The sequence below is a fragment of the Magnolia sinica genome, chromosome 5 (genome assembly GCF_029962835.1).
Source record: "Magnolia sinica isolate HGM2019 chromosome 5, MsV1, whole genome shotgun sequence".
NCBI classification, from domain to species: domain Eukaryota; kingdom Viridiplantae; phylum Streptophyta; class Magnoliopsida; order Magnoliales; family Magnoliaceae; genus Magnolia; species Magnolia sinica.
The window spans coordinates 112,504,069-112,576,157 of record NC_080577.1 but is presented as its reverse complement, the minus strand read 5'-3'; the positions used below and the strand labels follow the sequence as shown (position 1 = coordinate 112,576,157).

General features: G+C 40.1%; 4 protein-coding genes and 1 long non-coding RNA gene across 8 annotated transcripts; 3 read left to right on the top strand and 2 right to left on the bottom strand.

The window, feature by feature from the left end:
- The first annotated feature begins 12,767 nt into the window (after nt 1-12,767).
- Nucleotides 12,768-13,902, top strand: LOC131246756 (uncharacterized). 2 transcript variants are annotated; one of them, XM_058247145.1, is made up of 2 exons: nt 12,768-13,144; nt 13,456-13,902. In XM_058247145.1, exon 1 carries the CDS (start codon nt 12,769-12,771, stop codon nt 13,069-13,071), a length of 303 nt encoding a protein of 100 aa, XP_058103128.1. In that variant the 5' UTR covers nt 12,768; the 3' UTR covers nt 13,072-13,144; nt 13,456-13,902. The 2 variants fall into 2 exon arrangements, with proteins under 2 accessions (XP_058103128.1, XP_058103127.1); XM_058247144.1 differs by having other exon boundaries at nt 13,414-13,902.
- Nucleotides 13,903-24,132: 10,230 nt separating this feature from the next.
- LOC131246755 (kinesin-like protein KIN-12A) lies at nt 24,133-38,229 on the top strand. 2 transcript variants are annotated; one of them, XM_058247143.1, is made up of 17 exons: nt 24,133-24,529; nt 25,557-25,694; nt 25,833-25,916; nt 26,038-26,166; nt 26,270-26,329; nt 26,413-26,466; nt 26,560-26,652; nt 28,594-28,689; nt 31,789-31,934; nt 32,973-33,122; nt 33,210-33,339; nt 33,433-34,731; nt 34,852-34,950; nt 35,037-35,189; nt 35,312-36,136; nt 37,386-37,666; nt 37,758-38,229. In XM_058247143.1, the coding sequence occupies exons 1-17, from the start codon at nt 24,212-24,214 to the stop codon at nt 37,774-37,776; spliced, it is 4,074 nt and encodes a 1,357-aa protein (XP_058103126.1). In that variant the 5' UTR covers nt 24,133-24,211; the 3' UTR covers nt 37,777-38,229. The 2 variants fall into 2 exon arrangements, with proteins under 2 accessions (XP_058103126.1, XP_058103125.1); XM_058247142.1 differs by having other exon boundaries at nt 24,135-24,529; nt 37,386-38,229.
- Nucleotides 38,230-40,743: 2,514 nt separating this feature from the next.
- Nucleotides 40,744-46,335, top strand: LOC131246759 (uncharacterized). 2 transcript variants are annotated; one of them, XR_009171491.1, is made up of 2 exons: nt 40,744-41,047; nt 44,874-46,335. It is a non-coding gene; the product is annotated as an uncharacterized LOC131246759 (long non-coding RNA). The 2 variants fall into 2 exon arrangements; XR_009171493.1 differs by having other exon boundaries at nt 44,616-46,335.
- Nucleotides 42,126-52,465, bottom strand: LOC131246754 (kinesin-like protein KIN-12B). The gene is made up of 16 exons (XM_058247141.1): nt 52,016-52,465; nt 51,349-51,486; nt 51,117-51,200; nt 50,864-50,992; nt 50,709-50,768; nt 50,572-50,625; nt 50,388-50,480; nt 49,178-49,273; nt 47,117-47,262; nt 46,573-46,722; nt 46,366-46,495; nt 44,824-46,254; nt 44,587-44,685; nt 44,355-44,507; nt 43,425-44,228; nt 42,126-42,688 (listed from the first exon to the last, which is right to left on the bottom strand). Exons 1-16 carry the CDS (start codon nt 52,331-52,333, stop codon nt 42,386-42,388), a joined length of 4,188 nt encoding a protein of 1,395 aa, XP_058103124.1. The 5' UTR covers nt 52,334-52,465; the 3' UTR covers nt 42,126-42,385.
- Nucleotides 52,466-62,626: 10,161 nt separating this feature from the next.
- LOC131246757 (uncharacterized) lies at nt 62,627-63,141 on the bottom strand. Its single transcript, XM_058247146.1, has one exon. The coding sequence runs from the start codon at nt 63,056-63,058 to the stop codon at nt 62,846-62,848; it is 213 nt and encodes a 70-aa protein (XP_058103129.1). The 5' UTR covers nt 63,059-63,141; the 3' UTR covers nt 62,627-62,845.
- Between the last annotated feature and the right edge of the window lie 8,948 nt (nt 63,142-72,089).

Genomic DNA, 72,089 nt, shown 5'->3' with positions numbered 1-72,089 from the left:
ATATGTGTGTGACGATCATAATCAATGGTTGAATTTACAGCAATGAAAAGAAAATTTTTCAATGGCCCGAATTCAACTTAAAAAATCAAGGGTTAGGATGATTACTGAAGAGTGAAGCTTTCATTTAGTATTATCTAGAATATGGACGGCTCAGGTCACTGGACCATCTTACCATGTGGACCCAGTGAAGGCGACACATGCAAATGGAAACCTGTGCAAGCTATATAGCTGGTGCAGATACGTGTCGTGCGAAGACACGAGCGCCGACGGTCCTCGAGCTCCGAGTTGTACGAACGGTTCGAAGGAGATCAAAGTTACATGGCCCCACAATGATGTATTTATTATATCCACACCGTTCATCCATTTTTCGAGATCATTTTACAGCATTAGACAAAAAATGAATCATATCCAAAGCTCAAATGGACCACACCAAAAATAGCAGCGAGGATAACGATTTTCACCGTTAAAAATTTCTTATGGCCCACCATAATGTTAATTTTCCATCCAACCTGTTAATAAGGTCACAAATACATGGATGAATAGGAAAAAAAATAAAATAAAATCATATTCATCGGAAACTTCTGTGACCCCGGAAGGGTTTCGATGGTAGTGGTTCAATCCCCCACTGCTTTTTGCAGCGTGGTCCACTTGATCTTTAGATCTGTCTTATTTTTCCGCTCAAGCCTACCTCATCAAATGGATGGTGGTTTGGATATAACACATATTGCTGACGTCAATACAGCAGCTCTATAAGCTGGTGTGTGGTACACCAGCTTCCATCACAAAGCAAGGTTTTTGCATCCCTTCTCTGCGCATTTAAATTTTTTACTCTGACGATTCTTTTTACTTTTACCCATTACGAAAATACCCATGTAACTGTACATGGCAATAGTTTGTCTCTGAATATGAAATAGTTTTTCTAAATAGTGATTGTGCATATCTTACTAAAGCATGAACAGGATCACGTCTTGGTTGACATGATCTATTCATTTTAATTAGATATACACAAACCACGTAAGAGTGTTTTTCAATTTTCGATGGCATTAATATTCTTCATTAATTCTAAATTATTTCTTTTAGTGTGATCTATTTGTAATGAGTTCTACCTTCAAACTTAAAATAAGAAATAAAATTAAAACACTTCATGTACACAGGTTGGATTTATTTCATGATAAGCCAGTGGGCCTCACATAAGATTTCAAATGAGTTCTTATGATGAGGCTCTACTTTAGAAAGGTCATTTGACAGTTCTTTTCTTTTCTTCTTCGTTTTCTTCACAAGAGGAGGCTACACTAGATCTGAACCTCCACGACGGTTAGTAGTTATATGGAGATCCATCAGACTCTTCAAGGGATCACAACAATTTCTAGCGAATGTCTGACATATCTCTGTAAACTCTTTGGGAGAAATAAGATGTTTTTTAAAGATTTCTAGCCAAACACTCTGATGTAGAAGGTTTTTTTTTTTTTTTTTTTTCCTTCTTGGATATGAATAGTGGGAGTATGTGAAAATGATGATTTATGAATGCTTATATCACTAATGTACATCATGTGCACCGTGGATCACCTATATTTACTGTGGATCATTGATATGTACCATGTATTGTCAATAACACCGAATCGTCGATACTCACTGTGGATAATCGATACTCACCATGGATCGTCGATAACACTGTGGATTGTCAATATTCACATGCATTAAATGCATTGCAAATTGAAACCCTTAGACTTTCGAACCCATTTGTTAGTGGACGAAAACATCAATCTCAAGAAGCAAACCGTTGTCATGCAACCGTCATACTACCTATATATGCTTTCTAACTTTTACGCCTCCTTATTCTCATTCTCATTCTTTCAGCTTTCTAATATTCTTTATAAACATTAATCTTTTTTACTATGACTTTTCATGCTACTCACAAGACCATTACTGTCATGATTTCTCTATTTCAATTAGATTTATTGTCTTTGTGTTTTGCAGGAAGGGGTGGAGAGATTGTTACACATTTTCAAGAATTCCAACCATTTGAAGCTATAAATTAACACTTTTGCATGGCAAATAACCATCGTTTTACAATTGGTTTGAGTCATTCTTGAATAATTTCACGAAGTCCGATGCTTTTACATTCTGATGACCCAACGCTTTCATACTCATCAAGCTTGTCAGGAACAACTTAGATAAATACAAGAAAACAATAACACCCACCAAGCCACTATAGATGCCCTTCGCGAAGATTACCGCAATGTCTCGCACTTTGTTCGATACCTCTCTAGGCTCAAAAATAGATTGAGGTGTTAAATCAGAAGAGAAAGTCACATTACATAACTGAAAGATCGTATTCACAAAGTCAAAATTGTGCTTCAATTAGCCCAACAAGGAGCATTATTAACGGCCAAAACTTTGAAAGATGCCGAAATATTCTTAACCATGAGACGAGCTCTGTGCGACAGTGTTTCCCTCTATAAACAGGAAGAGATCAAAACAAATTTCTGGAGGGAAATTTTATCTAGGACTACTACAACCATGGCCAACTACATATCGATGTGAGTGGGTGAGAAATTGACCAAATTAAGATATTAAGATGTCTTTTCTTTTATATATAGTCTTCAGAATTTCTTCTATATATATTTTATCTTTTTAATGAAGAAAACTAACTTTCAACCTTTCTGCTTTATCCAGAACTATACTTTGTCTTTTGTGTCGTTGATAGATTCGATCTAATTAGCTTTAGCCAAACTTACTAATTTCACTTACTCAACTATGACTATTTCCCACATTGTAGGAATGTATCGTGTGACACATCGGTCATTAATGGGCATTGTACTTATATTTCTTTGAAGATATTATAATATGCATGCTCTATATTGTAATACTTTATTAATATAATAAATGAATGAATTTTTGTAATGGATGAATATTGAGATGGAAGAATAATGTAATGGAAAAATGATGTATGATGGATCGCCAATATTCACTTTGAATCGTTGATACTCACTGTATATCACCGACGATCCACGGTGAGTTTCGGCGATGGAAGAATGGGATAATGGATGAATGTTGAGATGAAATAATAGTGTAATGGATGAATGTTGTATGGTGGATTGCTAATATTCACCGTGGATCGTTAATTCTCACTATGGATATTGGCGATCCACCATACAACATTCTCCATTACACAATTCTTTCATCTCAACATTCATCAATTATACTATTCTTCCATCACAGCATTCTTCCATTACAACATTCATTTATTATAATATTCATTCATTTCAACATCTTCTATTACAAAATTCATCCATTATTGCATTCTTTCATTATAAAAATTCATCCATTACAACATCTTATATTATAAAATTCACCAATTACGGTATTCTTCCGTTACAAAAATTTATCCATTATATTATTCTTTCACACTCTCATTTCTTTCACAAATCCTCCATTTCACAAATTTAGACTATTGATACCCACCAACAAAAATAGACACAACACAAAAAAGAACCTACCTTTGACCATCATAACTTCTACGCCGAAAAGTGTGGTCGAAGAACTTAAAAAAAATCACGTTTTTGACCTTGAGAGTGTATTAAGCTTCACTGGAACTTTTAATGAAGCTTCATTGAATATTGACAGAGTTTCGTTGGAACTTCGTTTTGATGGAGCTTCGGTTCTTAGTATGGTCCCCTCCTGTGAAAAAATAAAAATAAAAATGAAGAAGAAAAAAAGAAAAATCAAAATGGCCTTTCTACAGTAAGGCTTTGTCTTAAGAACCCATCTAATGTCTTATGTGAGGTCCATTGGTTTATCATGAAACAAATCCAACTTATCCTCATAAAAGTAGTTTTAATTGTATATTACAAATGGACCACACTGGAGGAAGCAATTAATTAATGAAGAAAGCTAATGCAATTATGGGCCAAAGAGAGTTTCTCTTCGAAAACCGTAAAACACCCTTTCGTGATTCACGGTTGTTTGATTAAACAAAACGAATCAAATCGAATAAGGGGTAAGCCCATTTATGATTAGTGAGACCCACAGTCTTCTCTTTTAAAAAGCCCTTTCATCTTTCAAGGCAAGGTACCATCCGACGAGAGAGCAGCCAACAAAGAGACAATTTTATCCTGTGAAAAAATAAAAAATGTTATTAAGTCCATAAAACTAAGTTTTAAATAAGAGATATTAAGCCCTTACTTATGTCATACCTTGAGATTATTGTGGTAAAAAACCAATAAAGAATGGATAGCTTCAATAGATCCATATTTGTAGGGCCAACCTTTATTATTATTTTTTATATATTTAATTATCCGTTATGTAAATTCGTTTTTCCATGTTATTTTTGGGCATGATCCATAAAATGAAGAATATCCAAACCTTTGCTGCACCACATCACAAGAAACAGTGGTGATTGAACGCCCACAATTAAAAACTTATTATGGTTTACCCTAATGTTTATTTGACGTGGGTGAAAGGGACAACATAAATATTAGGTTGATCCACATTACATTTGCGGCCGCCGAGAAGTTTTTAACAGTGGAAAAATGGATGAATAGTGGAAAAATGGATGAATGGTGTGGATATAAAACACATACATCAAGGTAGGCCCCACAGTCACGGATCCACCAAAGCCGCGTCCCTATGCGTGGACAATGATCTCGATGGCCACGTATCATCACTTTCCATCCAAATGTGAGCTGGAACAATGGTTAGCTAGGATATCAACACTTATGCATGTGATCTGATATTTTTATAACCAAAATTTTAGTTTTGGGAATGATCCATCGTAGGATCTGACAGATGAACGGTCTGGATCATGTCCTGGTAGGGCGTATAGGTGTTGTGGAAAGCAAAGTCGCAAAACGTTTTAGTGGGAGGCGAATTTCCTACAAGTTGCAGGGAGCCCGTGTGACAAAAAGGAATATGGGCCCACCGTGATGTCTGTGTGAAATCCACTCCCTCTATCGGTTGATCCAGCTCATGTTAGGTCGGAAACACAAAAATCAGTAAGATCTAAAAACTCAGTGGGCCACACCACAGAAAACAGTGGGATTAAGGACGCCTGCCATTGAAACCTTCCCAAGCCCGCCCTGATGCTTGGATCCCTTCCAAACCGTACATAAGGTGAGTCCCACTAGGATGAAGGGAAACATAAACCTCCAGCCTAATCTAATAACTAGGTGGGCGCAAGATGGTTTCAACGGTGGATACTCTTATTACTCCCACAACCACTTTCCTGTGGCACTTCTCATTTGATTTTTTAATCAGCCTACTTTTGGCCTAAAGTAGGAACATATTCCAGCAAAACTGATGGATGGATTGGACATGACATGCGCCCACTGAGCTTATTGTTGCTGTACGACATGGATCGGGCCAAAATGTTGTGGATGTAACATCCACTCCGTCCATTTGTTTATATCCTTGATTCCAGGGCTTGGAGAATATATATATATATATATATATCAGTTAGATCCACAACTTAGGTGGGCCATACCACATGGAACGATATGAATGGGAGGCCAACCGAAGTTTGTGTGAGGCCCACCTTGGTGTGTATGTTTCATCTAACTAATAATAACTAATAAGGTATAATTCTCATGGGGTGCGTGCAGTCGCTTCTTTGATCCTTCGTTCAGCAACTTAATCAATCATTTGGACGAAAGAACCTGGCGACCTCTGTAATTTTTTGGGTATTGAAGTTGTCCAATTATACTAATTTGTTTTTAATACATATTAAATATGAGCTTAGCTATTGCAATGTGCCGATTTTGAAGCCCATTTCTAGTCCCAGCACCGCTAATTCACATCTTACACTGTCCCAACATCGTTCTCCGATGATGTCCCCTTGGTGACGAAAGGGGTTGACGAGGTGCACACGAGTCGAACCGAGTCAAGCTTGGTGTAGCTCGACTCGGCTCGGCCACTAGCTGACCCCAGCTCGAATTGAGGTCGGGTCGGTCCTCGAGCCTGACTGGCCAACTCGGTCAGGAGCTTGGGCCAATTCGAGCCAAGATGAGCCAAGTTTGCTTGTGTAACATTTTCACAAACACACGGAATGCACCTTTAATTTCTTACTGGATGTAAAACAACAACAATGGTTTTACAGGTATTTTATCAAGCAATAAGTGGGCAACATCAAAATCAAGACACAAGGATATTTGTTTCATACACATACCTTTCTCGCCCCCAACCGACACTTCATTGAGTCATTTCATCAAACACTTGGTGAGCAACATCAATATCAAAATAACCAAGTCAACAAACTAGTTCGATTCAAGTTGGGGTTCAATCCAAGTTAAGTCAAGTTTAGGCAAGTTCAAACTTGATTCAAAATTTTTTAGAACTCAAAAAATCAGCTCCACTCGACTCCAACTTAGTTTCAAACTGAGTCGAATTGGGCTTTTTCAAGTCGAGTCAAGTCTAGCGAACAAGCCGAGCTAACTCGGTTCGTGTACAGCCCAGCATCATAGTTTGGTGAGTGCTCTTAAGTATCTCATGCTCTAGTTAGATATTTCCTTTGCTATTAATCAAGTCACAGTGCAAATGACCATCGATCAAGTAGACGGGATGGCCCACTCAATGTTCTTTTTCAGTAATGGAGAATCAGAAAGTGGAATTCATAATTGTGACAGTCTGGATGGATGTAAATACCCGCCACGTGTACAATGGATTTGCGCGTGAGTACGATCCCTAGAGTGGGAAACATTTTTAAATTATAGGAGCCACCCGATCCACGTGGATATCATTTTTCTTTCTTTCTTTAAAGTATTCAGAGCACCGTTCAGGTTTTCAGTCGATCCAAACCGTTGATATTATGGGCCACCCAAGTAACGGTCCATGTGCCAAAAATCCATCTGACAGACAAATTCAATGGCTAGAAACGAAGTAACAAGCAGTTCCTATTCAACCGATACAAGGTCATATTAATCAATAGCTAGAATCACCCAATCCAATAAATATTTGGTGGATGGGTCATCCACTGTTAGTTCCATCACATCTACTTTCTGGATCTCATGGGCCCCACTTGCACGAAATAAAAGCCTAGTTGCAGTATAAAATATATTCTTGTTTAGTGAGATGTAAAGTGGAAGAACCTGGTAGCCATCTCTCCTTAAGGACACGTGGCAAAGTGATGTGGAAATCAGGTCCACCGAATGTAGGGCCCTAGCATGGATTGTTTATATCTCAGAAAATCAGTTTCTACTAGACAATCCCATCCATCTCATCTATAGGTCTTGTAAGTTGTGGTGGAAAAAAAGATCAGTTGACGTGAATGGCTACGATTGTTTCATTCGTTTTATCTTTAAATAGTAGGCTATCTGTCCTAGTGAGTATATTGGTAATGGAGATTTAATGTTATAACTTTAAAGTGTACCTAATCGGGAAGACATTCCTCAATATCACCGATGGAAATGTTGATCTTCCACACCTCGCCTCTCAAGAATTAGAATTTTCTTGTGTTAGTGAGGACCAAGACATCTATTTAGAAGAAAGATGGATAGAAGCTGACCCATCACACTTCTCTCCTATAAGGTCTTCACATCGCAGGTTTCCATGTCCAGTTTAATAACCATGTATAGGGACCACGGTTCAAGCATCCTGCTCTAAATCTATTTACAATGATCACAACTACGGTGAGACCCACTGAATTGCCCAATCTGAATAATCCAATTGTCAAATTTAAACCGATGATCATGCATGACCCCACCTGATGGAGTCTTACATCGACCTGATCGATACATCACCTAACCACGTGTCTTGTGGAGAGATGGATGGTTACCATATTATCCGTCTCCACCTAATCATCTCCTACAGATTATACTGCCTGAGATCAAATAATACAGCTGCAAATTAATCAAAAACACCATTTTATTATATTTAAATGAAATGAACTGTCCAAAGGTATATTGATTTATTTTATATTTAAATGAAAATGATACTAAGTGTTGAAAACATTGTCTCATTTTTATATTTAAATGAAACGACATGTCTAAAGAATACATTATATGAGGATGCCACTAAAAACGGGTATTAACTTTAATCCATTTTTCTAGGGAGGTGTCAGCGTCTGTCTGAAGCAAACCAATTAATGGATAGAATTAAATATGAGATTGCAACCTACTCAAGATTCCAGCAGGACTTAACTTTTTTGCCATGTCTTTTCTTTCTTTCTTTTATCTTGGATGTGGATTTTCCGGCTTGCTTGGATGAAATCGGTCCAGAGAGATGTTGGGCTCAGTGTGATTCATGTGGTTTATCCATACCCTTCATTCATTTTTACATACTATTTCTGGGTGTGAGTCCAAAAATGAGGTAGATCCAATGCTAAAGTGGACCACACAGTCAGGATTCAACGTGCACCATTAAAAACTTCTTAGGGCCGCAGAAATTCCGCTGTGATGTATGTAACTACGTGAACACCATCCATCTATATTGAAAGTTAATTTTAAGTCATGATTCAAAAAATTAGTTGTGGACTATATATAGTATAGAAAACAGTAGTAATTGATTATTAAAAACTTCCTGTGGACCTCAAAAGCTTTGGATCAAATAGATATTTGTGAGTTATCTCTATGCAGATGTTTGTAATCTTATCAATAGGTTGGATGGAAAATTCTAGAGGAATCCATGAAGTCTTAGTTGTGGGGATTTGATCACGATTCAAGTAAGCTACATTTTTAAGGACCATGCCTTAAAATGAGGTGTCAAAATGATTGAACGGTGTAGATTTCAGCCACATATATCATTCTGAGCCCCGTAGTCAGGGATTCCGCCCTCCTGATTCTCACACAAGCCGCTCTTGTTTTCCCTTGTATGGAACTTTGTGACATTACAAACAGGTTGGATAAATTAGATAGCAAGTAAACATCACATCTTGGTCCTTACTCTTGCTCCAGTGGTAGATCACTCTCGGGAGTTTCAACACCTGGTCAAGGGTTTGAGTACCCATAGGTGGTGAAATCCCATTAGGGTGTGAGTGTGTAGGGGTGTGTGTGTGCGTAAATTCAAAAACTAAAATAAAATTACAGTAAGCCTTAAAAGGGTTTCAATAGTAGACATCATTGTTACAATTTTTTCATGTGGTGTAGTTTATTTAAGCCTTGAATCTGCCTCGTTTTTTGGGTTCATACCTTAAATTATTTAGATAAAAAAAATGAAACCCATACATACAATGAGCCTACATAGCTCCTTCAACCAATTTCAGTCAAGGTGAAGGTGGGTGGCATGCAATCTAAGTCTAATGAATATGCATATAAGATCTAAACCATCTAAGAGTTGTGTGATGATGGTAAATGGCGTTTTTCTGAAAAATAAGGCCCAAAAATGAACATGTCTGCTACATTTGTAGATACAACCTTACTTGACAACCCCCATGGGAGAAAAACTCATTGAACTCATTTTTCAGGTTATACCCTAACTCTCTTAGAGCTGAGAGGGGATTTCACCAAACAAGAGATAATATATGGAACTGTTAGCTTGAGGTATGCATGCACCGACACCTAACACATTTAAGAAAGAAAATGATTTTTGAAAATTCAAAATCACTGGATTGCCTTTCATATGGTTGGAGATGTGAGAACATTAATTTTTCTGTATTAAGTGCACATTAAGTGGACAACTTCATATGGTCTAGACTTTCCATTCACATTTAAAAAAAAAAAAAAAAATTGATTTTTGAAAATTTAGAGTCACTGGATTGCCTTTCTAATGGTTGGGGATGTGACCACATGATTTTTTCTGTATTTAGTGCAAATTGAGTGGGCTACTTGTATGCTTATGATTATCCTTTGGCATTTAAGGGAAAAATAATATTTTTTGAAAATTCAAAAATATTAGATTGACTTTTCAATGGTTGGAGATGTGAGAAGATGATTTTTCCGGTATTAAGTGTGCAACTTTTGTGTGGGGCCCACAGAGATGTCTGTGACAAATCCACTCCGTCCATCAGTTTTTCAAGACAACAATAGGATATTAATATAAAAATCAGGTAGATCTAAAACTCATGGGGGCCACACGATACGGAACAGCAGGAATTGAATGCCCACCATTGGAAACTTTGTGGGGATTACACAAGTTTTTTAATCAGAATGATACTCGTGCCTACAGTTTATCTGAGTGGCAATAACCTTACGAACGGTTTGGATAGGATGTAAACATCATGGTCGGCTCGGATCCAGGAAGGTTTGAAGCTTCCATCCCCATGTTTCGTTTAGTGTGGCCCACATGACTTTTGGATCTGCCTGATTCTCAGATTACTCTCCTATTGTGGTCTTGCAAAACTTATGTACGGAGTGAATTTGTGACGGTCATCTCTGTGGGCCCCACACAGCTTCGAACTACAGGAACGGCCACCCATGCAGATTAATCCAACCATCATGTAGACCATTCGGTGAATTTTGTGGCCTCTGGGTGCATGCTTATTGGAAATCCCAGCACCATGGTGGTCCCCACTTGACGTGCAGGTTCGATATCATATAAGAAAGTCAGTGGGCCACATGCAGAAAACAACGGACAGCCACAGAAAAACCTCTTATTATCACGATGGCTCACATGTACCAATTTCATGGTTGGACGACTCTTTGGATGGATTAGATGTTATGATGACATTAAGGTGGGCCACCACCATAAAGTTGTAGAATAAGCTCATTCTCCAAAAGTTGCAGAGAATCTGGCATCCTCAACTCGCTAGTATCAAGATCAACTTCAAATATTGGATTGTTTGGTTTGGTACAGATGATCAGGACCCTTCAAAAGGGGAATAAACTTTGGTACTTTGGCAGACGATGTTGATTCATACGCATGCACTTAGAGATTGTACTGTCTAAATCAAATTGGACCGTCCAAAATTGTGGGCCCTACTTTAGATGGCTTATAAACCAAACCTGCACTGATCTGTTGCCTAGCTCGCCAATTTGTACGGTTCAAATTATATGTATCCCACCTGTACATGAGTGTGAACCATCACACTCTGCCGGAGTATCAATTTGATTTGAGGAAGATAAAGGGGCAGATGCTGTTGAGTGATTGTTCTTGGTTAGAATTTAAAGACGGACCGGAACGTCTACCACATCTGTTCTTCGCAGTGCGTAAAGCACCCAAGATCTGTGGGGCCCAAATTATTGTATATGTAAAATCCACACTGTTAATCAGGTGAAAATCATTATTTTGACCGTAAATGAAGAAGATAAACCTGATTAAAATCTCATATTTTCCACAATAAAGGGAACAATGTAAATTTTCTTCTCAAACCGATAGATTCACATTGTGTGGTCCAATCGGGCTCATTTATTTTTAAATTCTATTCGTCCTTGTGATTTACACCTGATTAAAGGGTTTGATGAAATATAAAGATCATGGTGAATCCATAAGAAAACCTATGGTTGGAATCCAATTCTCATTGTTCCATGCGTAGTGGCCTATTTGAGTTGTAAGTATAACTAAGTTTTGGATACAGAGCATATATAGAGGACAAAAATCTGATAGACGGAATGGATTTTACATATAGGAGTTTTTGGGCCCCACAGGGTTTGGTGTTTTACGTAATGTGGAAAACAGGTGCTGCAGAGGATCCGGTCCTTTAAAAGATTCCGCTCTAGGAAAAAGGGTATTATTTTGGCACCCTATGCCTTTTCTTTTTTTATTGGGAGCTGATCCAATGCCTCTGGAGTGCGCCCCAACGTTGAATGGGCCATTGACCACGTATTACGCCGTTTGGTGCTTTCAGCAATCCAAGCCGTTAATCGGTGGGGAAAAAACTGGAAAACATTGAGGACGAAATCAGCAACGGCGCATGTTTCAATTAGAAAATGTTCCTCTCTTTAATGGTTAGGATGTTCAGACAAGAGGAATTTCTTGATGATGGCTAATGAAGGCAGGGTCCACAAGATGTACGGTTCAGATCACCAAAGATATGGTCCATGTAATCGGTACACGATGCGAACGGACGAAAATTCCGTGCAGTTGGAGGTATTGGATTCTCATCTCCTCGTTGGCATCTTCTCCTTTACTTTTGCACGTGCCCCAAATTGTACACGTGGCATATATCAACTCAACCTAAACCGTGTGGAAACTTCTGTTAATCATTAACGCTACGAAAATCAGATCATTTGAGCAATCATAACCTTTGATTCTTGGACGTTTGTTTAATAAAACAAGACCGTTGGATTTTTCATATTTCACCGTTCAATAAACATCCATTAATCCTCTATTCAGATAATTAATAAATAAGATTATTTTTTTTATTCACATACATCTCATCTGTTATCCGTCATTTGGACGGTTCAATTTGAATTGAACACATAAAAATTTTGTTTTTTAGAAGTGCCTGCGTATCATCCATTACACTCTGTCAGAGTATCAAAGTTTTTCGCTTTTCTTTTAGCTGCTCTAGACACCAGTGGTAGTTCACCACTGTTTAAAAATGGTGGCCACTCATCCTCCGGACATGTAGCAAACATATATTGTTATCTACTCCATCCGGCACACAGTAGACGGATCATGGCTTAATAGAACAATGATCAAGCAATCCCAGCCATCAAATTTTCATCTATAAAACAGATAGTTAAAAGTAAAATAGTGAGCAGTCCAAATTCAACTGGAAAAATCAGGCGGTTAGGATCATTTTATGAATCTGATGTTGGGTCATGCTCCACACACAATCAGATCAGTGATTCCAACGGTCTAGATTGCCAAAAAACATCACCATCTATATAGTGGTGATCACCACCATTTTTAGTGATCCCCAAACTATGAACAGAGAGTATAAACCCCTTTTTCTTGATGTTACATTTCAGCCGTTCATTCAAGTCATTCTCCTTTGGTGAAGCTCTTCAAAGCCCTCCAAAGATCTCATTCTTGTGTAGGGAAAAAAAGAAAATGAGAGATTGGGCTGCTCCCATCATAGCTTTAGCTCTCTTCGCATTCCTCTCACCAGGGGTCATATTTCAATTGCCAGGGAAGCATCGGCCCGTTGATTTCATGAACATGAAGACCAGCGTCGTATCCATCTTGGTCCATGCCCTCATGTATGGATTGTTTCTCATGCTGTTCCTCGTGATCCTGCGTGTCCACCTCTATGTCTGAGAGGGAGAGAATCGTCTACAACACGTTGTCGGAGCCCACCGTGTTTTATATGTAAATCCACTCCGTCCATCAGGTGAGAACTATTATTTGAACCGTACATAAAAATGATCATCCTGATAAAAAACTCTGATGGGCCACACCAGTAGGAACAATTTAAAACTGCTACTTAAACCTTTGAGTTCAAATGGTGTGGCCCATTTGATATTTGGGTCAGGCTGATTTTTCTGTTTTCACTTCATCCTGGTGAGCTACACCTGATTAATGGTGTTTGATGGAAGAACACACTATAGTGGGGCACACACAAACCTGTGGTTGGCATCTCATTCCCATTTTTCCTTGTAGTGTGGCCCACTTGAGCTGTGGATCTTGCTGATTTTTTTCCAGGTCCTAAAGCACCTATGGACGGAGTGGATTTTACATATATAACACGGTGGGACCCACAATCTTCGGTGTTTCAACGCACTGCATAAAACAGGTGTTGCAGACGATCGACTGACGATGCGAGTTCAAGCTAAAACATTATGGAGGTGGGGCCCACCGATCAGCGGTCTAGATCGTTCGTCTTGTTGGGGCCTTCTTGGATGGGGGGACTGAAAATCTCCTCCGTCGTAACATTTCCGAACATCAATTGGTGGGACTTCTGTTGCACGCGGCCTACTTGGATTTTGTGGTTGGGGCCATCAAATTAACGGTCTGGATCAGAGAAATATGCCTCCCATGTGTATGAAATGCAAACCCGAGTATAAATGCTGCAATCGGAATTTTGCATTCTGAGCTGTTCTGCTATATCTGATGTTTGTTTGAACCAAGCTAGCTTTATTTCTTTCTTTCTTCCGTTGTATGACTGATTCTATTCAAGATTTGAAGACTCGTCCGAGCCGTATCCGAGTTGACTCAGTTCGGTCGGGGCCGGGACCACGAGTCACCCCATTCATCGAGTCAAAAAACCATGATGCTTACCAATGCACATTCGTATCAAGACCGTCCAAGAGATGGGCCACTTTTTGGATGGCTTATTATTCAAAGCTCGCAGCGATCAGACCATCCTAACCATCCATTCGTTGGCCTTTTTCTGAACTATTTTCTGCACCTTCAGCAACCATCTGCAGAACAGATGATCGGTGCGTTATTCGAGTTTAGGGCATCCAAGACACTAGCCATTTATTAAACTAATCTACGGTCTGGATGATCTCTTTGCCAATTTCCAGAGTAGTTTCTACGCAGCAGCGTTACAAAAGGCAGCCTTGAGGCCCATGGATTGCCTTGTCGGGCGGTTAATGATCTGGATGGCCCGTTGGGCTTGTACTCAAATACTAGGCCCGAGCCATGGTGGGCCCACACCTAATGTTACACGAAAGGGGGTGGCCTGGCTCGATCTCGGATCGGATTCATGGGCTCGGGCCATGTATATAATTATTATGGGCAGGACTCTGGTAGTATCTTTTGGCTCGCCTTGGCCCAGTCCAGGGTCGAGCCTTTTACTTTGTGGCTGGGATTAGCCAGACGTCAGTACGGCGCGTTGACAGCCCTAGAGTTATAAGCCTAGACCTCGTGACCTCAGTCCACCTCACATACAAGCTTCAGACGACCAAATATTTCATGTGGCCCGCTCCAGTAGTCCCTACGGTGGTACCGAGCAGATGTGGGGCCACGTGATGTGCCACTCGTCCATCAGATGCATCAGCGCATGTTAACTAGGGCCCTAAGGTCAGGATGATCCATGTATCAGGTGGCGCACACCACAGGGATTAATGTTAGAGAGGGGACGGTCCACACTTGATTTTTAAGTGGGCAGGTGCAGCATATTTTTTTATGGAATCCAGGCCATTCAGACCCTCCATCCATGTCAGATGAAGGGTTAGACTAAAAACTAGGCTAGTTTGCAACTTATGTGGCCCACGGTGAAAATCAACGGTGTGCCTCCCCTTCCAACTTGTTTCCTGTTTTGTAGTCCACTTGAGGTCTGAATCGATCTGATTTTTTGTATATACAGGTAACATCAACTTATGCATTTGATGGATAGGTTGGATGTACTGAATACATCCCGTGGGCCCCACATCATCTTTGTACCACCGGAGCACACTCCAACGTCCATAATCTGATCAATTTTGGTGATTCATGTATAGAGCCGTTGGACACTGGGAATACACTTATCTCAAACTGAACCGATCAAACCGTGGGCCCCACCTTAGATGGCCCACTAATTAAAATTCGTACTCAAAGGGTGCTCTTATATGGTAGATTGGTGGCACCGAATGGACCGTTGAAGTGAAAATAGTCTACGGTTTGAATGGAACAAATAGTCTCATGTGCATCAGAGTTCAGAGTTGTATAATAAATCCAGTTTTGAGAATCTCATCCATCTATGGTGGTTTCTGCATTAACGGTGTAGATTATAGTTCGTATGTTTTCCATGTGTACAGTGGTTGACTGTAGGGGTGTACACGAACCGAGCCAGTTCGGTCAACTCGCGCGACACCGCGCGAAAAAGCTCGAGTCAACTCGACTCGAAATTGAGTTCGATCCGAGTTGAGCTGTTTTTTACGGCTTGAAAAGTTCGAGCCGAGTTCGAGCTTACCCCAACTCCCCTCTACTCGGATCGACTCGGTGTGTGTATATATATAAACTCTAAATCCTAATCCTTTTCCTCCCCCTTTCAAAATATCCACCATCAAATCTGACTTATTTACAAAAACGCCATTGCCATTGCAATGCCCGTTCTTCTTCTATTCTCTCTTCTTCTGCGCCTCCTGCCTCCAGAGCGCATGGAGCTCTTGCTTCTTCTACGGGTCTAGCAAGTTCGGGTTCGGTTCATCTTTGCCGTCCAAGCCTTTCAGATCGACGGTGGACGATGATGTCGCGGTGGCGGACGGCTTTCGAAAGCTTCCGCTGAGCAAGAGACCGAGGCTGAGCTCCACCTCGTCTTCATCAAGATCAAGATTCGAGGTTTGCGCAATTGGTGATCGTTGGATTCGGATCCCTAAAGCTCCAACATCTCGCTTTTAAAAATCTCAAAATCTCAAAATCCTAATCCCTAAAGTCCCAGCTCAAACTCAACTTGAAAGCTCGAAGCTCGAAACTGGCTCGAACTCAGCTCGAACTGTTCCAATTGCTGACCAAGCTGAGCTCGAGTTGGAGATGTTGGCTCGGTCACCGAGCTGAGCCGAGTTCGAGCCGGGTGTGCCTGTGACCGAGCCGAGCCGAGTTGAGGCCAACTCAACTCGGTTCGGCTCGATGTACACCCCTAGTTGACCGTCCGCCTATAGATCACGTGCTCTATCAATGCATCAAGCAAATGTGCGCCCATTGATCACGTGCTTTATTGATGCGTCAAACAATTCCAATCTACAAAGTTTTAGTTTAGTTGTTGTCCGTGTGAAATAAATAAAGAGGAGATCTCTAAAATTAAAAGTAAGTTGAGGGAGGTATAAATAAATAAAAAGTTTTTAGAGAGTGAGGGAGGTATAACTGAATATAAAGTTTTTAGAGGGTGGATATTTAATTTTTTAAAATATTTTTTTTACTATAAAAGTGTCGATGGGTTAGGTCAACTATTCGTTGAACTCTGAATGAATGGTCAAAATTGAAAATGATTAACGGTCTATGTTTTACATCCGAGTATAGGATTGTCTAAGAATTTGGGGTTAATGGGCCCATGTAGGGGTGTACATCGAGTCGAACCGAGTCGAGCTGGCCTCAACTCGACTCGGCTTGACCACTAGCTGACCTCATCTCGAACTCGGCTCGACTTTGTCCTCGAGCCTGGCTGGCCAGCTCGACTCGGTTCGGTCAGCAGTTCGGACTAGTTCGACCTAAGATCAAGCCGAGTTCGCCTGTGTAGCATTTCCACAAACACCTGGACTGCACTTTCAAAAACCCACTGTATGTAAAATAACAACAAAAGTTTTTCAGGTATTTTATCAAACACCTTCTAAGCAGCATAAAAATCAGGAAAAAAATGATATTTATTTTATATACATACCTTCCTTGTCACCAGCCACACTTCGTTGAGTCATTTTATCAAACACTTGGTGAACAACATCAATATCAAAGTAACCGAGTCATCGAATTGGTTCGATCCTAGTTCAATTCAAGTTGGGTTCAATTCGAGTGGAGTCAAGCTGGGGCCTGTGTAATACCCTGAAAATTGGGAGTCGTGCATACGCTCGACTCCCGAGTTCCCGGGGTCACTTATAATCAGTTTTCATTAATATGCGATTAATCCAGGTTTAAAGGCGCAACATAGAATTACTTGAAACATGAAGCATGATCACAACTAGTCTGCTGAAATGAAAATAGATCATTATATACATGTCCAAAAAGATATAAAAAGGGTCGCATCAGGTGTTGCCCAACAAAATCACAAAAGGAATATCATGTCCAAAAAAATAGGGCTGAGCCGCTGCTCGGCGATCCAACGACCCATCGACTGATCCGACAGGGTCCCGCTCATCAACTAGAAGTAAGGGAACTCGTCCTCCTCCTCGAGGCTCGCATCACCAGGCTCCATGAAATCTGTATCACCTGTATCTATGAACGGATCTGGTTGGTGTTTTAAAACACCGTCCCAGAGTGGGAGTGAGTGATCAACTCAGTGGGTGCTATTAGCCATGAGTTGTAACAAGCATTAATTATAATAAGAATTTAATGAAAAATAATCAATCATAAACATCTATTTAGTCTTGTTAATGCGCATGCATGCAGGATGATATGATGTATGCCCTCGCCACAACACTCCCTCGAGCGACTCCATCTAACGATCGCGTATGACAACACTCCCTCAGTGCGACCTCGACTGCCGAGTCGCCAACCTAGCTAATGCCATGCAATGATAATGTTAACTGGGTTTTTAGTTAAGTCCATTCATCCAGCAGATTTGGAAATTTGATACACCCCACGTATCAAATGCCCTGAACTAGTTGCAAGGCCAAGACCCCCCAATGTGTGAGGCCGAGACCCCGCAATCCTTGACCCCGTCGGGTTTTCCCCATCTCCGACTTCAAGCACATGGGGGTGCTAAATGTGGGGTCGCTCGACGTCACTACGGGGAGGCGCGTTACCTCAGCGTAGGCCGATAGCTCGGACACAGTGTCCCATTCCACCATGCCCGGCTCACGAGACTGTGGATCAATATTCCATCCAGTATCGATGGGCTAGAATGGTGGTAGGGTGTTTCAGTTTCCATACATATGTGAGCAAACAAGGTTAACAAACCAGGTGGGTCAGCCAGTGGACTAAACCGCACAAGCCTAGACAACTATGTGGCGGAACGACATCGGGTACAAGCGACCCATGTAGCCTAACTACTGCCGCCCACACGTACTCGCCCAAACCCATGGGTTTAGCCTCAAGGTAGTCCTACCAACGGAACCACCTTCGCTCTCCTCATGTTCCTGACCAACCCAAGGGTAAGAATAATGACTCATAGCATGCCAACTACCAATGTAACATCAAGCATATTCATCACCATGTTCTCATGTTACTCAATATACAATTCAAATTTTTCTAGCAAGCAAACTATAAATATCATGAATAAGGTGTATGTGTGTGGTGTGGGTTGGTGAGGAAGTTAAGCACTTCCTACACCTCAAGGGATCAATTACACAAGAACAATGAATCAACACACTAAGAAGCAACACATATGAGAGAAAAGAAAATCAAACAAACACGAGCATGTAATCATCCATACACTAGATCATGAGAGGCAAGATTTAACATCAAGGAGAACTAAACATGTCATTCCATACAATCCAACAACATACCATTCCTAGGTTCCTCTAGATTCTTCCATACAACATACCAAGCAAAAAAAATCATTAAACTCCAATTATAATTGGTGCTAGACCACCTAAGGATAATAGTCCGCACCTTAAGAAGAGATTTCCATTCTTTGAGATCTTAGAGTTTGGGGATTTAGGTAAAACCACCATTTCCTAAATCAAAATCAAGAAAGAGAACATTAATGCCTAGAAATCTACACTAAGTTGCTCTATTGAAGAAAAATATACCATTCTTACCTCCACTTCTTGGCATGGGTGGGTTTAGTGGAGGTTTCCTTAGAGAATGGGTAAAGAGTTGCAAGGTTGAGCTTTATTGGGCCCCACCTTCTACCACATCTCCTTTCCTTTCTTCTTCCTCTCTCTTTCTCCTCTTTCTTTTCTCCCTCTTCTCTCTTCTCTCTTTCCTTCTCTAGGGCAAATTCGTATGGGGAGAGGGGTGCCCCAAATGAGGCCCTTTTATAATGTCAGATTTAGTGTAAATGGTCCCAAGTGCTAGGTTTTCACTATACTAGACCTATGAGAGGGTCTTTCTAAGCTTTAGGGCCCACAATGGGGTGTACAAGTCGATATACACCGCAAAATAGTTAACCTTAATGATGATCTACGTATGGATACGATCGGCCCGCCATTTCGATGCGTCGATCGACAGATATGATTAGAAATCCGTTCAACGGTCATCGATGGTCGATCGGGGCCGCGACTATACGGATATGAGCAGGGAAATACCCTTACTCCACGGGTAAAATTTGGCCGCAAACCAACGGTCCGAAATCCTCAACTTTACATAAGAGTGGACGACTCAATTCACTTAAGTTCCAACTCCTTCCTTTAGGGTATTTGCACTTCTTATGCACTCGTCCTTTGGCTCAAGTTGACCGGTTCTGGGCAGTACCCAAGTCCGACTCTCGCAATGGACGTCAAGCCCAGTGAGACGGACATTATTCTATAGTTTTGGAACTAGTGGCCCACCAACGAGCGGTGTAGAGCTTGTTTGGAGAATCAGGGCAGTTCTGGTGGCCCTCTGGCCATGAAACTAATAGGATAGGTGCTCCATGGCCCGATGAAGGGCCATGAAAATTTTGGGGGCAAACGGATGCGGGGTTTTACCGCAACGGTCCGATTTGCGATCAACGGTCACCGTTTCACGATCGGGACCCAGATTTTTGTGGGCGGGTGTAGAAAAATACATTAGATCCTCATCGTAAATTATGAAAAAATCTGACAGCTGAAATGTCTTACATTTTAGTTTTATTTACACATGCCAGATTCTAATTTTGGCATTGGTGGGCCGCATCTGGCAAGTGCCAGATTTCACTTCTGGGTGTCCACTGGGTCCGTGGTCCGCGATGATCCCCAAGCCCAGTGAGATCTATGTTCCCTTGAATTTTTATAATTTTCTGACCTTCCCATGTCGCGGTATAGCCCGCACGGGCTGTCGCTAAGTGTAAACGGCCATCTGGCTTGGAGGCCCGCATCAGGTTCTATCAAGGCTCGTCTGGTCTATTCAATTGAGTTAATCTTGGTCTAATTTATTTGTGATACCTCACTATGAGTTGCTTAAATGAACAGTCCTGTGGCAAATCCTACGTGGACGCCTCAGGACACTGTTCTGGTTGGGTGGGACGTTACACTACACCTGATATTCAAGTGATTGGGCGGATTCATTGGCTTCCTACGGCTGATTAATCGGACTGGTGCGGTTCTTTACTAGTTCCACCCGTGTTTAAACTATCATTGAGTGCTAATGGTCATTAAGTGATGTTATAAGTTAATTAAATAAAATAAAAAATAAAAATTGATGAATTTTTGGAAATCCAAAATAGTGAAAATCAAAGATGTTACAGCCTGCTTGAACTCGGCTCAAACTCATTTTCGAGATCAAAAAATCAGCTCGAACTCAGCTTCAAACCGAGTTGAATCAGGCTTTTTCGAGTCGAGTCGAGCGAGTTAACCAAGCTAGCTTGGTTCGTGTACACCTCTAGGCCCATGATTCAGCGGCCCATAGTCCAAACAATTGATATAATGGGCTATACGGGATGGTCCGATGATTAACTGTACAAAAATCACATCGATCTACAAGCTTTTTGATTTCCTCAGTTATATGTAAACTGTGTATCGTTTTCTTTTCTCACCATTTGCAATCAAGTGAACTACTTAATTATACGTGACATACCAAATGGACAGCCAAATCATATTCATATATATATATATATATATATATATATATACCGAAAATCAAAATCGAATCCTATCCTTCAATCCCTCTAACAGTGATATAATAGTGTAGGAGACTTTCAATTATCTTGTTTTGCTTCATGATATCTGGGCCATAAAAGCTCATGTCCTTTGATCTCTAATAGCTACATTCAACCCTCATGCATCCTTTTCATTTTCTTCTTCTTCATTCCTAACTTTTTAGCATTTCCTCACCACCAAACTCGTCCAAAACAACTACTTATTATGGAAATTTCAACTAATGCCCATTCTTCGAGGACATTACCTTATCGACTACATCGATGGCACAAAGCCTTGCTTGCCAAAAACACTTTCAAATCTTGAGTCCACGGACAGAATAATATCAAATCCGACTTACGTCAGTTGGGAAAAACAGGATCAACTCCTTGTAAGGTAGCTTATTATCTCTTTCATTGAAAGTGTTCATACTAAGTTCATGGACTTGTATATATCCAAGGATGTTTGGACTGCACTTGAGAATCATTTATCCTCACTACCTTGAGCACATCTTTTTATTTTATTTTATTATTATTATTTATACACGCACTCACACCACAATGAGATTTTACCATAATGGGTACTTGCACCCATGACCTTGTGTCCGTGAGTCTACCACCTAAGCATGAGTAAGGACCTAATCTCAAGCGCACCTACTACAACCAACATTGCAACTTATACAATAAAAAAAAGTACACTTTCAATAATTGAATATCTTTAAAAAAATGATAATTATTATTAGGCATCTTTTTTTCTTCTCTCCCTCTCTCTTTTTTTTCTCTGGGTTAGCTTGTTAGTACACCCACTGTCAGGGATCGATGCCAAGGCCTTGGTATTGAAACGAGGTATCTTTCACTCAATCTAGCTCTTGGGCTATGGATCAGGGTGTTATTATCAGGCATCTTACTGCCCGACCATATGCAATCACTCGCTTGGAGCTTGTTGATTTGAATGAACTACATGGCTATCTTCGTAGCCACAAACCACATATTGGACATACACCATGCCCAACATCTTGAAAGACTCCAACCAGCAAGGCATGTTTCATAGTAAGGCCGAGGTCGTGGATCCTATTGAGATTGTTGACGTGGAACAGACAATACACACCAAATATTATTACCTGTAAACAGGTAATGATTATTTACACATGTACTTACTGCAGCAATATCTTGAGGTCAACGTTGAGAGTGAGCTTGTTTGAAATCGTAGTATTGAATTTGTCCAATTTTCACGTATAAAATCATGGGGCCCACCACGATGTTTGTATCTTATTCATGTCGTTCATCTATTCTGCAAGCTCATTCTAGCGCATGAGCCCAAAAATGAGGCAGATTCGTAGCTAAAATGGAGTACACAATAGGAAATGGTGGGAATTGAATGCCTAATGTCCAACTTTTTGGGGCCGCAAAAGTTTTGGATCAAGTTGATATTTGTGCATACTCTTCAAACATGGTAGTTTGATCTTATAAACGGGTTGGATGATAGATACAGATCAAGTAAGCCTTACGGAGGCTTCAATTTTAACTTCCAATTTGCCTCATTTTTGAGCTCATGTCTTGTAATGAGATGCCTCATTTTTAAGCTCATGTCTTGTAGTGAGATGGTAAAATGGTATATATACATATATACACACACACATCACAGTGGGACCAATAGATTTTGAGAAGCCCCTTTGGATTCATGCCTTGTGGCACTGTTTTTCAAGCATAATTACAAGGTATTTTCCTTTTAAACAAACACCAATAAAAAAAAAAAATTTATTAAATATTACCAGTATTTACATATGGAATTGAAAAAAACAAACATACCTAAGAACAATTCCAATGGTAGCAATGTGGGAGACTTTCGATTATCTTGTTGTTACATTAATACACTATGAATTTAGTGGGACCTATCCAAGCTTGCAGCAGCTCCATTGTGGATGGTAGCATTACCTGCAAACTACACTGACTAGATCTGCAATGGATGGCCATCAAATGGACGGTTGAGAAGAAAGGTCGGCAGCCAAAAATTCATCTGTCACCCAACCGCTGTTATTTTGGGCGCGACTTGGGTGGATTCCGGTGGTGGGTGGATCGCTTACTGTGGGGCCCATCTTGATGTATTTTCCTTACATCCACACCGTTCATCCGTTTTGAAAACTCATTTTAGGGATGTTCCAAAAAATGAAGCAGATCCAAATCTTAGGTGGACCAAACTACTGGAAACCGTGGTAATTGAATACCCACCGTTAAAAACTTCTTGGCGGCCACCAGAACGTTTATTTACCATCCAACCTGTTGATAAGGTCACAAAGAGCAGGATGAAGGTACTACACAAATATCAACTTGACCCAAAACTATTGTGGTGCACAATAAGCCTTTAATTTTCAATCACCAGTGTTTCCGTTGGTGTGAACCACCTAAGATTTTAATCTGTTTCATTTTTAGCATAATATCCTAAAATGAGCTATCAACACTGATGGACGGCGTGGATGTAAGGTACATACATCAAGGTGGGCCTATAGTCAGGGATCTACCCACCTCGGTGGATCCCCGGATACACCGAAGCCGCGCCCGTTATTTTGTGGGCTGCGATTTTGACCGTCGGTTTTGCGGTCATGTACACACGTGTTCGATAGATGCCACAGTTACGTGACTTGTGTGAGTCTACTGGCCTCTTCTGCCCACTACACGATGATCTATACGGTTCGTCTAGAGGGTCCCACCGCAGATGGGCTGCATAAAAGATCTGATTATTAGAGATTTCCCTGTTCATTAAATGATGAGTAAAAAACAACAGCCCGTAGAGAAAGTTTCTTACTCAGCTTTTGATGAACGGGAAAGATAACTGATGATATTGATTAGTTGGAACTTGATACCTATGCATTGGGCCTTTCCAGATGAACGGTCTGGATCATTAAGTGGTGGGGTAGCAGTGGCGAGCAGCTTGGGCGTGTCATAAGAGCGCGAGCCTCCATGGCATAGTTTTCAAAATCCAAACCCTGTTGTCTCCCTCTCTGCTCTCTCACAACGGCTCTTTTGGTTCACTCTCTCTCTCTCTCTCTCTCTCTCTCTCTCTCTCTCTCTCTCTCCATTTTTTAGGGTTTTAGGGTTTTTCATCTTCTCTTTCTCTCCATTTCTGCTGCAATGAAGAGCACTTCGAATCACAGGAACGGAATCCCGCGAGGAATTTCGACCTCTGAAAACCCTCATTCCCCAAACCCTTCTTCTCAGAAGCATCAGAGATCTTCCCGCCGAATGAGATCTGGATTTGAAAATGTCGATCCAAACACGATCGCAGATCCTTCACTCCTGTCGCCTTCTCCCGCATCGAAATTGTCCTCTGCAGCAAAGATCAGAAGTCCACTCCCGCCGCGGCCACCGCCAAATCCTCTCAAACGGAAATTGATTGCTGAAACCGCAGTTGACAATGGAACCCTAGCACCTGCTGATTCCGGCGTGCAGGTATCTTTGTTTCTTTCCCCCGTCTTGTTTTGCAATCTCGGAATTGGATGTTTTGAGAATGGAGGCCAAAGATCAGAATTTGGGGAGTAAAAAATGTATAATTCTCAACCTGAGCTACAGTCTTTTCATTTAGGTCTGTCTTCTGTACAGGCGGATCCAGACTGTTGGTCTTGCAGGAACTGCAGTTGATGATGGACGATGGCCAAAAAACTCTCAGTTGAACAATCCTAGCCATCAGAAAATTGGCCTTCAAACGGATGGCTAAATGAGAATATAACTAAATGTCCAATTGTCCAACAATTGGATGGCTGGATTGTCGTCTAGACAGGATTTTTTGGTCCATTACACATACATGGTTAGGGGTGCACACAGGTCGGTTTTGTCCGGTTCTGGGGTGAAACTGGAACCGAACCGTTCCTAACAGTTCTAAGATATTCAGAACAGGAACCGGACCGTTGGCACCCTAGAACCGAACCAGAACCGAACCGTTAAAACCAGTTTGGTTCCGGATCGGTTCCACGGTTCTGGGCTTTTTATAATCCAGCCCAATTGCATGTTTAATTTTATTATCTATCCCATGTCCATCCATGTTGTGGTCCATTTGATGAATGGTTTAGATATTGTATAAGGTGTGCAAAAATACATTTATGAAAATAATTAAATGGTGCATTATAAACCATAAATCATGAGTCAAATATGGAAACAATAAAAGGGTTCTTGGTTCGGTTCCACGGTTCGGTTCTACGGATCGGATCCATGGTTTGGTTCTACGGATCGGTTCACGGTTCGGTTCGGTTCTACATACCCCCAAACCGAGAACCGAACCGATGTAACCGGTTCTTTGATTTTTGGAACCGGAACCGGTGCACTCTAGAACCGGACCAAACCAGACCGTTTGGTCGGTTCTGGTCCGGTTCCACGGTTCTACTGGTTCAATGTGCACCCCTATACATGATGGGGCCCATCAGATGAAGATTTGTATTTTACTTCGATTCTTCATTTTTTTTCAATTTTCTATCTTCTTTAGGTAATAGTCCGAATGCGGCCTCCAAAAGAGGAAGAGGAAGAAGGGGGACAGATAGTAAAGAAGACTTCCACTAATTCCTTGTCCATCCTTGATCATGTGTTCACATTTGATTCTGTTGCTGACACAGATTCAAGCCAGGTGGTTTTTTTTTTTTTTTAATGAGTTGCTTTTGTTTCTTAGTAATTCATGATAATTGACAATTGAATGCAACAAAGAAATTTATACATTTTGTATATGAAGAATTTCTCAGTTTTTGTCATTTTCATTTTTGACCAGCAAGATATATTCGAGCTTGTAGGCTTGCCATTGGTTGAGAACTGTTTGGCTGGGTTTAACAGTTCCATATTTGCATATGGACAGGTATTCAATCTTCCCAATTTGAAATGTTATATTCTTTTCCATAGCTTTTATTTTCTTGAAGGCCTAGTTTAGCTTTTCTTGAGGATCAAATTAATCATGTTGATGTAATTTAATGGCTAAGACTGGTAGCGGAAAGACATATACCATGTGGGGACCACCAAATGCCTTGGTTGAAGATAATCCGTCGAGTAATCATCAAAAGGGTTTAACTCCCCGTGTCTTCGAGCGACTTTTTGTGCGAATAACTGAAGTAGGTTTTACGCTTTCTTCACTTCAAACCATGTTCATACTTAATCACATTATCCTGACCATGTTACATTACCATGATCTAAGCTCTTGCATTTCATTCTCAGGAGCAAGATAAGCAAACTGACAAACAGTTGAATTATCAATGCCGCTGTTCATTTTTGGAGGTATTGCATTTTTGTTTTTTGTTTTTATGCTTGACTTCCTTAAATACTTCTATGTTATAATTCTTGTTACTGTTATATGACAGATTTATAATGAACAAATCACTGACTTATTGGATCCAAATCAAAGGAACCTTCAGGTAGAAGTTGCACCTCTATATGTGCATTATGTTTTTATTATTCTATTAGATATCGTGGTCTCCTTATGTTTTGGTTTGGCATATGTTTTTCAGATTAGAGAAGATGTCAAGTGTGGTGTGTATGTAGACAATTTGACTGAGGAGTATGTCTGTACAATGAAGGACATAAGGCAACTTCTAATAAAGGTCTGGTTGTTGGCGAAAACATCTAGGTTGCTTTATTGCGTATGAATTTGTATTGACATTGTGAATTTATGATATAGAGTAATGTATATGTGATCTGGCCTCTGTTATTTTATTGCAACGAAACTAATAATTGTCAGTTGTTGTCTATATCCTCCGGGATTTTGTAGGAACCATCAGCTCATATTACTATATATTTTATGTGGATTTGGTACTTCAAACATTGGATTTGTTTTCAAAATTTAACATATGAATATATCTTCTCCATTGATAGATCCACAAATTTCTAAAACACCAGTTTTCATTGGACCCATTTCTGCTCTCTATCTGAACAACTTAGGATGTAAAATGTTTATAGCATATGGCGAAATGTTTTAGTTAGGATAAGGCTTTGATGATGATATGACGAAATGTTTTAATTGCTTTACCTTTTGATACCTTATACCTTGAAGTTATCATGAAATGATTGTTATCAGCATCATAAACTTGTCCCAAGTATTTGGGTTCTGCTTTATAGATCCTGTTGCATCAACCAATCCCATCTAAATTCTAGGGTCCTATCCTCAGTTGTTGAAGCCTTCATATCTCTTCTTTCCACCTCAATCCAAGCCGTTTTAGTTCTTCCTATAATCCTCTTTTCAGGCCCTGATTGCCCCTTCCTTATTGGAGTTGTTCCTTGACTTTGTTGAACATGATAGAATCATCTCATTTTGGTCTCCATTTTTTTTTATCTTATTGGGACAACTCCAAGGCTTCGGATGAATTCTATCCTTACTAGTCTTCAGATACATCCATCTTAACATCCTCATGTCTGCAACACAATCTTTTCTCATGCAGTGTCTAGGTCAAATGAAATCCTATAAGAGCTTCTATCAAGTTTCATAAGCATGTGGTGATCACTCAACACCCCAAATGCACATTTCATCTCCACTTCAGCCACCTCAGATTATATTGGAAGCATCCCTGTCAATCTTCCCATCCTTTTGAATAATATTGCCAAAAACAAAAACAAAAAAAATAAAAATAAATACATTATATAGGATCTCTTGACTGCTCTCTGAATGAACTGCCTGACATCTATAAATGTTCTTATTAGAGTTGCACCCCAAATACTCTCTCTTAATTCTATTAACTTTTATGCCTTTAGAGCTTTCCTCTAGAACTACTATTTGCATTCCCTCTCTCTACTCCTGGTTAACTAATGCCACACCATTTGTAGACTACATATGCAAAAGGGATCTCATATTGGATGCTAGCAGTTAATACATTTATAACAATTAACAAGTGCAAAAAGGCATAAGCCGACAATTGATGAAGGCCCGCTGTTATTGGGAACTCATTAGTCTCCCCCCAGGCCATGCCACTTTTTTATCTTCATCCTTGTACGTGTTTAATAATGTTGATAATCATGTCTTTGTTAGGACATATTTCGTCAAATTGGTGAATGGTTGTTTGCATAATGTACTGCTTGTGATGGCTTTTTTTATCATTTTCAATTTGCTAGTTATCTTTACTTTAATGTTTCAACCTCACTTGCGTTAGAATTTACATGTTTATGCATATGAACAATTAGAAAATTTATTATAGTTCCTTCAGAAAACATAGATACTGGCCAGATTGAATTAAATTTTAAAAAATTAGATGGAAAATTGCTTTCCTCAATCTCCTTCTCTTTAACTCACATCACTTTTTGTGTGTGTGGTAAACTGCAACCCATGTCACCCAGATTACATATCCAACCATTAAATCATTTTGAAAGGAGTTTAGTAATTTGCTAACGTTTTGCCTTTTCAGTCCAAGCATACACATATATGTAATTCTTAGAGTCATTCTTATTTTCTTTCCATGTTAAGGTCTACAATCTTGTTGTTAGATTGCATTTGGATTTTGTGAATTTTTATGAACACTATATTTATAGTCATTGCATACTGACGACTGATGCAGGGGTTGGCAAATAGGAAAATTGGCTCTACGAGCATAAATGCAGAGAGTTCGCGCTCACATAGTGTCTTTACTTGTGTTATCGAATCTCGTTGCAAGGTAATATTTGATTCTTGATTGAATGATTGTCCAAGGATATATTTTTAGCAGTAGCAATTAGACAAAGTTGGTGATTTTAAATGGCTAGAGAATTTTCTTTCTCATTTTAGTCTCAGATGTGATTTATTCCAATATAAAGTTTGCATAGGACTGCTATTACTCATGCATGTATCGGTAACAATGAAGTTGAATATCTTGATTTCTATTACATATTACAGTCTATTTGTTGTAGCCTAGGAGTAGGTCTTGTAAAAAAGCCTTAGGAAGGCACCCCACAATCTGTTCTTTCAGAGATCTAGGTACCAATATTCTGTCTGGACAGTATTTTGGCCCCTTAATAATTGGTTTGGTCAATTTGTTTGCTCCACAATCTGTTAGTGAATCCTACACATGATGCAATTAAACCATACTCTGTAAATCCATCAGTTTTTTTAATTCTTTAATTAGTGATGTAGGACAGATGGCTTAAACTAGGATGATGCAAATCAATTAATTAACGGATTATCAGAGTAAATCAAAGCATAAAATAAAGCCAATCTACCACAAATTTAGAGAAATCAAATATTCAATTAACTTCAAATTTAAGACCACATCACAATCCCGCAAAATAGATCCTTAAGGCTATTGATCGGACATGGCCCAATGGAAGATTGAACTTCCATCTAGCATAGGATTCGTTATAGATTCGAGGATTGACTTGTGCTTTGCTAGGGTTTGAATGGATTAGGGTTTGGGTTTGAATCAAGAAATTGAGAATTTAGGCTTTATAAAATAGAGAAGAAGAGAAAAATAAATGAGGGGGATTAATGCAGGGGCATTTTCACACTGGGCTCGAGTGGGGTCGCCTGTTGGATGCAGGGGCACACTCGGGGTGGGTGACCCATGCGATTTGGGGTCCACGGGGGAGGTCTCGTGTTCGAGACTCCTTACCAGGGGTGAGTAATGCGCATTTCACACCGGGCTTGATTGGAGTAGCCCGTGGGATGTAGGGACACACTTGGGGTGGGCCGTTCAGCTGTATGAACAAGTTCGTGCAGTTGTACGGACGGTGTGGTGGGGCTGAATCGGTTTGGTCAGTGATGAGTTGGGTTGATAATGATGGAGTTAAGGTTTGAGAAAGAAGAGAAAATTATATTTAATGGAAAGAGGATGTTTGAGAGAGAGAGAGAGAGAGAGAGAGAGAGAGAGAGAGAGAGATACACTGATAGGAATAAGAAAGATAACTTAGAATCACTCCAATGGCTCACACCAAATTCCATTCACAGGAAGTTTTCTTGCTTAAAGAAGCAATGTAGAGAAATTTCATTCAATATGTCCATACTCTCAAGTCTCAAGTCTCAAACAAGTATATATAAGAAAATCTAAGTCTAAAATTATTATTGACTGTGCAAATCTATTAACGGTCAATATCAAAACATAAATTTGCAATAACCTAAAATAAAACTGAAAAATAAAGCAAAAATAAAGATGTGCCACATGACACAATGATGGTCTCTAACATGCAACAGATACGTCCACACATCAACACGTGATCAATGGCCTGGATGAATGTGGTCCAATGTGTCCATGGCTCGGATGTGTAGACTAGTGTTTGTATACCTAAACTCGAGTCTCCAAACATATCCAACGGTCCAGATCACCAAACCGATGTGTCCAAGATATCCAACGGTCCGGATCACCAAACCGATGTGTCCAAGATATCCAACGGCGTGGTCTAACGTTTGTAACATCCAAATGTGGTCTAGATCAGGTTGGGTGACATCCAAACAATCCAAAGATGTATCAATAAGTTCTAAATAAGCAACCTACATGCATCTTCCCAGTGTGAGGTCTTCAAAGATGCACAACCATGCATGTGGGGTCTTTAACATGGCTAAGAACTCGAGGGTCCACTGGGCCACATGTAATGATCATCCAACCATAATGAAATTGGGGTTGGGGCCTCAGCTCTCCACTTCCTCCGCTGATAAACTCGTGTAGGTGCTCGGATGCCCTCATCAATTAGATGTTAGAGTTAGTCATGAATAATGTTTTAGAACCCAGACCGGACATATATCTGAACCATGACCCATTTGACATTGGGAATTTACTCAATCTAAAAATCATAAAAAAGTACAAGGTATTAACAACTGATTTTGAAGTAGAGAAAAATTAGAGCTTTTGATTTTCACGTAGAAGATATGGCTTCAAGCTTTGACTAGTGTATTCCTTTTTTTTTCACAAGAAAGTTGAGAACTTTATTGAACCATGTTTACAGTGAGCTAGCCTGTTTTTAGTCCATTCTTTGTTCGATTGAGTTAGTTTTCAAGCTGTCCGAGATCATAAAATTATAGGTCCTATATCTTTCAAACGAGCCCATAATCATAAAATTCCAATATCATTTGATTAAGTTACAGTTAATTTATGAAAAGCCTGTATGGTTATTGGTTAGGGATGCTCTAGTATTTTTTACGTTTATTAATTGTTAAAATAAAGGATTAAAATTACATTAGTAGTTCTTCTGCTTTAGAGACTTTTTCATGAATAGTTGTATGAAAATTTGGAGTTTTTTTAATCCCTAGGAGGAGTCACTTGTTTTGGGAGTGATTCCTCGTAAGACTATTATTGGTTGTGATGCTCAACACAAGCATGGTCTGATGCTACGCTCATACAAAGGTATGATGCTTTGAATCTCGTTGGTGTGCGCTAGTCATTATTGGATGGCTCAATGCTATGCTATCCAAACATGTCATAAGATCTAAATCTGCAAATCTAGTAGTAATTTATTGGTGAAATTATTGCATTTATCCATTCTCAGAGTAAAGCAATGAGATTGCAGGCTGATTGAGACCATTCAACAGTCAAAGGTCTGCTCATGTGCCACCGTTTTTGTAATGTCTGTTATCGTTGGTTGTTTCTGTTGCCATGCATTAGGACGTTACAAATTAAGAAAGTAGAGTTGTATGCTTTTGACTTGTGTGGTCATGTTATAAAACATTGTGAAGCATGTGATTATAGCTTCTCCGACTAGCAGTGTGTTTTCACGTAGGCAATTTGAATTATCTTGCACAGTTGCCATATTTAGTCTAAGAGTTGTTTTTTTCTTAAAAAAATCTACAGAGCACAGCAAATGGACTAAGCAGTTTGAGGACCAGCAGAATCAATCTGGTTGATCTTGCTGGATCAGAAAGACAGAAATTGACAGATGCAACAGGAGATCGTTTGAAGGAAGCAGGGAATATTAATCGTTCCCTTTCTCAGCTTGGGTATGACTATTTATTTGTAAAATGTAGATTATTTGATACTTTTTTTTTAAGTGGCCAAAATATTTTATTAAGAAATTATCTAAGCAAAGCATCCAAAATCGATACTGAGCAACCACCTTTTCCTCACTCCATAAAGATTGATAATGCTAAAGAACATACAAGCCGTGTGTGTGTGTGTGTGTGTGTGTGTGTGTGTGTGTGTGTGAGGCTATCTAATTCATGATCCAGTCTGATAAACCCTCTTATGATTTCATCATCCTATTTTATTGTCAAAACAGTGGATTCCAAAGGATAAACTGCTTAAGAATATCAATTTTCAAGGTGTTAGGGGACTTTTTTCCATGTTGTATTGCTAGTGTTAGTTGTACTCACTTTACAACGAATGTGGGTTAGCTTGCTTCGATGCAACGAGTAGTGGAGAGAATGCCAGATTATCCTTGAAAATGGAACAGATACGTTCCCCAAAAGTAGCATTTCAAGTAACTAATATTTTAGGCTATTGTTAAGGTTCCAATCAATACTGATTTAAAAATGGACGACGAAACAGATGACCTTTGGTCCTGTTATGCTCGCTTTCCTGAATACATTGATGTATGGCGTGCTGGAGCCACTTTATCTGTTAAGTACCGTTCTAGCTGTCAGTATTTTCTGCTTTTAGTGAAATACCAGGCTAAACAAAGCCCATCTGAACTACCCTTACACATCTCATCTCCACATTACTGATGCAATGATATCAGAAATTTTTTGGTCTTTGCTATGTTGACATTTACTTTTTTAAAACATTTGTAACATTATTAGCTTAAGGTTGAGTGGATGGTTACTGAACCTAATCTTCTTCCATCCGAATGTGCAAGTGGTCAATTACTGTACTGTTCTAATTAAACATAGTGTTTTATATGACATGATCTTGGTTTCTTATATAAAAATCTAGTACTGTTATGTGTGCATGACAAGCAATTTTGTGCATGTGTGTGGGAGTTGCATCCTTGGCAGGGAAAAAAAATCTCTATGCTGATGGCTGTTAACTGGGACTTGCAGGAACGTGATAAATATTCTTGCAGAAGTTTCCCAATCAGGAAAGCAAAGGCACATTCCATATAGAGATTCCAGGTTGACATTCTTATTACAGGAATCTTTGGGTGGCAATGCAAAATTGGCAATGATTTGTGCAATTTCGCCAGCACAAAGGTAATTCTTTCTTAATCTGTCAAAAATAAAATTGCTTCTAACAACCATTTCTCACACTTTTCCTTGCTTAATTTGCGATATACGTAGCTGTAAGAGGGAAGCATTCAGCACTTTGAGATTTGCACAGTGTGCAAAGGCCATAAAGAACAAAGCGGTTGTGAATGAAGTCACCCAGGATGATGTGAAAGCCATGAGGGAACTCATACGCCAACTGAAGGTATTTTGGGGCCCTCAAACATATAGCATTGTGCTCTTTGAATTTTCAGCGATGTTAAAACATTAAGTATGTTCTGTTTGATATGGTTGACAGGATGAGCTTCAACGAATAAAGTCCAATGGTGCTTATTCAACTGGATGGGATGCACGTAGAAGCTTGAATCTTTTGAGGTTAAGCCTCAATCATCCAGCAACATTGCCTCGTGTGGAAGATGACAGTGATGAGGAGATGGAAATTGATGAGGAAGATGTTGAGAAGCTTTGTCTTCAAGTAGGTCTGCAATCAGCTACCTTCAGAGAACATGTTCACAATGTGGACAAGCTACCTGTCCAGTCAGAAGGTATAGCCTGTGAAGGATTGAAAGCTTCAAAGGAGGACTTTTCTATAATTGGTTGTGTCAGCAAGCAAGACATCGAGGAGGCTGATGTCAATATGGAAGACTGTCAATCAGAAATGGCATCTGACGAAGTCAATGAGCACGAAGTGGCTGTTGCAAATGTCCCAGTTTTACCCAGCCGTGACATGCTAAATGGTCATGAAGGTAATAATGATGAAAAGCACACGGTCCATACAACAACTGATTTACTTAACTGTAGTTCTGCGGGAGATCCAATTGAGGAAAAGCTTTTGATGTCCCCAGACTGTAAGTTGTTTAATGGAGGATCACTTGATGAGCCTGTGGAAGAAAAAGGCTCCACATGTGTGGAGACTTTGGAGGAAAAGGTCTTTGCTCAGGTAGACTCTAAACCAACAGTTGGAGATTCTCCGGATATACTTGCAGATCTACCTCAAAATTCTCCCAATAGCCTTAGCATTGTGCCATGTGATTCATCACCAGTCCTGCGATCTCCAACATTAAGTGCCTCACCCAGAGTTGATAACAACAGCACGAAAAGTCTTAGGACATCATTGACATTAACAGCATCTGGGAGAGATGTAGCAGACGACATTAAGTCATCGACATTAACAGCAAGAAAGAAGCCATCTCTTGCACGGTCACTGAGAAATAGTTCTTCCAGTGCTCTCTCCTCTAAAGCAATTATGAATTCCCTTGCGCCAACCACAAACCTGGCAGCTAGCCTTCATCGTGGTCTTCAAATTGTCGACAGTCACAAGCAGAGTTTGGGTTTGAGGCAATCTTCATTCAGGTTTCCGTTTAAACCTCTGGATCTCAATCCATTTTTGTCAGTCGAAAAGGTTGATGTGGGCGTTCAAACTTTTCTGGAAGAGCCAGAAATGCTGGAAGATGTATCAGAATTCGTGTGCAGTTATTGCAAGACAAGAACACTTCAGCTTGAATGCAACAAAGAGGCTAACGATACTACCGAACTGCAGTTAGTACCTGTCGAGGAATCACAGGTTACAGAAAAATCCAAGAAGCAAGTACCAAAAGTACGAAAAAACCATCAACAGAATGACAATAACACACATGCACACACATTCTTGAAAATTGTAGTTGTTGGGCTGACGTTCTGCTAGTCTGATGAGTACACATTTCTTTTGCCCCCACAGGCAGTGGAGAAGGTCTTGGCAGGAGCCATCAGGAGAGAAATGGCACTTGATGAATATTGTGCCAAGCAAGCTGCGGAAATTACACAACTCAACCGTTTGGTAAGCTATTTGTGTCAGTTTCAAGATTGTCATAATGTAGGATATCTACTTTTTTGCTTCTCATAATATTTCAGCATTTGTTTTAGGTCCAACAATACAAGCACGAACGTGAATGCAATGCAATAATTGAACAGACACGAGAGGATAAAATCCATCGTCTCGAGGCCCTTATGGATGGTGTTTTACCCACAGAGGATTTCATGGAGGAAGAGTTTATGTCTCTTGCAAATGAGCACAAGGTATGCTAGATCCTGCTTTTTAATTTGACTTGTTGTTTTTCATTGGTTGCTTTAGTCCGTAATATCTTTTCTTTTTTATTCAAATTTCTCAATTAATAATGTGTTATTTGGCATCTAAACAGCTTCTGAGAGAGAAATATGAGAACCATCCTGAGGTACTGAGGACAAAAATCGAGTTAAAAAGAGTTCAAGACGAGCTGGATGGGTATCGAAACTTCTTTGATATGGGCGAGAGGGATGTCTTAATGGAAGAAATTCAGCATTTGAGAAGCCAGTTGCAGTATTACATAGACTCTTCAGTTTCACCCATGCCACCTCGAAAACGGAGTCCTTTGCTTCAGTTGACGTATCCAAGCGAAACCATTCCAGCTCCTCTTGGTATGATCCCAGAATCTACTGAAGAAACCCAGGAATCTACTGAAGAAACTGCTGAGGATAAATTTGAACAGGAGAGGCGTCATTGGACTGAGACAGAGAGCAAATGGATATCTCTTTCTGAAGAACTGAGGCTTGAGCTGGATGCAAGCAAATCTCTTGCGAGAAAACAGAAGCAAGAGCTTGACTCTGAGAAGAAATGCTCAGAGGAGCTGAAAGAGGCACTACAAATGGCAATGCAGAGTCATGCTCGCATTCTTGAGCAGTATGCAGATCTTCAGGAGAAGCACATTGCTTTGCTTGCAAGGCATCGGAAGATTACAGATGGGATAGAAGATGTAAAACGAGCAGCTGCAAAAGCAGGAGTCAAGGGTGCTGAATCTAGGTTCATTAATTCCCTTGCTGCTGAAATTTCAGCTCTGAAAGTGGAAAGAGAGAAGGAGAGGCGGTACTTCAGAGACGAAAACAGAGGACTTCAATCTCAACTGAGGGATACTGCTGAAGCTGTACAGGCTGCTGGCGAACTGCTTGTGCGCCTTAAAGAAGCAGAGGAAGCTGCTGCAGTCGGGCAAGTGAGTAACTGAAAATTTTGGCTGGACGATTGTGCACATGTGAACATAATCGTGTGTGCATGCATGTCTATGTTGGCATTTTCATTTGTATGTGCATGCATGAACATAATCGTGTGTGCATGCATATCTATGTTGGCATTTTCATTTGCACGTGCATGAATGCATGCTGGTCAATTGGTGTCTCAATCTGTGCATCACATCCTGCACCTGTTGCTTGGTCTGGGAAACATTGCCTAGACTCTATGGCTTTCAAGGACGGGGATTTGACTTTGAACTTCCCAAAACTCAGGATACAGATACAGATATGGATACAGCAACCTATGTCCCATCTAGCATGTCTGCACCCATGAAAAAAGTGTTAGTAATTCATGAAGGGGCGGCCCACGTGATGCATGCAAAAAATCCGACATGTGCATCATATGGTTCTGCGCATGTCAACCCCAGCTCCATAAAATCAGGCTGATATGTGAATCAGGTGGGCCACACACAAGGCAACAACAAGTTGGGAGGGAACATCCACCCTTGATTTTTGTGGAGGGCCCACCGTGTTGTATATAAGAAATCCAGGCTATTCAGATTTTCATCTGGTCTGGATGAGTCTGGATGAAGAGTCAGGCGGAAAAGTCAGGCTGCTTAGAAATTCAGGTTGGCTCCTGTGTAAATCAAGGGTGGGTGTCCCATATTTCATTGTTCCCTATGTTGTGGCGCACTTGAGTGTTGACTCCAGCTGATTTTTGGCACCTGGGCTTAATATTAGGTGATGCATCTGATGGACAGGTTGGATGGCTGGGCCTCACATCTATGCCATATCGCTACCACACTAGCACACAGAGTTGCAGACAATATCCCTGCAACATTAGTTAACCAGTAATCATGTTGGTACAGATGCTCCATACAAGCATCTCTGTATTCTAGCCAATAAGTTGATTTTGCTAGGATAGCAATCTCAGATATATACTCAGATACTGTAAAGCAGTATAGATAACAATAGAACAAATTGCTAAACAGGGTCCTATACCATTTCTGTTTGTTTTCATATTAATACCTTGGTTTTATCAATACTGTCTATCCACAAATGATTATTATCCATACATGATTTGAAGGATGGTGGTGGGACCCATACACGTATCATTATTCATAAATGATTTTACCACATGATTAGAAGATCATTAGAGCTGCATTAATGTTTCATTAGTACAAAGAACCATATTAAGCATTAATGTCTATTTCCGACCCCGACATCTTGCAGAAGCGGGCCACATTGGCAGAGCAAGTGGCTGAAAAAGCTCACCAAGAAATTGTTGAGTTGAAGAAGAAGCATGAAAGAGAGATCAGCACTCTGAACCAGTTCCTGGCAGAGTCTCGTCTGCCCAAGGAAGCGCTGAGACACACGCATGATGATGCCAATGTGCCCACCAGATATGATGGAGGGGAGAGTGATGAACGGTGGAGACAAGAGTTTGAGCCGTTCTATGATGGAGGAGACAGCGAGTTCTCAAGAATAGCTGAGCCTTCGTCATGGTTTACCGGGTATGATAAGTGCAACATTTAGAAACTGTTACTGGCGGCGGGCACAGCGATGTATGTATGTATAATCGACATCTTTTTTACAACTCGACAGATGCAGGATCTCTTGCTGATTGCAAGGCCTGATCGAAAGGTCTTTCAGCAGCTGAAAAACGGGTGGCTCCTGATGCCATATGCTTTGGGGCTGAGAACTTGGGTTGTTATATGTATGTATTTCTAGTGTGGGTTTTTTGAGGTTTAATGGAACGAAATAACGAATGATTGAAGTATTATGGTGTTTGATTTCCGCCTATAATCTTCATCGGCAAGCAGCAGCTGAAAAACAGGCGGCTCCTGAGAAAAAAAAAAAAGAGCTCCTTGTTAATCGGTTCTCATTTCTCACTTCTCTCGGCCATTGTGTGGACTATGACTGAAAGGTCTTTGAGCAGCTCAGAAAACGAACGACTCCTGATCCATGCTTCAGAGCTGAATTTTTGTTATATGTATTTGTAATGCACGTTTATAGTGCTGTTTGGTGGAATGATGAAATAACAAAAATGATTGTGTTATAGAGACTGATTTATCATTGGTAAACAGCAGCTCTGAAAGACGAGCGGCTCCTGTGAATCAATGCTTCTGATCAGGATTTGGTTATTATCTGTATTTCTAATGCAGTTTTTGTGATGTTTAGTGGAATTCCCAAATAACAAAGATTGGTTTTCTCCTTTAAATCTTCATCATTAGACAGTGATTGAATCCTTTTACAGATAGGATACTCAGCACAGCCTCAAGGGTAACTCAAACCATATACAAATTTTTATATTTTATGTATAGACTATGTCCTAATCTTTTTAAAATCTTTAGGTCAGCATTGAAAACATTTAAATGTGTTTCCCAAAGTCATAAATAAATATAGTTTAATAATATCCACAAGAAAGATAAAATTGTTCCAAACATAAATTAATTTTTTAGGTCATAAGATATCCCAAGGTAGGATCACCCCCAATAAATAAGGTTATTCAATTCCCAAATAAAATCCCTGAGGAGATGAGAAAGAAATCTCAACTACAAAGATTCCTAGGTTGTCTTAACTAAGTTTTGTATTTTTATTGTAATCTGGTGCAAGAACAAAAACTGTTGACACAAAGGTGAAAAAATTACCCTCTCCAGCTTGGACAACAGATTATGAAAAACTGTTGACACAAAGGTTAAATCTCTTCAATGTCTTAGTATTTCTGACCTTGAAGCTATCAAAATAGTAGAGGCAGATGCCTCAAACATAGGATATGATGGAATACTAAAGCAAAAAATAAATAATAACGAACGATTAGTGAAATTTACATCTAGCTCATGGAATGGAACCCAATAGAAATATTCTACAATTAAGAAAGAAATTTTAATAATTATTTATTATATCAATAAATTTCAATTTGATCTTTTAAATCAAACATTTCTTCTAAAAATTGATTGCAGAAGTATAAAAGACATCTCCATAAAGATGCAAAAAATCTAGCATCAAAGAAAATCTTCACTGGATGGCAAAGTTTGAATTTATAAAAGGCTAAAAAACCTCTGTTCCTTTTTTCCTTTCACACAAGGAGATAGCCAACATCGGCGCAAGATCCTTAATGAGAAGAACTTCCTCTTCAGAAGGAGGTAAAAGGCATTGCCAAAAATACAATCATAGGAGATAATGATTATTCTTAACAGTTAAATGAAGGGTTGATGACCCAAAGTACATACATTCCAGGTCAAAAAATCTATTATATACAATTCATCAAATAGTAGCAAAATACTTCCTCCAGGAGGAGGTGAATACTTGACACCCCCATCATAGTGTAAAATTCAAGAATACTATTCCAAAGTCCTTCAGGACTTGGAAAATATTCAAATCAAATGCTTTTATTGAGGAAATTTTTCAGAAATTACCTATTAAAAAATCACAATTTCCAATATTATTTCTTTGCTAAAATGGGGAATAGATAAACGTTATAAGCTCGGGTAAATAAATTTTTCTTATGATGGTTGTGTTTATTATAATTATTGAGACTGTAAAGGCTTGGGATATGTGTTTTTCTACCAAAATCATCAATTTAAATACTTTTGGTTTCTCCAGTTTGATTCTTCTTTCAATTATGGCTTTCATGCTTGGTTTTTCTTATGGTGGAAAATTTTCGGAGTAACCTCTTCCTTCAGCCCTTTATCCTAAATTCAAAGAATTTAAAATCAAATTCTTTTCTGTATTAGATAAATTCTATTCTTTGTATTTCTTTGCCTAATCTAACACACAAGCAATAAGAGTCCATATTGCCTATGACTAGCAATTCATGTGCATTAATGCATGGTCAAATGATCTAAATCATACATTTTTTGGGCCCTACTATTGATATAAGTTAACAATTCCCAGGGATTGAGGTCCTTGTCATATGCAGCGGAGCATGCACAATTCCTAGGCCTGAGATGGATGGACAGGAACGTTCAATTATTTAAAATTTATCGAGTTGCAGGTCGCATGATATGATGGACAGTTCAATTCACCCTTTTTCACTAGAGGATTTATTTTTGAAAGGTTCTATTTTCATCGGTAGGACGCCAATTGCCTAGGTACTATGAAAACAAGAAGTTTGTGGATGTAAATTAGGTAGGGACATCCTCACCACCTTGAGCAGTGGTACGGTGACTTGGCAGGATTTCAGGTGGGGCTTTATGCTGGCAAAGATGGGCCAAGTATCCTAAGGCCCATATCTGACAACAAGGCCCAATGACGGAAGACCGTATAAGAAACAAGATGAAGATCACCATCTTCCTCAACTAATCAAAACCTTGAATCCACAAGGCTAATTCTTTCTCGATTACACCACTAATAAAGAAAACATAAGCCCTAATTGGAAATTACTCAAAATAATAAAAATTTCTCTCCAAAACCTAATTTGTCAAAAATAAAAACATCCAAATAAATCTTACCAGAGCATTCCGGCATTATTACAAGCAAATTCTAAAAAAGACAAAAATCTTAAAACTAAAAATTAAAATTAAAATTTCAAAAAACAACAATGAAAACAAAATTTTATAAAAATAGGAAAAAAAATCTTAAATTCACAATTTTGAATCGGAGACCCGCATTTTCTTGCGAAATGGATGAATTCAACTGACATAGCGGTCGATTGGCCCTGAAAGTATTGTTACATGAAGATCGATAGTTTGTGCATTTCATGACGATACCCAGATTAAAAGGTACAGCTGTTTTATGGTCCACACTCCTGAGAGAGAGATAGAGAGGACGCAAACGCCGGAATGGAGTCTTTTATTTTGAAAGAACTTCACCTGTCCATCTCTCTCTATCTCGATCTCTCAGGCAAATCCTCTCTCTCTCTTTCACTTGGAGTGAAGACACGTTCAGCGAAGGTTCTGTTTCCATCACCTTTCTTTCTTCCATTGATTTCCATTTTAATATGTATTCTTTCTTTTTCTTTCGATGATTCTTTCTACATTTTCTGATTTGAATAGAGAAAAAGATAATAGGAAATTTTACAAACAACTGCCTCATTAATCTTGCTTTTATCTTTCTTAATGCCTGGTTGGGTTGGCTGTGCCAGCAAATGGGGGCGGCTCAAGTGGGCCCCTGTGATGTTTATGTGAAATACATCCCAGACCACCAATAGCATTGTAGGTCTAGGTCCCAAAGATCAGCCCCATCCATGATTGTGATTGGAAACATTGTACAAGTCAATGCTCAACGTTGAAACTGTTTCTCTTGGATTAGTTCTCCCATTTTTTAGGTCTAGGTCCCAAAAATCAGTCTCATCAGTGATGAGGAGCACATGATTGGAAATAGTGTTGAAGGAAATGCGCGCCCTCCGAATTATTTCCAAAACTTCGGTGGTCTGTAGGCAGGTGTCCCAACTTTTCCGTGTTTGTGGCCCACTTGAGTTTTAGATCAGCCTTATTTTTGGGGTCATGTCTTAACATTAGCTGGTGCAAATGATGGATGGAGTGGATGTCACACTCACATGATGTGGGCCGCAGTGTTTTGCTGCACAGGCGCCCTGCCCTTGAGCTGGAAGGAAAAACCAATCTCCAAAATGATGCTTCAACCATCCATTTTCTAAACCCACATTAGAAAAACACAAAATAACCAAACCCCGCTCAGAAGCATTGATTCACAGGACCCGCTTGTTTTTCAGAGCAGTTGTTTACCCGATGAAGATTAAAGGTGAAAAATCAATCTCCATGAAGCTCAATCATTTTGTTATTTCAGCATTCCACTAAAGGTCACAAAACCTGCATTTGAAATACATATAACAACCAAGTTTAGCTCCAGAGAATGCATCAGAAGTCGTTGTTTTTGAGCCGCTGAAAGACCTTTTAAGTTGCGGTCCGCACGATGGGGTGAGAGAAGTGAGAACTAATTAGCAAAGAGATCATTTTTCAGGAGTCACCCATTTTTCAGCTGCTGCTTACTGATGAAAATTGAAGACAAGAATCAACCTCAGTAATACTCCAATCATTTTGTTATTTCCACATTCCACTAAATCTTGCAAAACCCACATTAGAAATACATACATATAACAACCAAGTTCTTGGCCCTGAAGCATGGGATCAAGAGGTGCTTGTTTTTCGGCCGCTCAAAGACCTTTCAATCAGCCCTCACGGTCAGCAAGCGATCCCGCGGCTGCCAAGTTGTAGAAAAGATGTCGATTTTACATACATACACGATTCTGCTTGCCTCCCAAGTAACAGTTTCTATATGTTGCATTTATCATACCCAGTAAACCATGACGAAGGCTCAGCTATTCTTGAGAATTCACTGTCTCGCCCATCATATAACGGCTCAAATTCTTGTCTCCACCGTTGATCATTCTCCCCCCCATTGTATCTGGTGGGCACGTCGGCATCATCATACGTGGGTCTCAATGCTTCCTTGGGCAGGCGAGACTCTGCCAGGAACTGGTTCAGAGTGCTGATCTCTCTTTCATGTCTCTTCTTCAACTCATCAATTTCTTGGTGAGCTTTTTCAGCCACTTGCTCCACCAATGTGGCCCGCTTCTGCAAGATGTTGGGGTTGGAAAAATACATTAATACTTAATGCAACTCTAATGTTCTAATCATGCTAATAATACTTGTATGGGCCCCACCACCATCCTGTGAAAAACAATAGCAAATGTAGCGAAATTGACTGGATATGATGCTAATGCAGGATATGATGCAATGTAAGAAACGTCTTATTTTAAACTTCTGTTTTATGGTAGTTATGCAAACGCATGGGCAGGATGTGGGCCAAAGTGAGGAACGCAAGTATTTTGCAAGCAGAAATGGGGTTTTCCTGGTATTATTGAAAATATAGCATTCTAGACAATCTATGGTTTATTGATGTCAATATCATAGATGAGATAGAAACTTTGAAAAGAACTAACCAATGCATTAGAAGGACGGTTTTCTTATAAAGGATTGCCATGCCCAATGCATCTGTTGCGCACGTCTGCACACGCATGCAGAAACACGTTGGCATCTATTAAGCAAACAGCTTTATTAGTTTTATTTATTTATTTTTGGCATTTCTAGCAATCTAAATAGAGCTTTCTACTATGAAAGCTTTTCTGTACTAATCTGTTTCCTTATAAGATGGAAAATGTCATCATGTCGGATTCTCTAGTGTCCTGTCAGACTCCATGCCATGTAATGCACGCTCACACCAATGAAAATGACCACATACACATGCATGCATACACATGAGCATGTTCACACATGCACAGTCACGCAACCAAAAGTTTCAGTTACTCACTTGTGCAACTGCAGCAGCTTCTTCAGCTTCTTTAAGGCGCACGAGCAGTTCGCCAGCAGCCTGTACAGCTTCAGCAGTATCCCTCAGTTGAGATTGAAGTCCTTTGTTTTCGTCTCTGAAGTACCGTCTCTCCTTCTCTCTTTCCACTTTCAAGGCTGAAATTTCAGCAGCAAGGGAATTAATGAACCTAGATTCAGCACCCTTGACTCCTGCTTTTGCGGCTGCTCTTTTTACATCTTCTATCCCATCCGTAATCCTCCGATGCCTTGCAAGCAAAGCAATGTGTTTCTCCTGAAGATCTGCATACTGCTCAAGAATGCGAGCGTGACCCTGCATTGCCATTTGCAGTGCCTCTTTCAGCTCCTCCGAGCATTTCTTCTCAGAGTCGAGCTCTTGCTTCTGTTTTCCTGCAAGAGATTTGCTTGCTTCCAGCTCAAGCCTCAGTTCTTCAGAAAGAGAGATCCATTTGCTCTCTCTCTCAGTCCAACAACGCCTCTCCTGTTCAAATTTTTCCTCAGCGGTTTCTTCAGTAGATTCTGGGATCGTACCAAGAGGAGCTGAAGTGGGTTCACTTGGATAGGTCAACTGAAGCAAAGGACCCTGTTTTCGAGTAGGCATGGGTGAAACTGAAGAGTCTACGTAATACTGCAACTGGCTCCTCAAATGCTGAATTTCTTCCATTAAGACATCCCTCTCGCCCATATCAAAGAAGTTTCGATACCCATCCAGCTCGTCATGAACCCTTTTTAACTCAATTTTTGTCCTAAGCACCTCGGGATGGTTCTCATATTTCTCTCTCAGAAGCTGTGTAGATGCCAAACAACACATTATTAATAGAGCAATTTGATTCTTTTTAAAGATATCAACTAAAGAAACCAATGAAAAACAATTCAAGTCAGACAAAAGACAAAAATGCATAACCTAGCATACCTTGTGCTCATTTGCAAGCGACACAAACTCTTCCTCCATGAAATCCTCTGTGGGTAAAACACCATCCATAAGGGCCTCAAGACGACGGATTTTATCCTCACGTGTCTGTTCAATTATTGCATTGCACTCACGTTCATGCTTGTATTGTTGGACCTGAAACAAACGCCGAAATATCATGAGAAGCAATATAAATAAATGAATAAATAAATCAAAAGTGAAACAAATAACTTACCAAACGGTTTAGTTGTGTAATTTCCGCAGCTTGCCTCGAACAATATTCTTCAAGTGCCATTTCTCTCCTGATGGCTCCTGCCAAGACCTTCTCCACTGCCTGTGGGAGCAAAAAAGAGATGGTTACTCATTAGACTAGCAGAAGCTGCAGAACGGCAACGCAAAAACTACCAGTTGAGAACACATCTCCATGCGCACGTTAATGTGACTCTTATTCTACTGATGGTTTTAAACGTACTTTGGGTACTTGCTTCTTGGATTTTTCAGTAACCTGTGATTCCTCAACAGGTACTAATGGTAATTCGGTAGTATTGTTAGCCTCTTTGTTGCATTCGAGCTGAGGTGTTCTTGTCTTGCAATAACTGCACAAGAATTCTGTTGTATTTTCCAGCATTTCTGGCTCTTCCAGAAGAGTTTGTACACCCACGTCAACCTTCTCGACTGGCAGAAACAGCTTGAGATCCACAGGTTTAAATGAAAACCTAAGAGAAGATAGCCTCAAAGCCGAACTCTGCTGGTGACTGTCGATAATTTGAATACCACGATGGAGGCTAGCTGCCAGGTTTTCGGTTGACATGAGGGAATTCATAATTGGTCGAGAGGAGAGAGCATTGGAAGAACTATTTCTCAGTGACTGTGCAAGAGATGGCTTTGTTCCTGCTGTTAATGTTGATGAATTGATGTCCTTTGCAGCATCTCTCCCAGATGCTGTTAATGTCGATGATGTTCTAAGGCTTTTCCTGCTATTGTGATCTACTCTGGGTGAGACGCTCAATGGTGGAGACCGCAGGACTGGTGATGACTCACATGGTACAATGCTAAGAGAAGTGGGAGAATTCTGAGGTGGATCTTCGACTGTAATATCCGGAGAATCTCCAAGTGCTGGTTTAGAGTCCACCTGCATAGAAGCTTTTTCCTCCACAGGCACTACACATGTGGAGGGTTTTTCGTCCACAGGCCCTACACATGTGGAAGCTTTTTTATCCACCAGCTCTACAGGCTCTGCACATGTGGAGGCTTTTTCGTCCACCAGCTCCACAGGCTCTACACGTGTGGAGGCTTTTTCGTCCACCGGCTCGTCAACTGATCCTCCATTAAGCAAACTACAGTCTGAGGACACCAAAAGCTTTTCCTCAACTGGTTGTCCCCCAGAACCACCGTCAAGTAAACCGGTTGTTGTATGGACCATATGTTTTTCATTGTCGTTACCTTCATGATCTGGGGGATTTAGGATATCAGGACTGGGAAAAACTGGGGCATTTGCAACAGCCTCTTCGTGGCCAGCAGTGATTACGTGCTCATTGACTTGGTCAGAAGCCATTTCTGATTGACAGTCTTCCATATTGACATCAGCCTCTTCAATGTCTTGATTGCTGCCACAAACACTTGTAGGAAAATCCTTCTCCTTTGAAGTTTTCAATCCTTCACAGGCTGTTTCTGACAGGACATGCAGCTTGTCCACATCATGAAACGCAGCTGATTGCAAACCTACTTGAAGACAAAGCTTCTCAACATCTTCCTCATCAATTTCCATCTCCTCATCACTGTCATCTTCCACACGAGGCAATGTTGCCGGACGATTGAGACTCAACCTCAAAAGATTCAAGCTCCTATGTGCATCCCATCCGGTTGAATAAACACCATTGGACTTTATTCTTTGAAGCTCATCCTGTCAACCATATCAAAACACAGCATATTTACATGTTTTAGGGTCAATGAAATTTCAAAAGCAAGATTTGATATCAAAGAACATGCTAGATGTTTTGGGGGCCCACAATACCTTCAGTTGGCGTATGAGTTCTCGCATGGCTTTCACATCATCCTGGGTGACTTCATTCACAACCGCCTTGTTCTTTATGGCTTTTGCACGTTGTGCAAATCTCAAAGTGCTCAATGTTTCACTCTTACAGCTGCACATATCACAAATGAAGAAGGAAAACGTGAGAAAAGGGTGAAACACTCTCGCTGACGGATTAGAAATAATTACCTTTGTGATGGTGAAATAGCACAAATCATTGCCAGTTTTGCATTGCCACCCAATGATTCCTGTAATAAGAATGTCAGCCTGGAATCTCTATATGGAATATGCCTTTGCTTTCCAGATTGGGAAACTTCCGCAAGAATATTTATCAAGTTCCTGCAAGTCCCAGTAAACAGCCATCAGCATAGGAAAGAAAATAAAAATAAAAAATCTTTCCAGCAAGAATGCAACTCTGACAAACACATGCACAATATTGCTTGTTTACATAACAGCAGTAGATTTTAATAAAAGAAACGAAAATCATGTCACATAAAACCCTCTGTTGAATCAGAGCAATACAGTAACTGACCACTTGCACACGCAGATGGAATCCAGTTTTTTGACATTCAAATAGGATTGTGAGATCATAAGAGGCTTGATAAGACTGGATTGTCGCTTGGTATTGTTTATTTTGGATGCTTTGCTTACATCATTTCTAAATAAAATTTAGTAGGCCCTTCAAAACAACAAAGAAAAAATAATCTACATTTTGTGAATAGAAACCTCATACCCAAGCTGAGAAAGGGAACGATTAATATTCCCTGCTTCCTTCAAACGATCTCCTGCCGCACCTGTCAGTTTCTGTCTTTCTGATCCAGCAAGATCAACAAGATTGATTCTGCTGCTCCTCAAACTGCTTAGTCCATCTGCTGTACTCTGTAAGGAAAACAAAAAACATATTAGACTAAAATCTAAATACAGGAATTGTGAATATAATTGAAATTGTCTATATGATAACACACTGCTAACAACAGAAGATACCATAAACACATGCTACACGATGTTCATAACAGGACCGCACAAGTCAAAATCATATGACTCTACTTCCTTTACTTGTTACATTATAATGCATGGCAACATTAACAAACAATGATAACTGATAATACAAAAAATGGTGGTGCAGGAGCAGGCCCTTGACTGTTGTTGGAGGGTCTCAATCGGCCTTCAACCTCAGCTCGATACGCAGAGAAGATACCATATACACATGCTTCGCGATGTTCATAACAGGACCAGACAAGTCAAAATCATACGACTCTACTTCCGCTATTTGTTACATTATAATGCATGGCAACATTAACAAACAATGATAACTGATAATATAAAAACAGTGGTGCAGGAGCAGGCCCTTGACTGTTGTTGGAGGGTCTCAATCAGCCTTCAACCTCAGTTCAATACACAGAAAAGGATAAGGGAAATAATTTCGCCAATAAACTACTAGATTAACAGAGTTAGATCTTACCACACATCAACAATTAGTAGCACACCAACTATATTCAAAGCTTCTCTTGCTTGTATGTACATACCATCAGACAGACCATGCTTGGGTTGAGCATCATACCCAATAGTATTTTGCCAATAAACTACTAGATCGACAGAGTTAGATCTTACCACACATGATAGCATTGTGCCATCAACAATTATTAGCAAGCACCAACGAGATTCAAAGCATCACTTGCTTTGTATGTACATACCATCAGACAGACCATGCATGGGTTGAGCATCGCACCCAATAGTATTATAGGGAGTCACTCCCAAGTCCCAAAGCAAGTGAATCTTCCCGGGCATAAAAACCCCAAAATTTCAAGCGATTATTCATAAAACTATGTACACGCTTATATACTTTCTCTACAGCAAAAGAAACATAATATATTCGTAATTCTCAATTTTAATCATTAATGAAAATTAAAAATAACTAAAGTTTCTCTAAATCCCCTCATAATCATATAGGCTTCTCATAAATCAACTACAACCAATTCAAATGATATCAGAATTTTCTGATCTTGGGATCGTGTGAAAGATATGGGAGGATCTAAAATTTTACGACCTTGGACTCATTTGAAAGCTAACTCAAATTAGGTCCTAAAATGGACTAAAAACAAGCTAGCTCACAATAAGCCCGATTCAATAAAACCGTCAACTGATTTGTGAAAAAAAAAATGCAAATACACCTGTCAAAGCTCGAACTATATCTTCTGCTCAAAAATCAAACACTACAACCACTATGTTAACAGTATCTCACTTGTTAATACCTCGGACCTTTTATGATTTTAGATTGAGTAAATTCCTGCGTGCAACGGGCAAGAGTGGATCTGACTGGTTAAACCAGTGGTTGGACAATGGCTTTGGTCAAGGTCCAGTCTGGGTTTTAAACAATTCCTCATGACCAACTCTTACAACTAATTAAATAACAAACCCTATGCACTTACAGAGTGCGGTTTAACTGCATCACATATAGGTTTCACTAACAGATTGACCAATCCAACCAATTAAGTGGCCAAACTATTGCCTGGACAGAAGATTGGGGCCTAGATCTCTGGTCGGACAGATTGTGGCGGTGCTTGATTTGAATGTCTGCCCTTACTCCTATATGATATACGTGAAATCAAGATATTCGGCTCCACTGTGATTCATACATGCATGAGTAAGAACATTTCTGTACAAACTTCACATTAGAACTCTTCAAATCTGAGACGAAAATGAGATAGAAAAATTTCTTTCCATTTAAAAGCAACTTTTGTCTAACTGCTACTATTAAAAATCTATCCTTGGACAATGAAGAATCAAATATTACCTTGCAACGAGATTCGACAACACAAGTAAAGACACTGTGTGAACGGGAACTCTCTGCATTTATGCTTGTGGAACCAATTCTCCTATTTGCCAATCCCTGCATCAGTATGCATTATCTATAAAGATTGTGTTCATAAAAATTCACGAGATCCAAATATTGTAGATCTTCAAATGTGTAGGGAGGAATAAGAACGACTCTAAGAATTATGTGTATGCATGGAATAAAAACGCAAAAAAGTGAGCAAACTACCAAACTTCTTTCAGAATGATTGGGTTGGATATGTAATCTGGGTGACCTGGGTTGCAATTTACCCACTCAACCATGAAAAATGATGTACATTAAAGAGACATAGTGCGGAAAACAATTTTTAAAATTTTTTAAAATTTAATTCGATCTGTCCAAAATCTATATTTTCTGAAGGAACTATAATAACTTCTCTAATTGTTCATGCGCATAAATGAGTAAATTCTGCATGTGAGTTTGAAACATTCAACTAAAGCTAACAATGGCAAATTGGAAATAATTTAAAAAGCCACCACAAATAGCATATTATGCAGGCAACCATTCCCCAGTATGACAAAATGTCTCCTAACAAAGACTATATATTGAAATCATTAAACACATGTATGAGGATGACGATACAAGAGTGATAAGAGCCTGTGGGGAGACTAGTGAGTTTCCAGTAGCAGTGGGTCTTCATCAGTGGTTGGCTTATGCCCTTTTGCACTTATTAATTAATAGATGAATTTACTGCTAGTGCCCAATATGAGATCCCTTAGTGTATGTAGTATGCAGATGGCATGGTGTTAGTCAAGATTCCAAGGTCTAAAGGCTTGAAGTTGACAGAAATAAGACATGGTATTTGGAATACAACTTTATAAACATTTTTCACACAAAGTTACTTTGTTCATATAGAGAGTAGAAATGGATTCAATGAAAACTGATGTTTTAGAAATTTGTGGATCTAAAAAAAAAACAACAACAACAACAACTTTCGGAGTACTAAATCCACATAAAATGTAAACTATATGGGCTGATGGTTCTTACAACACCCCAGCGGATATAGACTAGAATTGACATTTATTGGTTTCGTTGCAATTAAATAACACTAGCCAGAGCACATACGCATTTCTCTATATCATAAATTCATAATAACAAGACAAACTCATAAGCAATAAAGCAAGCTAAATGTTTTCATCAACAACGACACCTTTATTAGAAGCTGACTTAGGTCCTTCATTGTACAGACATACTCCTCAGTCAAATTGTCAACATACACGCCAGACTTGACATCTTCTCTAATCTGAATAGGCCAACCCAAAACATAAGGAGACCATGATAGCTAATAGAATGATTAAAAAAACATAATTCAAACAAATAGATGCAACTGTTACCTGAAGGTTCTTTTGATTTGGATCCAATAAGTCAGTGATTTGTTCATTATAAATCTGTCATATAACAGTGTGAAGAATTATAACATAAATGTATTTAAGGAAATCAAGCATAGAAAGGAAAATAAAAACTGCAATACCTCCAAAAATGAACAGCGGCATTGATAATTCAACTGTTTGTCAGCTTGCTTAACTTGCTCCTGAAAATGAAATGCAAGAGGTCAGATAATGGTAATGTAACATGGTCTGGATGATGTGATTAAGCATGGTTTGAAGTTAAGACAGTAAAACCTACTTCATTTATTCGTGCAAAAAGTCGCTCAAAGACGCGGGGAGTTAAACCCTTCTGATGATTACTTGACGGAGTATCTTCAACCAGGGCATTCGGTGGTCCCCACATGGTATATGTCTTTCCACTTCCAGTCTTAACCATTAAATAACATCAACATGATTAATTTGATCCTCCTCAAGAAAAGCTAAATTAAGCCTTTGAGAAAATAAAAAGCTATGGAAGTAATACAAGTTTTCAAATTAGGAAGATTGAATACCTGTCCATATGCAAATATGGAACTGTTAAACCCAGCCAAACAGTTTTCAACCAGCGGCATGCCTACAAGCTCAAATATATCATGCTGATCAAAATGAAAATGACAAGAAGTTAGAGATTCTTCATAAGCGAAATGTATAAATTTTTTGGTTGCATTTAATTGTCAATTATCATGAATTACTAAGAAACAAAGGTGAATGATTTAAATAAATAAATAAATAAATAAAACCCACCTGGGTCGAATCTGTGTCAGCAACCGAGTCAAACGTGAAGACGTGATCTAGGATGGACAAGGAATTAGTGGAAATCTTCTGCACTATCTGTTCCCCTTCTTCCTCTTCCTTGTTTGAAGGCCGCATACGAACTATTACCTAAACCAGATAGAAAGAAAAATAAAGAAATCAAAGTAAAATACAAATATCAGTCTGACTGTTTGGCAAGTTGGGAGAAAATGGGTATTATAAACTGATTGGCCCAAATTACAAGCAGTTGGATTTGGGCTAGCATTTTTTAATGTGGGGCCCATCTTCCAGGGATCCAGATCTTTATCTGACAAGCCTCATCATGCACTAGACAATGATCCAGCCATCCAATCTCGGACAAATGGTTCTATTCTCATTTAGTCATCCGTTTGAAGGCCAATTATATAATGGCTAGGACTGTCCAACTGGGAGTTCTTTTAGCCATCATCCTTCATCAACTGCAGTGCCTGCAAGACCAACGGTCTGATCCCTGAAAGGCAGGCCTTGTGTGCACGGAATACAGATCTAAATGAAAACAATGTAGTTCGGGTTGAGAATTATACATTTTCTGCTCTCAAATTTCTGATTTTTGGCCTCGATTCTCAAAACATCCAATTCCAAGATTGTGAAACGAAAGAGGGGTAAGAAACAAAGATACCTGCACACCAGAATCAGCGGACGCTAGGGCTCCATTGTCAATAGCAGTTTCAGCACTCAATTTCCGTTTGAGAGGATTTGGTGGCGGCCGCGGGGGAAGCGGGCTTCTGATCTTTGCTGCAGGGGACGGCTTTGATGCGGGAGAAGGCGATGGGAGTGAAGGATCTGCGATCGTGTTTGGATCGACATTTTCCAATCCAGATCTCGGTCGGCGGAAAGGTTTCTGGTGCTTCTGAGAAGGGGGGTTTGGGGACTGAGGGTTTTCAGATGACGAAATCCCTCGCGGGATTCCGTTCCTGGGATTCGAAGAGCTCTTCATTGCAGCAGAAATGGCGAAAAAGACAAGATGAAAACCGTAGAAACCCTAGAAATGGAAAGAGAGAGAGAGAGAGAGAGAGAGAGAGAACCAAAAGAGCCGTTACGAGAGAGGCAGACAGAGGGTTTCGATTTTGAAATCTATGCCATGGAGGCTCGCCCTCTTAGAGACTCGCCCCACCTGCTTGCGCTGCTACTCCACTCAATGATCCAGACCGTTCATCTGGAAGGGCCCACTGAATTAAGTGAAAGTTCCAACTCACCAGCTATCTTCACCGTTCAACCAAAGGCGAGTCAAAAACTCTCTCTCGGTTGTTGTTTTCTACTCATCTTTTAATGAACAGGGCAATCTTTAGTAATCACATCTTTCATGTGGCCCAAATGCGCTGGGGCCCTCTAAATAAACCGTTTGGATCATATATAGTGAGCAGAAGAGACCGGTAAAGTCTCACAAGTTACAAAACTGTGGCAACGCATCTACCAAACACGTGGCATACTTGATCGCAATACGGACGGTCTAAATCGCAGCCCACATTTTGGCCGGAGCACAGCCACCGAAACAACAGCGGTTGGATTATATCTACCATCTGACCTCATTAAATTTTGAGTGCTGACCAATTTCTTCCCAACCACCCCTTTGATGACCATCAATTTCATGACAATCTAGTCAGTGCGGTCGTATGATCCGGACTGTCCATTTGGTAGGACACACGTTAGACAGGAACTCCTCAAATATGGTAGCGACCAAATGCTTCTTTTTCCCCAATTGGGTGGCTATGAACATCTGATTTGTGGGATCTTTTAACTGTTGACCATCCACGGTATGGGGCACTCGATGGATGGTTCCGATCCACGGTTCCAACTTTTAGTAGTGAAGAACAGAAAATGTTCGACATCTATATATCACATGGGTAGTGTGACAGGGAGGATTATGCGGTTCTCCAAGGACCCGAGTGTAAGATTCCCTGAAACACTACTAGTAGCAATTTGTAAGCCCCGCCATGATGTACGTGTATTATCCATGCCGTTGATATACTTTTCCAGCATGAGCTCAAAATGAGTCAGATCCAAATCTTAGGTGGACCACACCACAAGAAACTATGGTTATTGAATGCCCACCATTAGAAATTTCCTAAGGGCCACGGAAGTTTTGGATTAAGCTTATGTGATGTATAGCGGTCCCATACAGTTTCAATGCCAAGATGGATTAGAAAAGGCCCGGTCGACACATAAGTGATCTAGATAGTCACACTTTAAATCAAGCATATCTCGCAATAAAAAATGAGTTATCGAACATAAATTATATAATTTTAAGGTAGGACAGGCTATTTTAGCCACTCAACCCCCATATGTTGGGTTGCGCAAGCAGGATTTGCGAAATATCATCAAATCGACAATTATTTTCTTTTTTAATTCCATTTTTATTATAAATAGTAAGCTTTAGTTTAATTATATCTCTTTACCAGTTGGGCTTTAAGAGTTGCGCGAAAGTGAAAAGTACTTCAAATAATTAAGATAATAATTTGGTGAAGCCAAATAGGACACTTACTATTTTGGCCAAACACCTTGCACATCGGTGGAAATCATGATTGTCTATAAATAGTAAGTTGAGTTTTACTTGTATTTTGAATATGTAATGTCTCCCTTTGCTATCCTTGTTCAAAGGGTTGTGAACTTATTTATTTTATTTGTCAATCAATTTTGCATTTTATAAAATTTATTTTTTCTTTTCTTTTTTTATCTCATGGATTTGAGCAATTTCAACGAGGATTTTAGAAAGTTTTGACAATCAATTTTGCATTTTATAAAATTTATTTTTTCTTTTCTTTTTTTATCTCATGGATTTGAGCAATCTCAATGAGGAGTTTAGAAAGTTACGTGGATTCGGAACAATTATTCTCTTGAGGAAGACGGAGCTTGACTTCATGTCCTTACTTGCGTCATCATGTGACCTATTGAATATATTGGGTGACACATAAACGCTGCAATGCCTTATTAACAAGTTGAATGGCAAATAAACATTGCTCCAGTGGTAGACTTTTGGGAGTTTCAACACCAGGTCAAGGGTCCGAGTACCTATAGGTGGTGAAATTCCACTACAATGTGAGTGTGTGGATGTGTGTGTAAGTGTGTAAAAAATAATAATAATGATAATAATAATTGCTGAATGGCAAATAAACATTCCATGTAGCCCTAGGAAGTTTTTAACTGTAGCCATTTAATCGCCATTGTTTCTTGTAGTGTAGTTTGCTTGAGATTTATATCTGCCTCATTTTTTGCTCATGCTCTAAAATGAGCTGGAAATGGAAGGACGGCGTGGATAAAACACATGCATCGGTGGGCCTAGAGAGCACCCTCCAGGAGCGAGAGTCACTAGTGGTGGTGCTAGTACGCAGTCCGTGTCCGTTAAGTGCTCCTCATTGCATCTGTTCACTTTGGACAATCCAATCCATTGATCTGAACTGCCCATTATGTGCCGAAGACATTACATGGGCTCTATGAAAATCCATACTAATCAGATGATGTAATCTATCCTTTATTTGGCCTTTTTTTAATAGCCATTCATTTTCCAAGCCATGGATGGGACTGTTAGAATTTCCTAACAGAAGTGATTCTTCATAATCATAAGCATTCCATGATGGGTCCTAAAAAATGGATGGATCAAAAATTGGTTAGTGAACCTTTTTTTTTGGAATGATCTTGACCGTTATATTAAAGGCTATTGATCAAATGGTCGTATTTGTCTTATCACTTTGATGTTTTGATGGTAATCCTTGAAATGTGTATTGGAACCAATGGACGGTCTAGATCAATGGATTGGATTGTGTGGATGCCCCAGTGCAACTAGGAGCACTTTAGGTAACAGTGTTCTGAGAGCACTGGAGCATTACTCCGATCTTAGTGGCATTTTCGATATTTTCAGGAAAAACGAGCCATTTTCTATCTTTATTTGAAATCTGATTCTTCCAGACGTTGGGATCTGAGCGTCCGTCTATTTTTCACAGCTTGCACGCACGTGACCCTGTTTATTATTATTATTATTATTTGAAGTGCAGGTCCGTCCATCACATGGCCATGGATCGCCTAATGATGGATTTTCAAGGGACGCGGATCAAGTGCGGTGGTGTGTCGGGCGCTGTGGGGCCAACGTGATATATGGGTTCTATATCTACGCCGTCCATTAAGATGGTTTAGGGCATGAACCCAAAAATGAAGTTGATGAGAAGCTCAAGTGGACCACATTACAGGAAACAATGGTGACCATTAAAAACTTCACGGGGCCACAAAAGTTTTGAATCAGGCTGATATTTGTGTTTTCCCTTCATTTATGTCTAAGATAGCCTTATGAACAGGTTGGATGATAAATAAATATTATGGTAGGCCTTCAACGGTGGTGTCATCATCCCACTGTTTACTGTGGTGTGGTCCACATGAGCTTTGGGTTTGCTTCATTTTTTAATTCATGCCCTAAGATGAGCTTTGGGTTTGCTTCATTTTTTAATTCATGCCCTAAGATGAGCTTTGGGTTTGCTTCATTTTTTAATTCATGCCCTAAGATGAGTTGGAAAAACGGATGGACAGCGTGGATATTAAACACATATATCATGATTGGGCCCCATGGCACCAACACATCACTGCTAGGGTGCACCACCTAATCCGCGTCCATTTTGAGGCCCAGCCAGCCCCCACATAGGATGTTTTGCTTGTACATTGGACGGTGGTAGAGGAGTACTCGGATTGCTCCCCCACGAGTTTCCTTCAATCCAGACTGTCCATCTTGTGGACCACCCTACCATCACCAATTAGCAAAATAACACTCTTTCCAGTAATCTAGCATTTTGCTGAGGGGTACCACCCCACTAGGACCTAGCTAGAGAAGGACGGTCCTGTCAGGGCCCCCATGGGGCCCACCGTGATGTATATGGTTTATCCACGTGGTCCATCTATTATGATGGATCATTTTAGGGCATGAGCCCAAAAACCCGCCACAAGTGGGTACCTACCGCTAACTGAGAGCCAGGTGGAACTTTCATGAGATCCAACCTGTCCATCAGGTATGGTTGTTCATGTTCACCTGGGAACCCAAAAATCATGATGATCCAAAACTCAGGTGGGCCACATAAGAGAAACAATCGGGATGAGATGTCATCATTAGTTTTGGATAAGGCCCACCGTTGTGTTTGTATGAAATCAAATCCATCGAGATAAAAGGACTACCCAAAAATCTCAGTATTTGAAAACTCAAGTGGGCCATACCATGGGAATTTAGAGGTTTTTATGTAATTTTAAACCAGTCGAGTGTTGAAACAACTTGATTTTTGAGATCCAGAGGCTCAAAAGGGGTGGCCCACTTCATGGAAAGGGTAGATTTTACGCACAATAAATCGTTTCACGACGTTTAAGGACGAAGTCCTTAAAAGCCAGCATTATGCTGGAATTGGATTCCACAATTTTTCAAGAGCACTTCTGATAAGAGAACTTTTGATATTTTATGAATGTCAGTGGGCATTTTAAATAAATTCAGGGTTAAAAATAATAAAATGCTTCAGAATTCACCCGCAAAAACCTTTAAATGTTTATGTTTTACCTGCTAAAAGTGATAACAAATGACATTTTTACCCTAGCAATTAGTTTGAAAATTTGTTGAAATTATAAGATATGAAAAGGATTTTTACCAAAAGCAAAGGTATTTATGTAATTTAGCAAAAAAAAAAAACTTGCAATTGCCCACACGTAAAGAGTGTGTTTGGAGCATGTGCAACCAAGGTTTCCGTAGGGCCCAGCGTGATAGATAGGTACATCTGTTGCATTTACTCATGTTATGACATTGGACCAAAACTTTTGAAAATCTGAATATCGAATGAGCCCATAAAATAAGAAAAAGTTGAGATGGTTTGTTCATCGCGAAATCCGTCAAATGCTTCTTTCTCTGGGCTGTTTGGATTGCAGTAAATGGAGGCAAATGACGGAAATTGGGAGTAAATGGAGGTAAATGAAATAAAATAAAGTAAATGCATGGAAATGAAATGAAATAAAGTAAGCCTGTAAATGAAATCCTCCCTCTAGAGAGGATGTGGAAGCAAATGGGATGAAATGCCTTTTTGAGCTTTTTTAGAGAGCCGTGAGTAAACAAAGGTGCCACTATGCACATGTCCACTATAAACGCACCACACAAATGATAATCCAAAACAATTCAATTATCAGCTACATCACTAAAATCACACCAATTGAATGATTCAAGCCGTCCAAAGGTTGGCTATCTAAATGGGCGGTCAAAAAACATTTGCAACTTATTTGCGATCTTTACATTTGCAACCAACCCAAGGCTCAAAATTTCCTCATTTTTTACCAAAGTATACTAATTACAATCATTCTATTAAATATCACATATGTACACTAATTTGGGATATTAAAGTTGATTTGGAATATCATGTATGTTCCTGGGAATATGTTGAAAAATTCAAACGCATTCCAATTCCTCATTTTTACTCACATCCAAACAAAATAAAAAAAAAATTGGATTTCAAATGCATTTCATCTAATCCCATCCAAACACAATTGAGTAAGCCATTTACTCCTAATTCATGTACCTCTAATTCCATTTCCCATTTACCTCCATTTACAATCTCCCACGCGAGACTGTATGTAGCCTCATCCTTTCCCCTTCAATTCTCTCCTTTTTTTCTCTCCCCTGCCGTCTCTCTCCCTTTTCCTCTCTCCATATGTGTTTCATGTGCCACACCTCTTGTAGAGAGGATCGAGATTGGAGAGTACTATTCATCGAGGTAGTGGGACAAGAGTGAGACAAACTTATACAAAGATGGGCTGCAAATCATTCACGCCATGAAGAACCCATCATGGACGGGCCACACCCAATATCTACTATTATAGATGATCCTAACCATTGGCTTGGTGGCTTGTAAATGGGAAAAACCATCCAATGGGCCATGCTTAACAGGGAGAAAAGATGGGTGTAATCAGATGGCCAAGATCATCTGACCAGGGAGAAAAATGCAGCAAAATTGGAACCCATCCAAGTGCACTGCAACTAAAACAACATACAATTCCAAGATAACTAACAAACACCAACAAACCCCATCTGCATATCCAATACAAATCATAGCAAACCCCATCTGCATCTGCAAAAGCAGCAAATGTAAATTCAATGATGGCCCGCCAGCAGGCCAATGTGGTGACCAAACAGAAACGAAGGACAACCACTCCATCTCCTAAAAGATTCCAATCAAAATTCATATCTGTGCCAAAAATACCTTTTCGAGCAAACAGAAATGCAATTCAGCCATGGCGACAAACCAACATTATTTTCCCTCAGCAGTCCATAAACATCATGCCTGTATACATACATGGGTGATGAATAAAACAGCTGGAAATGCTTGACTATTTACTTGGAAGCTTCGATGGTCTCCGAATGTAGCAACAGCTAAGGCCATGGCCATGATTATTGAACAACCAGAATGTGCTGAGATCATGGCCAATGTGCTTGTCGATGCCTGATTCCAATAGAGTCGTCATACACATCTCCAACCATCCATCAATGGTGGGTGGGAATCCCAACACATTTCAACAAACTAGAGAGGGCAAATGCTAAATAGTAGGCCTATGGGAAGGGTCTAGAGTCTAAAGCCTTAATAGAATTTAGACAGAGCACTTGGAATGCAACTTTAGTAAGAATAGTAATAAAGGTGAATCAGTTCATTTAGAATCAACTGTCAAGAGATGGCATAAGACATTTTTTCTTATTTGGCAATATTCTTCAAAAGGATTGGGATATTGAAGGGGATATTTCCAATAGAATCAATGCCAGGTAAAGTGGAGATTAGTGTTGCAATTTGGATTTGGGTAGATGCGAACCTCACTGACGCTACCTAAGTTTGGCTCCGGTTATCAGGGTCCTTGGGTCGAGTTAGGGTCAGAAAACACCAACCTGGTTTGAAATCTGGTTGAGTTCAAGTTAAGCAAATTCAGGCTGGGTTTGGATGGGTAGGGAATAATCACATGTATATGGGTCGGTTTGCACCGGGCCATGTTGGGTAGGTTTTGGGTCGAGTATAGAGGAATTCAGGTTGGATTTGGGTTGGGCACCTTGAGTTAGAATTTGGATCATGTCAGGTTGCGGGTTGGGTCCTCTTGAAATTGGTCAGACATGGGTTCAACTCAAACAGTCCCAACCCGCCCAAGTTGCACGCCTAGTAGAGATTTAACATTCGGATGCCTGCAATTTATCATTATAAGACTGATATTCGACCAAGAAGCAACCCGAGCAAAGATTGAATTTGCAGTCTCGGGCTGGTTAGTTGAGCTTGAACATACAGTGTAGTGTGAGTGTGTAATCCAGGGTTCCATCCTTGGTTGTCTTACCTTATAAACTTTAATAGTACCAGAAAAAGATTGAGTTTGCAAATGTGAGGGTGTTGATTGTTGAGATGGATGTATGGAAGACCAAGAAAGATAGGATTAGTTACAGTGTCTAAGCAGCCTTGGAGTGGTTCAAACCAAATAAGCGAGGGAAAAAAAAAAACAGACGGAGATCAAGATTAGATGGTTTTGTCATGTGCAACAAAGACAAAGAACAACAACCATTGTAAGGGGAGCAAGGATTAAGATTGAAGGCTTGAAAAGATGATGATAACACCTTTGAATAGAGATGGGATTAAGTACCACAAACAAATCTGGAAAGACGACCTTAAATCATTGTGACAAATATTGTTGAGATTTTTTAAAATATCATGAGAAATTCACCGAATGATACTATCACGGTATCATTGTGAGGTTTTCAAAATCTAGGTGGATTTTAAAATACTGCATTTTTATTGCCATATTAACTCGAAATTTTGTAAAAATATTTTTTATGTAAGTATATATTTAAATTTTATTTAATAATTAGCAATAAATATTTTTATTTTGGTGAGATGTTTACTATAATATCCCCAGAAAAACCTCAAAATCTGATCATCTCCTGAGAAATTTCCCATCTGCGGAAATGTTGGGACAAGGCTATGAAAATGATGATAATACTAGTTTCATGATAACTTTTGAGGTCTGAGGTATCAATTTCTGCCCTCTATCCGAACAAGTTTTCATCAAATTCTATAAACATTTTAAATACCAAGTTACTTGTTCGGATAGAGGGCAGAAATGGGTGATGTGCGACTAAGGCAGGTCAGGTTAGGTTGATAACCTGACCTCAAGAGGACCCAACCCAATTTCCAGACTGAGGTGCGCAACCTGAAGCCAACCCAAATTCCTCCGTACTCAATCCTGAACTGACCTGAACCAACCCAACCCAAATACATGTGACTATTCCCAATCCAACCTACCCCGGCCTGAATTTCCTCAACCTGAACCCAACCCCATTTGAAATCAGGTTGGAGCTTTTTAAATGTAAACCCGACCCCAAGGCAAAGGCACAATCCACAAGGGGAGATGGGCCCAAGGCCAAGGCGCTACATGCTATCCGAAAGAGGAGGGGCATGTGGCCCGAGGCGGAGGCACAATGCGCTGGGAAGAATAGATAGAGAGAGAGAGAGAGAGAGAGAGAGAGAGAGAGAGTCCACAAGGAGCTAGAGAGAGAGTCCCACAAGGCAGCTCCTTGTCACCCATGCTCATGAACATCTTTATCCAGATGTTTGATTCAAAAATGATCAAGTACCCCGGTACTGCAATGAAGAGATTATTCTTACACGATCAGACTAAACACGTTACGAACCAACAGATAGTAAACAAACAACAATACAGATGCATCTGTTCTGTTAAAATACCAATTCGGATCACAATTTGAGCACACCCAAACATGCCCAAAAATTGCAACTAATAGCCGCAAAACCGAATTGCAGCATTCAGTTGCCAGTGAAGAAATTGTTCTTGCACAATCTGACTAAAGACAATATGAAGCAACAATGGTAAGCAAACAACAACACAGAAATCCATCCGACCATCGAAATATGCATTGCCAAAACACTAAAATGTTGATTCGGATTCGCAATTTTGGATACATCCAAATGCGCCTGAAGATCACAAGTAGAAGACACAATACCCAACTGAAGCAATCAATTCCCAATGAAGCAATTGTTCTTACACAATCAGACTAAACACATTATGAACCAACAAACAGTAAACAAACTACAACATAAAGAAATGCATCTGTTCGGCTAAAATACCAATTCGGATTACAATCTGGGTACACCCAAACCTGCCCAAAAATCGCAAGTAGAAGCCCCAAAACCCAACTCAAGCAATCAGTTTCCAATGAAGAAATTGTTCTTACACAATCAGACTAAACACAAAATGAACCGACAAACGGTAAAGAAACAAAGACACAAAGAAATGCATCCGAAATATGCATTGTCGAAATGCTGAAATGCGAATTCGGACGGCAATTTTGGGTACATCCAAACATGCCCAAAGATGGCAAGTAGAAAACACGATACCCAGCTGAAGCAATCAATTCCCAATGAAGAAATTGTTCTTACACAATCAGATTAAACACATCATGAACCAACAAACAGTAAACAAACAATAACATAAGGGTTTGGATACCTGTAAATGGGGCAAGTTGTGAATGATTTAAAGGGAAATCATTTACACCGCGAATTTACCCCCATTTCATTTACAGGCAAAAAGGTGGGATTTCATTTACAGGCTCTCCATTTACAGCCTACCGGCTATATTTTCAAATATTGGCTCCCCATTTACAGTACTTAAACAATTTACAGGCGATCCAAACACAAACAATCATTTACCTGTAAATCATTTACAGCTTACAGCCAAACAGGACATGCTGTAAATGGTTTAAACCTGTAAGCTTACCTCCCTCTCTCTCAAAGGCAGCTGATCTTGCTACCGGCCCCCTTTCCGGTGAGCATTTGAATTCGTGGGCCCACTTCTATGGCTCACCTAATGCTTGATTTTATGTGGGGATCAACCCTAAGCTTTAGTGAGATGGGCTTAACCCAATGATCCACTTTAAAATCTACTCTTATATGCCATTTGAATGTTTTTTAAGGAATTACTTCTCTAAACTATTTAGGGGTGAATACCCTATTACAGGATATAAACCATTTACAGGCTATCCAAACACTGTAAATGATTTACAAGTACAGTTTAAATCCAAACAGACAGACTGTAAATCTGTAAATGATTTACAGGTAAATCATTTACAATTTAAACCATTTACAGGCATCCAACCAAACGACCCTTAAATAAATCCATCCCTTCATCCCTTCCACTACAATGGCAAATCAGTTCATGATTTGGGTACATCCAAACGCCCCAAAAATTAAAAGTAAGACACAATACCCAACTGAAGCAATCAATTCCTAATGAAGAAATTGTTCTTACTCAACAAACAACAACACAGAAAAATGAGTGCTTCCAACAACGATCCAAATTACCAAAAAAGAAAAAAAAGAAAAGAAAAGAAAACTAAGAGAAATCTTGGAAAGATAGCATTACAGAGAGAAACAGATATTTGAATGGAGAAATGGGGGAAATGGGGTTAGGAGCCAATGTACATGTGAACGCCGATGGCGAGCAAGAAGATGGAAATGAGAGCGAAATAGATGATGGAATGAACAAGGATGGAGACGCCGCTCGTCTGGAAGTTCCCACACTCTATGAATCGGCTTCGACCAGGTAGCTGGAAGAGCAGACCCGGTGTCAGCAGTATAAATAGAACCACTGCTACGAAAACTGGGCCCCAGTCCGCCATTCTCTCCTCTCTCTCTCTCTCTCTCTCTCTCTCTCTCTCTGTGTGTGTGTTTGGTGTTAATAATCTCTCTCGTTCTGTATATGTTTGCAGCTGAGATACCACGCGCTAGTTACCTACCGAAAGCAGATTGCCTGATGACCCTGACTTCACCGACCCCGCGGTGCAGGACCCTGTGGCGCCCACGGTGATGCATGTGTTCCACGCGGAGACGGATTGGCTGCTCCTCCTGCCACCAGCCCGGTGGCTGGTGGTTGGTGCTCTGTGGGCCCCACCATGATGTATGTGTTTCATCCATTCAGTTCATCCATTTTTACATATCATTTTAGAATGGATCCCAAAAATGAGATGGATATAAATCTCAGGTGGACCACACCACAGGAAAACAGTATTGATTGGATATCCACCATTAAAATCCTCCTAAGGCCCACTGTACTGTTTATTTGATATCCAACCTGTTGATTAGGTCATACAGACCCAAATGAAGGGAAAAAACAAAGATCAGCTTGATCCAAAACGTTTATGGCCCCCAAAAAGTTTTTAATGGTCTACCTTCATTCAACACTCTTTCCTGTAATGTGGTTCACTTGAGATTTAGATATACCTCATTTTTGGTATCATAGCATGAAATGATCTAGGAAAATAGATGCACGGCATGGATGAAACACATACATCATGGTGGGCTCACAGAGCACCGACCATCAGGCATCAGCTATTGGCTGGTGGCCGGGGAAGTAGCCAATCCGTTTCCGTTCCACGCCGTCCATCCGTTTTTTCCTAGCTCAACGGTGTAAGTGATTATCTCCGCACCATAAACACACTCGTACAGTCCCGCACATAATTTGGTGTGGTCCACTTGAATGTTGGATGTGTTTCATTTTTGAGCCCCTACCGTAACTTGATACCAGAAAAGGGATGGACGGCGTAGATAAACAGATGCACCAGGGAAAGCCCCACAAAGATCTAATTGGACGGTTTATTGTTAGAGCAGGGTCGGACGCAATCCGCTTCCAGTAGTGGCAGGCTCACATCAGGGTAGGCCCCACCACCGTGGGGGTCGGTGGTGGAGGCTCACTTTTAAATCCGTGTCCGGTGGTGGGTCCGCATCCCTACCCACCCTGGTTACTTTTAAGTGAGAAACAACTACTTGGACATTAAATCCAATCCCAGTACCTGAATTGTGATAAGCTCCTCTCCATGCGAAGCGTTAGATGAGTGGATTGGATGGCACATGCATGTGAGTGTAAACTCAAACACAACTCAGGCGATTTTAGTACTGGAAATCTGGAATTTACTATGTTAACATTTCGCCCCATCCAAATGTCGATCAACCTTATTTTTAGGCCCCGGTCGATATAAGGGTAACTCGCCTAGTGGACGGATAGATCTCATCCATTTCCTCCAACATCAACGAAAGTAAAGCCCTCATGTCCCTATGAAAGTCACACAAGCAATTTGGCTGAGGTGAGCATGCCAAGGATTTTGATAGAAATTGTATCGATGACATATATTAACTCAAGTTAACCCATTAAAGTTGTGGGAACCACTCTTGCTGAGTCACCATCTCAAAATCTGATTTTTTCAACAATGCTACAGTGACTCTTAGACAATTGTATATTAAAATAAGATCATTGGAATTTTTTTCCATTCTTAAATTATTTATCAATGTCATGTTGGATATGAGCCTGGGGTGTCCACTTAAGAATAACCAAGGGTGGGTATATTACACATTTTATTTTATTTTTAACTTTTTGAATTCCCTTAATTTGCCATTACTTATGCATGCATCAGTGGTATACTCATAAGAGTTTCATGATAAGGTCAATTGAATTACAAAAATAAAATAAATAAATAAAGCTCCGTTCATTAAAGAGATTTTTATTATTTTGTCTACCTTACTTGACTCTAAAGAATTTAAACTATTGAACCGATTTAATGATCAGTAGTTAGGCAGATTACATGTAATGAACCATTCATCTCCAGCTTTCTATAAAGTTCATGCGATCATGTAAACCATCAAACCATCTAAGCCGTCTTTCATGTCTGGAAATCCTTGCTCAGAAAATCAACTGTTTTTTATTTTTTTGTCTTTTAACCTTTTGCTATGTACCACCCTCTATGTCCCGCCCGAGGTGTGAAATGGCCTAATTTTTGTTAGATTATCCTAAACAGTGTATCTCACTTGATGGATAGATCAAATCTCATATGCACGTGTCACATTATCGCACATGCACCCACGTGTGAATGTGTAAGGCTCCACAGTATAGATTGAGATGCACTGGAACGGACACCCTCTAAGGCATCTCCACCGTGAGTTCCATCAAACCAACGGTTATGATTTAGGTGTCCTCAGTAGCTGAGTTCATGTAGGTGGGACCCGCAAATCAGTGATACAAAACTTCGTTGAGAGGGCAGCGCCATGTATGGATGGACCATACCTTAGTAAAATTCTCCCAAGCTGGAGCATTGCAGTCCTACAATCGTTGCAACAACGATGCGTGCTCAGTGGGAAGAAGGAGAAAAATGGATGGCTAGTATCTTCCAATCTGGTATCTTTTTGGAGATTTTTCCATCCATAGTGAGGCCAGATAAATCAACGGTCAGGATCATTGCAAGCATGTGTCCCACGTGACCTTAAGGCCCAACCATTCTAATCATGCAATTCCAGGAGTCTCACTCTCCTTCCGACCTGATTAGGGCCATTCATCCGACCGTCCATATTGGGGGCGCATGATAGATGAATCATACCGTATCCGACAATCCCAGCCATCAAATCAGAAGATTCCCGGGGTTTGGAGTATAGACGGTTAAGATGGCCAGTATAACCTTTTGGGGCATGTCCCATCTTCGTGGCCAAACAGATGAACGGTCTAAACCTTCTGGAATGCCTGAATCTCTAAAGCCATCGCATGTTCAGCTTACCAAGCTACCCTTTTTTTCCCACCAGTGCGGCACACGTGTAGGGAATTTTGGATGTGCAGTTGGGGCCCATCTTGAAAATCACATGAAAATCGCTCATCAGGTGGACCACCCCATTGAAATCAATGGACACCTGATGATCAGACTCAATGTATAGATGTGCCCAACCTGATGAATAGATTGGCCTGATTTTCGTCCAATATGATCTTCATGAATTGGCCCACCTTTTGGATGGCTCGGATGTCCTGCCTTCGCTGGAAAAAGACAATCTAATCGTTGCATTTGAGATGCATCTGCCTTTTTTTCATAAGAAGAGAAATGCAGGAAAGCCATTTTCTATTTCAGAATACTTCTTGCAGGGGGTTTCGCAGTTTCCAAAGCATCCTATTCTTTTTTCCCAGGAAGGGGTTAGCTAAAAACATGCACGTGTGTAAGAGCCCTGTTACCTATCCACTTGTTGGAACACGTGCGGATACTGATTACGTGTGTAAGATCCAAGCTTTTCCGATCTACACTTTTTTTCCTTTTCTTTTTTTCATTTCATACCTCAGGTGGACCACGAAATAGAAGATTGATGGACGGCTGAAACAATCGTTTTAGGGTACATTTCGTAATACAACTAGAAGCTACTTCTGTCAAGGGCTGCAATTACTCGGGTTTGGGTCTCCTAACTTGAGTTCATGTCAAGGCTGTCAAGGATCCTTACTCTTGCTCAGGTGGTGGACTGTCAAGAGTTTCAACACCCGGTCAAGGGTTCCAGTATCCATAGGTGGTGAAATCCCACTACGGCGTGAGTGTGTGGGGGTGTGTGCACGTGTGAAAAAAACAAACCCAATTTGAATTCGGGGCTGAGGTTAAACCTTGACCTGACCCGATGAGACCCACCAGTGTTGAACTCGTATTTTTGTTATTAAATATATATAAGAACATTACTTTAAATAGAAGAACCACTTTGGAGAGAGAGAGAGAGGACAACATTTTATTTTACTCAAATAAAGTTTATCATTGATCAAGGGGCTAGATGGACCTTGTGTTAAAAGTATAGGGAAGAATACAATATTTCATGCATATATACTATTGGTACTTGCATATGTAACGTGTTGATGTAGAGTGGGTCGTAGACACTTTCACGGCAAAGATGGACCAGAGAAGGTATGATTGGAGGTGGAAATGATATGGACTGTTAAAACCTTAAAACAGTTGTATCTTACGAATCGGGATGAGTTTCTACGTATTATATATAATTTTGAGGTAGGAAGAGCTACTTTAGTCAACCAACCCAAGTATATTGGGTTCCCCACGTCAAATTTGTGAGATTCCATCAAATTGATAGTCAAAAGTTCTTTTTATTTTTGTTTTTACTCTAAATAACAAGTTTTAATTGGCGTATAACTTTTAATCCTTTGATTTGTAGGAGTTGTGCTTAACATGAATATGATTTAGAAAAGTTAGGAGAGTGACGTGGTTAGGCTAAATTAGATACTAATTATTTTGGGCCGAAAACCATGAAGTCAAGCAAGAATAGTGACTGCCTGTAAATAGTAAGTTTATTATTTATAGTAAGTCATGTTTTTAAGGAATTTGAATCTAAAACTTCATCCTAGTTTTGACCTCATTATTTAAAGGATTGTAATTTTATTTTTATTTTTATCATCAATCAATTTAGTAAAAATTATTTATATTTTTATCTCTCATGGATTCGATGAGGCTCTGTGAGGAGTCCAAAGAGCTCCATGGATTCAGAGTAGTTATTCCCTGAGAAAAATGGTGATAGACATCATCACGTCTCCCCCTGCATTACATGTGCCACCTATTATTTTCAAGTACCTCAAATGTCAATTAATATACACGTGTTATCATTCATAATACAAATTAGCGACTATATTTGTCTATCCGTGGCTCTGATGTATGGGTTTTATTCACACCATTCAACTGTTTTTTCGTATCATTTTATGGTACCGGGCCAAAAATAGGCAAATCTTTTTTTCTTTTTTCTTTTTTTACATACACACACACACCCCCACACACTCACGCCATAGCGGGATTTCATCACTTATGGATTCTTGAACCTTTGACCGGGTGTTAAAACTCCTGAGAGTCTACCACTAGAGCAGTAAGGATTTATCTTTATTTTTATTTTTAAAAAAAAAAGATCCAAGGCACAAGTAATCTTCCCTATAAGAAGCAGTGGTGTTAATGACATGCACCATTGAAACCCTCATAGGACCCACTGTGACAATTAATTATCATCCAACCTACTGATAAGGTCACATAAACCTAGACCAATAAAAAACACAAATTTCAACTTATCCATAATTTTTGTGGCTCTTGAGAAGGATAAAAGCCATCAGGAACATTCATTCATGAGAACTTTTTTTTTTTTCCCTAAGAACTCAAAATAGGCTAGAATTGTGGAAAGCATAAGGTGTATGTATGACATGAAACTAGGGCAGGAGTGCCCCAACTTGAAGATTAGACTTTCCAAAAGTCAGGCCGGTCCAATCATCAAGTAAGGCACATTATTCAAAATTGTGTACACTGCCCAAAACCTTCACATTTCATGTGTAGTCTGGCTGATGATTGGATCGGCATCAGTTTTTGCCATCTAATTATCATAGTATTCCCACCGGATGGATGGGTTGGATGCCATACACACATCATGGTGGCTCCATATTGGCTCCACCACCTGTATAAGAAAATAAACGGTGTATTTTGGTCATAATACCCTGCCAAATGGTTTAGGAATATGGCAAGCCAAAAGCCTTCGGTTATAAACCTTTAAGTTTCATGTGGTTAGAAAAAACAAAACAAAAAATAAAGGAAAAAAAGGGATTGGAGGGAATAAAAACTACTGGGGAAATGGGCTGTTTGAAATCTTTCATTCCGAAAAATAAAAAGGTGGTGCTGGCCTAGTTGAGATGCACAATTCAATCAAACACATGTGAGACAGGGCTGTATTCAGTTTATGTGTGTGATTAGAAAAGTATGGGCGTGTACTTGACTTAATGTTTGATTGAACGCTAGTGACCCCTAAGCTGACATGGATTGATTAAGACCAAGTTCTAACACTCAAAGGCCCTCCTCAGCCACCGGTTGTAACAACTATCATGTGATATGGGAATGAATAGAGGTTAGTCCCTCCTAATGGATTTTTTTTCACCTTATGTCTTAATGAATTGTTTTTTCACTAATAATTGGAGCAAATATATATTTCTCAAAAGAATAGAGATAGACATGCTAAAAATAATGCCGATTTCCTTTTATTAACTTGTAAATAATGATAATTATAACGGACGGAGTAATAAATAAATTTAGATAATAAATATATATACATGAACCGTCTATATGAACAAACAACATAGGTGAATGGTTAGCAAAATGTGACCAGGGCATTTGATTTTCCAAATGAGGAGTCGGTGGATCTAGATATGGTAATGGAATGCTATATATATTTAGACTATTTATATGGTATTGTGACTATAGTGCAGGATAATAGCGATCTAATCTAACATTAGACTAGATTAGACTTAGATAAAGGTAAATGTAAAGACTATGAAAATATATTGTGTTTGGCATGAGTCAAGATGTCTTCGCGCAGTCTCTTTCTGTAGCTTTTGAAGGCATCAAAACTCTTGCTAATTTTCCTTGTTGGTTTAGTATCATTCACAACTACGCCTTTTATGTGGTCTTCCCACAAGAGATAGCTCTAAATTTAAAACCATTTCAAATATCTAGTTTGCATTGTTGTGAGATTTCTAATATCCAGAAATCATTTTTAGAGCTGCGTCTCTTCTGATCCAACTCAATCACGGGTCTTTTTCTGGGATCCCCTATCATGAACATGAATATTCATCGAATTAGTGAAACTGGTCCTACTAGATCTAGATCGGGCTCCAATCCATTGGTTTCTATTCACTCAGATATTGGACCAATTTTTAAAATTTCAAAATCTTCATAATCAGCAGACTAGGCGGCCTCAGCCTCCATGCCTTCAAGACCGAAAACATCATCATCGAATCCCGACAGATCAAGTTTAGAAAAGAATTGCTTCATCAGTTGGATGCAAGCTGTGTATCCACTCTGATACAAGCGATCCCTCTCTTCCTCAAACTCTTGGGATTCAAGAAAGGCCTGCACAGCCCGATCCTTGACCTCATTGGCCTCTGTAGTCTCATCGATGGCTTTCCGAATGGCTGCCTCAGCTTCACCCTTGATCTGAGCCAACTTAGCCGCGCAAGAGGCATGAGCTTGACGGATTCGCCGACTCTCTTCTTGAGCCTCCATTAGTAGCGAAGTCATGCAAGCACACTCGGCTTTAACGTTAGCAATGGCCTTCTTGGCAAGTCCCAATTTGCTCGACAGAATTCCAGCCTGAGTCAAGGAAGCCTCGACTTTCGCTCCCGCCTCAGCTGCCTGCTTTTGAGCGGCAGTCAAATCCGAGCAAGCCTTAACCAAACAAGGATCCAACTGCACAAGAACAACGCGAGGTTAGACTAAGTCACCAATAGAAGAAATCACAAACAAAAAAAAGGATTACCGACGTTACTTCAAGAAGTATCTTCGCCGCATGACCAAGGGTTTGCAGCGAAGAAGCATTGTAGAGACTAGCGAAGTCTCTCTCGCTCCCATGAGCGATGGCCCAAGGGATCATCCCCGATACCACGTGCTGGAAAGGCAAAGGCTCCTGTTAAGTCATCCCTCCTCCTGAAGTCTCCCATCTCTGCTCCTCTCTAACTTCCGAGACCTGCTCTGCGACGGGCCCCATCTCAAAAGCAACTTGAGACTCGGCAGGAGCCGCTACTGTCTCTTCCGCCCTCTCTTTAGGGTCAGAAAGCACGACGACAGTCGGGACGACCGGAGCAGGGGTAACCGAGGCAGATAGCTCCTTAGCCTTCGAAGCCGGCTTCACCTTCTTTGAAGGACGAGGCTCTGACAAAAGAACCGACCTCGGAGGAGCCTTCATCTTTGATGCCGATTTAAGGAAGGGTCGAGCTTCAGCCATCTTTATATTAGATAAGGTGAAAAGTTAGATACAATCCAATAGAAACGCGTCAGAATAAATCGAGGATACCTGTCACGGCAGAGTCTAAGCCCGAGAGAAGGAAATGCTCCGGTTGAAGAAGAATCTTCCAAGACCGATCTTCCAGACTTAGTCCCCTTATATCCTTGATCCGAGCTAGAGCACCAGCTCCTAGCTTCGACCTTCTCTTGGGGATATCTGCAAAACGTGTTCAGTCAGAATCGGGAATGTCAAAACCAAAAAAGATACGGAGAAAGGAAATGCCGAGTCACCTACTTTAGAAAACGCCCGGGGAATACGAGATTCGATGAGCCCAGGCTCGGCAGTTTCCCAGCAACTGCATGCCCAAAACTACCTCTCTCTCCAATGTTTGTTGGAGGTAGAAGAGTCGGTTATCAAAGGACCGCCCTTGTTCCGCCAGGAGCACAAGAAGTACTAGCCGGGTTGTTGAGGGTTTGGCCGTATTTGGTACAGATAAAGAAACTCGTCCATAGTCAGTGGGGGTTGCTCTGTCTTGGCCCACAACACTGAACATCCGAACAAGTTCCTCCACCTGTTCGACACTATCTGCCCAGGAGCGATTCAGAGTCAGGACAAAAAATCCCGAGCAACGGGTTGGAGGGGCAGACATAATTAACATTGCATTGCGACTTCGAAAATTGCGACCATCCGATGGTCAGGCAATTCACTCGGAAGGGAAAGATAAATAATAACCGAGTTGAGGACATGATACCCGACTCGGATCCTGTCTAAATCCGCATCATTTAAAACTGATGGGATTAGACCCTTCTGATCGTCTCCAACTTCACCCTCGGCGGCATCTCCCTCTTCATCTGCAGACTTAACGGCCCTAGCTGACCTTCTGAGGGGAACCGATTCAGTGGTTTCCTCTAACTCCTCCTCCTTTTCTTCCAAGTCATCCCCAGAAAAGCGGGGGTTAGGTCTCCCAGGGGCAGTCACCAAAGACGCCCCTCCGCCAGAAGGATCCGCTAAAGCAAGACGTTCCGCTGAAGTTCCAAACATTCTTTCAGAGAACCAGAAGCTTCATTGGCATTAATCGTCATCTCCACTAGCAATGAGGGTGATTCCGAAACA

Bases quoted from the DNA above. Each gene is read 5' to 3' on its own strand.
- LOC131246756 (XM_058247145.1), top strand. From the start codon at position 12,769: ATGTTACATTTCAGCCGTTCATTCAAGTCATTCTCCTTTGGTGAAGCT.
- LOC131246755 (XM_058247142.1), top strand. From the start codon at position 24,212: ATGAAGAGCACTTCGAATCACAGGAACGGAATCCCGCGAGGAATTTCG. The intron at 26,167-26,269 runs GTAGGTTTTACG...TTTCATTCTCAG, and splicing joins TTTTTGTGCGAATAACTGAA to GAGCAAGATAAGCAAACTGA. The intron at 26,653-28,593 runs GTCTGGTTGTTG...CGACTGATGCAG, and splicing joins TAAGGCAACTTCTAATAAAG to GGGTTGGCAAATAGGAAAAT.
- LOC131246754 (XM_058247141.1), bottom strand. From the start codon at position 52,333: ATGAAGAGCTCTTCGAATCCCAGGAACGGAATCCCGCGAGGGATTTCG. The intron at 46,723-47,116 runs GTATGAGGTTTC...TGGGACTTGCAG, and splicing joins CGTTCCCTTTCTCAGCTTGG to GAACTTGATAAATATTCTTG. The intron at 44,686-44,823 runs GTACGTTTAAAA...TTGCTCCCACAG, and splicing joins CCAAGAAGCAAGTACCCAAA to GCAGTGGAGAAGGTCTTGGC.
- LOC131246757 (XM_058247146.1), bottom strand. From the start codon at position 63,058: ATGGCGGACTGGGGCCCAGTTTTCGTAGCAGTGGTTCTATTTATACTG.